This window comes from Maylandia zebra, linkage group LG9 (genome assembly GCF_041146795.1).
Source record: "Maylandia zebra isolate NMK-2024a linkage group LG9, Mzebra_GT3a, whole genome shotgun sequence".
Lineage (NCBI taxonomy): Eukaryota > Metazoa > Chordata > Actinopteri > Cichliformes > Cichlidae > Maylandia > Maylandia zebra.
In genome coordinates, this window is record NC_135175.1 from 33,472,192 (window position 1) to 33,543,725 (window position 71,534).

A 71,534-nucleotide genomic window follows, 5' to 3' on the forward strand; every position below is an offset into this window, starting at 1 on the left:
CTTCAGTGTGTAGAATCTAAAGACCTTTGTGATGTTAAATTGCGAAGCTTTTTACGTTCAGGGAAACGGGGTGGTCATGGCGGCACGTAGAGTTTCAATCACTCGCAAAAAGCAGTAATCTGCTGTCACTAAAAAACACAATGTCCAATCTCTCCCAAAGGTCGCAGGTGTGATGAGACTCGAGCTTGGAAATGTTTGTTATGCTATTTGTCAATAATGGTTAGAGCGCCACCTAGTGGCATGACTATAATCCTGGTTGAATAAGATGAAATGTTAGCTGGTGATTAAAAGCATGAAATCCATCAATGTGACATCACATCGGAGGTGCTGGTTGTAGGTGTTGGGCGTGGCTCGACGCGATGGGGTGCGAGGGCCCTCATAACGCTGCTTGCAGCTTTAATTATTATTATTATTATTAGGGCCCGAGCACTGAGAGTGCGAAGGCCCTATTGTATCTGCTCCGTTTCTTATTATTATTATTATTATTCAGGCAAAACAAGGCCTTTTTGAGGGCCTAAACATGCTCAAAAACTCATGAAATTTTGCACACATGCCAGGTCTGGTGAAAAATTTTGTATTTTAATGGTTTTACATATGAGCACTGGGAAATGGCTCTACAGCGCCACCTATGCCTTGTTAAATGCAGCCCTACGACCACATCGTTTGAGCTACATGTATGAAATTTGGCACACATGTGTATCATGCCAAGACGAACAAAAAAGTCTGGGGGCCCATTGACGCAAACCCAACAGGAAGTCCGCCATTTGGAAGAGAAGGTGACATTTTGGCTCTAATTTTGCCATTTCCATGCCTCGAACTTTAACGAACTCCTCCTTGGGATTTGGTCCTATAAGTTTCAAATTTGGACAGTGTCAACTACACCCTTGTGCCATGTTAAATTGCGGAGCTTTTGAGTTTTCACAATAGTATGAGGCCGTGGCACCATGGCGAATTTTGATGACTCGCCATGAAAATCTTATTGCCTCTCATTCTGTCATACATGTTCCGATCTGGACCAAAGAGCACACATATGATAAGGCTCCACCCCTGAACATATTTCAACTGCCATATTTGACATCAAGGACAGCGCCACCTAGTGGGAACAGGAAATGTCATGTTTTACACTTTGGGGTACAGTATTGTGATGGGTGACATCTGCAGCCTCAAATTTCTCCAGGAAAGCCTTAAGGAGTTGGTCTTGGGTTACAGTGAAAACTGTGACTTTTCGCGAAAGGGTGTGACCCCAGCGGCATGGCGAACTTTGATGTCACGCCATGAAGAAACAAATTAGTATAACTCAATGAAATCCAGTCTGATCAGTACCAGACTTTACAGGCATGATGTCAGACCCGCCCTGAACAGATTGATATGCCCATTGTCGGAAATACGGACAGCGCCACCTAGTGGCAACAGGAAATGTCATGGCTTTAACTTTGTTGTACTGATTTTCACAGGTTGATCGTGGCCACCTCAAAAGCGGTGAATATCACCATCAGTCCCTCGTGATGCTTCAGTGCAAAAATTGTGACTTTAAACTGAACGGCGCACCCTGGTGGCAACGCGGTTCATCATGAAAGATGAAGTGGCTTTTGAGGGGCTTGGAAAGTTTATAGAGGCTTGAAATTTGGCACACACCTCCAAATGGATGAAGGCATTGTTGTTATGTAACCATTTTCCTTGAATAGCGCAAAATGGCTCCACAGCGCCCCCTACAATATTTCAAAACATCAGCCCCTGCTCTGTGTTTCATCTATGAGTCTGACACTTGGTAAGCTTGTGTAAGATATCAAGGTGTACAAAAAAGTCTCTTGGAGCAATATCCCAAATCCAACAGGAAGTCAGCCATTTTAAAATTAATGTGTAATTTTGATGACATTTTCCCCCCTTTTCAGGCCTCATACTTTGACGAACTCCTCCAAGGGATTTCATCATATTGAAGCATTCTTCAGTGTGTAGAATCTAAAGACCTTTGTGATGTTAAATTGCGAAGCTTTTTCCGTTCAGGGAAACGGGGTGGTCATGGCGGCACGTAGAGTTTCAATCACTCGCAAAAAGCAGTAATCTGCTGTCACTAAAAAACACAATGTCCAATCTCTCCCAAAGGTCGCAGGTGTGATGAGACTCGAGCTTGGAAATGTTTGTTATGCTATTTGTCAATAATGGTTAGAGCGCCACCTAGTGGCATGACTATAATCCTGGTTGAATAAGATGAAATGTTAGCTGGTGATTAAAAGCATGAAATCCATCAATGTGACATCACATCGGACGTGCCGGTTTGAGGTGTTGGCAGTGGCTCGACGTGCCGGGGGTGCGAGGGCCCTCATAACGCTGCTTGCAGCTTTAATTATTATTATTATTATTAGGGCCCGAGCACTGACAGTGCGAAGGCCCTATTGTAATTGCTCTGTTTATTAGGGCCCGAGCACCGAGAGTGCGAAGGCCCTATTGTATCTGCTCCGTTTCTTATTATTATTAGGGCCCGAGCACTGAGAGTGCGAAGGCCCTATTGTATCTGCTCCGTTTCTTATTATTATTATTATTATTATTATTATTATTCACCCCAAACAAGGGCCTTTTTGAGGGCCTAAACATGCTCAAAAACTCATGAAATTTTGCACACATGCCAGGTCTGGTGAAAAATTTTGTATTTTAATGGTTTTACATATGAGCACTGGGAAATGGCTCTACAGCGCCACCTATGCCTTGTTAAATGCAGCCCTACGACCACATCGTTTGAGCTACATGTATGAAATTTGGCACACATGTGTATCATGCCAAGACGAACAAAAAAGTCTGTGGGCCCATTGACGCAAACCCAACAGGAAGTCCGCCATTTGGAAGAGAAGGTGACATTTTGGCTCTAATTTTGCCATTTCCATGCCTCGAACTTTTGCGAACTCCTCCTTGGGGTTTCATTTCTTAACCTTCAAATTTGGACAGTGTCAACTACACCCTTGTGCCATGTTAAATTGCGGAGCTTTTGAGTTTTCACAATACTATGAGGCCGTGGCGCCATGGCGAATTTCGATGACTCGCCATGAAAATCTTATTGCCTCTCATTTTGTCATACATTTTCTGACCTTGACCAAAGTGAACACATATGATAAGGCTCCACCCCTGAACATATTTCAACTGCCATATTTGACCTCAAGGACAGCGCCACCTAGTGGGAACAGGAAATGTCATGTTTTACACTTTGGGGTACAGTATAGTAATGGGTGACATCTGCAGCCTCAAATTTCTCCAGGAAAGCCTTAAGGAGTTGGTCTTGGGTTACAGTGAAAACTGTGAGTTTTCGCGAAAGGGTGTGACCCCAGCAGCATGGCGAACTTTGATGTCACGCCATGAAGAAACAAATTAGTATAACTCAATGAAATCCAGTCTGATCAGTACCAGACTTTACAGGCATGATGTCAGACCCGCCCTGAACAGATTGATGTGCCCATTGTCGGAAATACGGACAGCGCCACCTAGTGGCAACAGGAAATGTCATGGCTTTAATTTTGTTGTACTGATTTTCACAGGTTCATCCTGGCCACCTCAAAAGCGGTGAATATCACCATCAGTCCCTCGTGATGCTTCAGTGCAAAAATTGTGACTTTAAACTGAACAGCGCACCCTGGTGGCAACGCTGTTCACGATGAAAGATGAAGTGGCTTTTGAGGGTCTTGGCAAGTTTATAGAGGCTTGAAATTTGGCACACACCTCCAATGTGACGAAGGCTTTGTTGTTATGTGATCATTTTCATTGAATATCCCAAAATGGCTCCACAGCGCCCCCTACAATATTTCAAAACCACAGCCCCAGCTCTGTGTTTTATGTATGAATCTGAAACCTGGTAGGCTTATAGGAGATATCAAGATGTACAAAAAAGTCTCTTGGAGCAATATCCCAAATCCAACAGGAAGTCAGCCATTTTAAAATTAATGTGCAATTTTGGCGACATTTTCTCCTCTTTTCAGGCTTCATACTTTGACGAACTCCTCCAAGGGATTTCATCATATTGAACCATTCTCCAGTGTGTGGAATCTAAAGACCTTTGTGATGTTAAATTGCGAAGCTTTTTACGTCCAGGGAAACGGGGTGGTTATGGCGGCACTTAGAGTTTGAATCACTCGCCAAAAAGCAGTAATCTGCTGTCACTCAAAAACACAATGTCCAATCTCTCCCAAACGTCTCAGGTGTGATGAGACTCGAGCTTGGAAGTGTTTGTTATGCCATTTGTCAGTAATGGTTAGAGCGCCACCTAGTGGGAGGACTATAATGATGATTGAATGAGATGAAATGTTAGCTGGTGGTTAAATGCATGAATTCCATCAATGTGACATCAGATCGGAGGTGCTGGTTGTAGGTGTTGGGCGTGGCTCGACGCGATGGGGTGCGAGGGCCCTCATAACGCTGCTTGCAGCTTTAATTATTATTATTATTATTATTATTATTATTATTATTCAGGCGAAACAAGGGCCTTTTTGAGGGCCTAAACATGCTCAAAAACTCATGAAATTTTGCACACATGCCAGGTCTGGTGAAAAATTTTGTATTTTAATGGTTTTACATATGAGCACTGGGAAATGGCTCTACAGCGCCACCTATGCCTTGTTAAATGCAGCCCTACGACCACATCGTTTGAGCTACATGTATGAAATTTGGCACACATGTGTATCATGCCAAGACGAACAAAAAAGTCTGTGGGCCCATTGACGCAAACCCAACAGGAAGTCCGCCATTTGGAAGAGAAGGTGACATTTTGGCTCTAATTTTGCCATTTCCATGCCTCGAACTTTTGCGAACTCCTCCTTGGGGTTTCATTTCATAACCTTCAAATTTGGACAGTGTCAACTACACCCTTGTGCCATGTTAAATTGCGGAGCTTTTGAGTTTTCACAATACTATGAGGCCGTGGCGCCATGGCGAATTTCGATGACTCGCCATGAAAATCTTATTGCCTCTCATTTTGTCATACATTTTCTGACCTTGACCAAAGTGAACACATATGATAAGGCTCCACCCCTAAACATATTTCAACTGCCATATTTGACATCAAGGACAGCGCCACCTAGTGGGAACAGGAAATGTCATGTTTTACACTTTGGGGTACAGTATAGTGATGGGTGACATCTGCAGCCTCAAATTTCTCCAGAAAACCCTTAAGGAGTTGGTCTTGGGTTACAGTGAAAACTGTGACTTTTCGCAAAAGGGTGTGACCCCAGCAGCATGGCGAACTTTGATGTCACGCCATGAAGAAACAAATTAGTATAACTCAATGAAATCCAGTCTGATCAGTACCAGACTTTACAGGCATGATGTCAGACCCGCCCTGAACAGATTGATGTGCCCATTGTCGGGAATACGGACAGCGCCACCTAGTGGGAACAGGAAATGTCATGGCTTTAATTTTGTTGTACTGATTTTCACAGGTTCATCGTGGCCACCTCAAAAGCGGTGAATATCACCATCAGTCCCTTGTGATGCTTCAGTGCAAAAATTGTGACTTTAAACTGAACGCCGCACCCTGGTGGCAACGCGGTTCACCATGAAAGATGAAGTGGCTTTTGAGGGGCTTGGAAAGTTTAAAAAGTCTTGAAATTTGGCGCACACCTCCAATGTGGTTAAGGCTTTGTTGTTATGTGATCATTTTCATTGAATATCCCAAAATGGCTCCACAGCGCCCCCTACAAAATTTCAAAACCACAGCCCCTGCTCTGTGTTTTATGTATGAGTCTGAAACCTGGTAAGCTTATAGGAGATATCAAGATGTACAAAAAAGTCTCTTGGAGCAATATCCCAAATCCAACAGGAAGTCAGCCATTTTAAAATTAATGTGCAATTTTGGCAACATTTTCCCCTCTTTTCAGGCATCGTTCTTTGCCGAACTCCTCCAAGGGATTTCATCAGATTGCACTATTCTTCAGTGTGTGGAATCCAAAGACCTTTGTGTTGTTAAATTGCGAAGCTTTTTACGTTCAGGGAAACGGGGTGGTTATGGCGGCACGTAGACTCTCAATCACTCGCCAAAACGCAGTAATCTGCTGTTACTCAAAAACACAATGTCCAATCTCACCCAAAGGTCGCAGGCATAATGAGACTCGAGTTCGGAAATGTTTGTTATGCCATTTGTACATAATGGTTAGAGTGCCACCTAGTGGAACGACTAGCTAATCATGAATGAATGAGTTGAAATGTTAGCTGGTGGTTAAATGCATGAATTCCATCAATGTGACATCGATCGGACGTGCTGGTTTTAGGTGTTGGGCGTGGCTCGACGCGCCGGGGGTGCGAGGGCCCTCATAACGCTGCTTGCAGCTTTAATTATTAGGGCCCGAGCACTGAGAGTGCGAAGGCCCTATTGTATCTGCTCCGTTTCTTATTATTATTATTATTATTATTATTATTATTATTATTATTATTATTATTATTATTCACCCCAAACAAGGGCCTTTTTGAGGGCCTAAACATGCTCAAAAACTCATGAAATTTTGCACACATGCCAGGTCTGGTGAAAAATTTTGTATTTTAATGGTTTTACATATGAGCACTGGGAAATGGCTCTACAGCGCCACCTATGCCTTGTTAAATGCAGCCCTACGACCACATCGTTTAAGCTACATGTATGAAATTTGGCACACATGTGTATCATGCCAAGACGAACAAAAAAGTCTGTGGGCCCATTGACGCAAACCCAACAGGAAGTCCGCCATTTGGAAGAGAAGGTGACATTTTGGGTCTGATTTTGCCATTTCCATGCCTCGAACTTTAACGAACTCCTCCTTGGGATTTGGTCGTATAAGCTTCAAATTTGGACAGTGTCAACTACACCCTTGTGCCATGTTAAATTGCGGAGCTTTTGAGTTTTCACAATACTATGAGGCCGTGGCGCCATGGCGAATTTCGATGACTCGCCATGAAAATCTTATTGCCTCTCATTCTGTCATACATGTTCCGATCTGGACCAAAGAGCACACATATGATAAGGCTCCACCCCTGAACATATTTCAACTGCCATATTTGACACCAGGGACAGCGCCACCTAGTGGGAACAGGAAATGTCATGTTTTACACTTTGGGGTACAGTATTGTGATGGGTGACATCTGCAGCCTCAAATTTCTCCAGGAAAGCCTTAAGGAGTTGGTCTTGGGTTACAGTGAAAACTGTGACTTTTCGCAAAAGGGTGTGACCCCAGCGGCATGGCGAACTTTGATGTCACGCCATGAAGAAACAAATTAGTATAACTCAATGAAATCCAGTCTGATCAGTACCAGACTTTACAGGCATGATGTCAGACCCGCCCTGAACAGATTGATGTGCCCATTGTCGGGAATACGGACAGCGCCACCTAGTGGGAACAGGAAATGTCATGGCTTTAATTTTGTTGTACTGATTTTCACAGGTTCATCGTGGCCACCTCAAAAGCGGTGAATATCACCATCAGTCCCTTGTGATGCTTCAGTGCAAAAATTGTGACTTTAAACTGAACGCCGCACCCTGGTGGCAACGCGGTTCACCATGAAAGATGAAGTGGCTTTTGAGGGGCTTGGAAAGTTTAAAAAGTCTTGAAATTTGGCGCACACCTCCAATGTGGTTAAGGCTTTGTTGTTATGTGATCATTTACATTGAATATCCCAAAATGGCTCCACAGCGCCCCCTACAAAATTTCAAAATCACAGCCCCTGCTCTGTGTTTTATGTATGAGTCTGAAACCTGGTAAGCTTATAGGAGATATCAAGATGTACAAAAAAGTCTCTTGGAGCAATATCCCAAATCCAACAGGAAGTCAGCCATTTTAAAATTAATGTGCAATTTTGGCAACATTTTCCCCTCTTTTCAGGCATCGTTCTTTGACGAACTCCTCCAAGGGATTTCATCATATTGCACTATTCTTCAGTGTGTGGAATCCAAAGACCTTTGTGTTGTTAAATTGCGAAGCTTTTTACGTTCAGGGAAACGGGGTGGTTATGGCGGCACATAGACTCTCAATCACTCGCCAAAACGCAGTAATCTGCTGTTACTCAAAAACACAATGTCCAATCTCACCCAAAGGTCGCAGGCATAATGAGACTCGAGTTCGGAAATGTTTGTTATGCCATTTGTAAATAATGGTTAGAGTGCCACCTAGTGGAACGACTAGCTAATCATGAATGAATGAGTTGAAATGTTAGCTGGTGGTTAAATGCATGAATTCCATCAATGTGACATCGATCGGACGTGCTGGTTTTAGGTGTTGGGCGTGGCTCGACGCGCCGGGGGTGCGAGGGCCCTCATAACGCTGCTTGCAGCTTTAATTAGGGCCCGAGCACTGACAGTGCGAAGGCCCTATTGTAATTGCTCTGTTTATTATTATTATTATTATTATTATTCCGGCAAATGAATTGGCCTTTTGAGGGCCTAAACATGCTCGAAAACTCATGAAATTTTGCACACGCGTCAGGTCTGGTGAAAATTTACGTATTTTAATGTTCTCAGACATGGCCAGGGAAAATTAGCTCAGTAGCGCCACCTAGAAAAATGAAAAACGCGAGCCCCCGGTATGGGTATGACCTACATATTTGAAAGTTGGTACACCTATATAACGTTGAGAGTCGAACAAAAAAGTCTATTATGGCAATGTCCTAAACCCAACAGGAAGTCCGCCATTTTGGATTGAAGGTGACATTTTGGCTCTGATTTTACCGTTTCCATGCGTTGTACTTTAACGAACTCCTCCTTGGGATTTGGTCCTATAAGCTTCAAATTTGGACAGTGTCAACTACACCCTTGTGCCATGTTAAATTGCGGAGCTTTTGAGTTTTCACAATAGTATGAGGCCGTGGCGCCATGGCGAATTTTGATGACTCGCCATGAAAATCTTATTGCCTCTCATTCTGTCATACATGTTCCGATCTGGACCAAAGAGCACACATATGATAAGGCTCCACCCCTGAACATATTTCAACTGCCATATTTGACATCAAGGACAGCGCCACCTAGTGGGAACAGGAAATGTCATGTTTTACACTTTGGGGTACAGTATAGTGATGGGTGACATCTGCAGCCTCAAATTTCTCCAGGAAAGACTTAAGGAGTTGGTCTTGGGTTACAGTGAAAACTGTGACTTTTCGCAAAAGGGTGTGACCCCAGCGGCGTGGCGAACTTTGATGTCACGCCATGAAGAAACAAATTAGTATAACTCAATGAAATCCAGTCTGATCAGTACCAGACTTTACAGGCATGATGTCAGACCCGCCCTGAACAGATTGGTGTGCCCATTGTCGGAAATACGGACAGCACCACCTAGTGGCAACAGGAAATATCATGGCTTTAATTTTATTGTACTGATTTTCACAGGTTCATCTTGGCCACCTCAAAAGCGGTGAATATCACCATCAGTCCCTCGTGATGCTTCAGTGCAAAAATTGTGACTTTAAACTGAACGGCGCACCCTGGTGGCAACGCTGTTCAACATGAAAGATGAAGTGGCTTTTGAGGGTCTTGGCAAGTTTATAGAGGCTTGAAATTTGGCACACACCTCCAAATGGATGAAGGCTTTGTTGGCATGTGATCATTTTCATTGAATAGCGCGAAATTGCTCCATAGCGCCCCCTAAAAAATTTCAAAACCACAGCCCCTGCTCTGTGTTCTATGTATGATTCTGAAACCTGGTAAGCTTATAGGAGATATCAAGATGTACAAAAAAGTCTCTTGGAGCAATATCCCAAATCCAACAGGAAGTCAGCCATTTTAAAATTAATGTGTAATTTTGATGACATTTTCCCCCCTTTTCAGGCCTCATACTTTGACGAACTCCTCCAAGGGATTTCATCATATTGAAGCATTCTCCAGTGTGTAGAATCTAAAGACCTTTGTGATGTTAAATTGCGAAGCTTTTTCCGTTCAGGGAAACGGGGTGGTCATGGCGGCACGTAGAGTTTCAATCACTCGCAAAAAGCAGTAATCTGCTGTCACTAAAAAACACAATGTCCAATCTCTCCCAAAGGTCGCAGGTGTGATGAGACTCGAGCTTGGAAATGTTTGTTATGCTATTTGTCAATAATGGTTAGAGCGCCACCTAGTGGCATGACTATAATCCTGGTTGAATAAGATGAAATGTTAGCTGGTGATTAAAAGCATGAAATCCATCAATGTGACATCACATCGGACGTGCCGGTTTGAGGTGTTGGCAGTGGCTCGACGTGCCGGGGGTGCGAGGGCCCTCATAACGCTGCTTGCAGCTTTAATTATTATTATTATTATTATTCCGGCAAATGAATTGGCTGTTTGAGGGCCTAAACATGCTCGAAAACTCATGAAATTTTGCACACGCGTCAGGTCTGGTGAAAATTTACGTATTTTAATGTTCTCAGACATGGCCAGGGAAAATTACCTCAGTAGCGCCACCTAGAAAAATGAAAAACGCGAGCCCCCGATATTGGTATGACATACATGTTTGAAAGTCGGTACACCTATATATCGTTCAGATTCGAACAAAAAAGTCTATTATGGCAATGTCCTAAACCCAACAGGAAGTCCGCCATTTTGGATTGAAGGTGACATTTTGGCTCTGATTTTACCGTTTCCATGCCTCGAACTTTAACGAACTCCTCCTTGGGGTTTGATTTCATAACCTTCATATTTGGTCAGTGCCAACTACACCCTTGTGCCATGTTAAATTGCGGAGCTTTTGAGTTTTCACAATACTATGAGGCCGTGGCGCCATGGCGAATTTCGATGACTCGCCATGAAAATCTTATTGCCTCTCATTCTGTCATACATGTTCCGATCTGGACCAAAGAGCACACATATGATAAGGCTCCACCCCTGAACATATTTCAACTGCCATATTTGACATCAAGGACAGCGCCACCTAGTGGGAACAGGAAATGTCATGTTTTACACTTTGGGGTACAGTATAGTGATGGGTGACATCTGCAGCCTCAAATTTCTCCAGGAAAGCCTTAAGGAGTTGGTCTTGGGTTACAGTGAAAACTGTGACTTTTCGCAAAAGGGTGTGACCCCAGCGGCGTGGCGAACTTTGACGTCACGCCATGAAGAAACAAATTAGTATAACTCAATGAAATCCAGTCTGATCAGTACCAGACTTTACAGGCATGATGTCAGACCCGCCCTGAACAGATTGATGTGCCCATTGTCGGAAATACGGACAGCGCCACCTAGTGGCAACAGGAAATGTCATGGCTTTAATTTTGTTGTACTGATTTTCACAGGTTCATCTTGGCCACCTCAAAAGCGGTGAATATCACCATCAGTCCCTCGTGATGCTTCAGTGCAAAAATTGTGAGTTTAAACTGAACGGCGCACCCTGGTGGCAACGCTGTTCAACATGAAAGATGAAGTGGCTTTTGAGGGTCTTGGCAAGTTTATAGAGGCTTGAAATTTGGCACACACCTCCAAATGGATGAAGGCTTTGTTGGCATGTGATCATTTTCATTGAATAGCGAGAAATTGCTCCACAGCGCCCCCTACAAAATTTCAAAACCACAGCCCCTGCTCTGTGTTCTATGTATGATTCTGAAACCTGGTAAGCTTATAGGAGATATCAAGATGTACAAAAAAGTCTCTTGGTGCAATATCCCAAATCCAACAGGAAGTCAGCCATTTTAAAATTAATGTGTAATTTTGGCAACATTTTCCCCTCTTTCCAGGCACCGTTCTTTGACGAACTCCTCCAAGGGATTTCATCATATTGAACCAATCTCCAGTGTGTGGAATCTAAAGACCTTTGTGATGTTAAATTGCGAAGCTTTTTACGTTCAGTGAAACGGGGTGGTTATGGTGGCACTTAGAGTTTGAATCACTCGCCAAAAAGCAGTAATCTGCTGTCACTCAAAAACACAATGTCCAATCTCTCCCAAAGCTCATAGGCGTGATGAGACTCGAGCTCGGAAATGTTTGTTATGCCATTTGTACATAATGGTTAGAGCGCCACCTAGTGGAACGACTAACTAATCATGAATGAATGAGTTGAAATGTTAGCTGGTGGTTAAATGCATGAATTCCATCAATGTGACATCAGATCGGAGGTGCTGGTTTTAGGTGTTGGGCTTGGCTCGACGAGCCGGGGGTGCGAGGGCCCTCGTAACGCTGCTTGCAGCTTTAATTATTATTATTAGGGCCCGAGCACTGACAGTGCGAAGGCCCTATTGTAATTGCTCTGTTTATTATTAGGGCCCGAGCACTGAGAGTGCGAAGGCCCTATTGTATCTGCTCCGTTTCTTATTATTATTATTATTATTATTATTATTATTATTATTATTATTATTATTATTATTATTATTATTATTCACCCCAAACAAGGGCCTTTTTGAGGGCCTAAACATGCTCAAAAACTCATGAAATTTTGCACACATGCCAGGTCTGGTGAAAAATTTTGTATTTTAATGGTTTTACATATGAGCACTGGGAAATGGCTCTACAGCGCCACCTATGCCTTGTTAAATGCAGCCCTACGACCACATCGTTTGAGCTACATGTATGAAATTTGGCACACATGTGTATCATGCCAAGACGAACAAAAAAGTCAGTGGGCCCATTGACGCAAACCCAACAGGAAGTCCGCCATTTGGAAGTGAAGCTGACATTTTGGCTCTAATTTTGCCATTTCCATGCCTCGAACTTTAACGAACTCCTCCTTGGGATTTGGTCGTATAAGCTTCATATTTGGTCAGTGCCAACTACACCCTTGTGCCATGTTAAATTGCGGAGCTTTTGAGTTTTCACAATACTATGAGGCCGTGGCGCCATGGCGAATTTCGATGACTCGCCATGAAAATGTTATTGCCTCTCATTTTGTCATACAATTTCTGACCTTGACCAAAGTGAACACATATGATAAGGCTCCAGCCCTGAACATATTTCAACTGCCATATTTGACATCAAGGACAGCGCCACCTAGTGGGAACAGGAAATGTCATGTTTTACACTTTGGGGTACAGTATAGTGATGGGTGACATCTGCAGCCTCAAATTTCTCCAGGAAAGCCTTAAGGAGTTGGTCTTGGGTTACAGTGAAAACTGTGAGTTTTCGCGAAAGGGTGTGACCCCAGCAGCATGGCGAACTTTGATGTCACGCCATGAAGAAACAAATTAGTATAACTCAATGAAATCCAGTCTGATCAGTACCAGACTTTACAGGCATGATGTCAGACGCGCCCTGAACAGATTGATGTGCCCATTGTCAGGAATATGAAGAGCGCCACCTAGTGGGAACAGGAAATGTCATGTCTTACACTTTGTTGTACTGATTTTCACAGGTTCATTGTGGACACCTCAAAAGCGGTGAATATCACCATCAGTCCTTCATGATGCTGCAGTGCGAATATTGTGACTTTATACTGAACGGCGCACCCTGGTGGCAACGCTGTTCACCATGAAAAATGAAGTGGCTTTTGAGGGGCTTGGAAAGTTTAAAAAGTCTTGAAATTTGGCGCACACCTCCAATGTGCATAAGGCTTTGTTGTTATGTGATCATTTTCATTGAATAGCGCAAAATGGCTCCACAGCGCCCCCTACGAAATTTCAAAACATCAGCCCCAGCTCTGTGTTTTATGTATGAGTCTTAAACCTGGTAAGCTTATAGGAGATATCAAGATGTACAAAAAAGTCTCTTGGAGCAATATCCCAAATCCAACAGGAAGTCAGCCATTTTAAAATTAATGTGTAATTTTGATGACATTTTCCCCCCTTTTCAGGCCTCATACTTTGACGAACTCCTCCAAGGGATTTCATCAGATTGGACCGATCTGCAGTTTGTGGAATCTAAAGACCTTTGTGATGTTAAATTGCGAAGCTTTTTACGTCCAGGGAAACGGGGTGGTTATGGCGGCACTTAGAGTTTGAATCACTCGCCAAAAAGCAGTAATCTGCTGTCACTCAAAAACACAATGTCCAATCTCTCCCAAACGTCTCAGGTGTGATGAGACTCGAGCTTGGAAGTGTTTGTTATGCCATTTGTACATAATGGTTAGAGCGCCACCTAGTGGAACGACTAACTAATCATGAATGAATGAGTTGAAATGTTAGCTGGTGGTTAAATGCATGAATTCCATCAATGTGACATGAGATCGGACGTGCTGGTTTTAGGTGTTGGGCGTGGCTCGACGCGCCGGGGGTGCGAGGGCCCTCATAACGCTGCTTGCAGCTTTAATTATTATTATTATTATTATTATTATTATTATTATTATTATTATTCACCCCAAACAAGGGCCTTTTTGAGGGCCTAAACATGCTCAAAAACTCATGAAATTTTGCACACATGCCAGGTCTGGTGAAAAATTTTGTATTTTAATGGTTTTACATATGAGCACTGGGAAATGGCTCTACAGCGCCACCTATGCCTTGTTAAATGCAGCCCTACGACCACATCGTTTCAGCTACATGTATGAAATTTGGCACACATGTGTATCATGCCAAGACGAACAAAAAAGTCTGTGGGCCCATAGACGCAAACCTAACAGGAAGTCCGCCATTTTGGATTGAAGGTGACATTTTGGCTCTGATTTTACCGTTTCCATGCCTTGTACTTTAACGAACTCCTCCTTGGGACTTGGTCGTATAAGCTTCAAATTTGGACAGTGTCAACTACACCCTTGTGCCATGTTAAATTGCGGAGCTTTTGAGTTTTCACAATACTATGAGGCCGTGGCGCCATGGCGAATTTCGATGACTCGCCATGAAAATCTTATTGCCTCTCATTCTGTCATACATGTTCCGATCTGGACCAAAGAGCACACATATGATAAGGCTCCACCCCTGAACATATTTCAACTGCCATATTTGACATCAAGGACAGTGCCACCTAGTGGGAACAGGAAATGTCATGTTTTACACTTTGGGGTACAGTATAGTGAAGGGTGACATCTGCAGCCTCAAATTTCTCCAGGAAAGCCTTAAGGAGTTGGTCTTGGGTTACAGTGAAAACTGTGACTTTTCGCCAAAGGGTGTGACCCCAGCAGCATGGCGAACTTTGATGTCACGCCATGAAGAAACAAATTAGTATAACTCAATGAAATCCAGTCTGATCAGTACCAGACTTTACAGGCATGATGTCAGACCCGCCCTGAACAGATTGATGTGCCCATTGTCGGAAATACGGACAGCGCCACCTAGTGGCAACAGGAAATGTCATGGCTTTAATTTTGTTGTACTGATTTTCACAGGTTCATCGTGGCCACCTCAAAAGCGGTGAATATCACCATCAGTCCCTCATGATGCTTCAGTGCAGAAATTGTGACTTTAAACTGAACGGCGCACCCTGGTGGCAACGCGGTCCACCATGAAAGATGAAGTGGCTTTTGAGGGGCTTGGAAAGTTTATAGAGGCTTGAAATTTGGCACACACCTCCAATGTGATGAAGACTTTGTTGTCATGTCATCATTATCATTGAATAGCGCAAAATGGCTCCACAGCGCCCCCTACAATATTTCAAAATATCAGCCCCTGCTCTGTGTTCTATGTATGAATCTGAAACCTGGTAGGCTTATAGGAGATATCAAGATGTACAAAAAAGTCTCTTGGAGCAATATCCCAAATCCAACAGGAAGTCAGCCATTTTAAAATTAATGTGCAATTTTGGCGACATTTTCCCCTCTTTTCAGGCTTCATACTTTGACGAACTCCTCCAAGGGATTTCATCATATTGAACCATTCTCCAGTGTGTGGAATCTAAAGACCTTTGTGATGTTAAATTGCGAAGCTTTTTACGTCCAGGGAAACGGGGTGGTTATGGCGGCACTTAGAGTTTGAATCACTCGCCAAAAAGCAGTAATCTGCTGTCACTCAAAAACACAATGTCCAATCTCTCCCAAACGTCTCAGGTGTGATTAGACTCGAGCTCGGAAGTGTTTGTTATGCCATTTGTACATAATGGTTAGAGCGCCACCTAGTGGAACGACTAACTAATCATGAATGAATGAGTTGAAATGTTAGCTGGTGGTTAAATGCATGAATTCCATCAATGTGACATCAGATCGGACGTGCTGGTTTTAGGTGTTGGGCGTGGCTCGACGCGCCGGGGGTGCGAGGGCCCTCATAACGCTGCTTGCAGCTTTAATTATTATTATTATTATTATTCCGGCAAATGAATTGGCCGTTTGAGGGCCTAAACATGCTCGAAAACTCATGAAATTTTGCACACGCGTCAGGTCTGGTGAAAATTTACGTATTTTAATGTTCTCAGACATGGCCAGGGAAAATTAGCTCAGTAGCGCCACCTAGAAAAATGAAAAACGCGAGCCCCCGGTATGGGTATGACCTACATGTTTGAAAGTCGGTACACCTATATAACGTTCAGAGTCGAACAAAAAAGTCTATTATGGCAATGTCCTAAACCCAACAGGAAGTCCGCCATTTTGGATTGAAGGTGTGATTTTGGGTCTGATTTTACCGTTTCCATGCCTTGTACTTTAACGAACTCCTCCTTGGGATTTGGTCCTATAAGCTTCAAATTTGGACAGTGTCAACTACACCCTTGTGCCATGTTAAATTGCGGAGCTTTTGAGTTTTCACAATACTATGAGGTCGTGGCGCCATGGCGAATTTCGATGACTCGCCATGAAAATCTTATTACCTCTCATTCTGTCATACATGTTCCGATCTGGACCAAACAGCACACATATGATAAGGCTCCACCCCTGAACATATTTCAACTGCCATATTTGACATGAAGGACAGCGCCACCTAGTGGGAACAGGAAATGTCATGTTTTACACTTTGGGGTACAGTATAGTGATGGGTGACATCTGCAGCCTCAAATTTCTCCAGGAAAGCCTTAAGGAGTTGGTCTTGGGTTACAGTGAAAACTGTGAGTTTTCGCGAAAGGGTGTGACCCCAGCAGCATGGCGAACTTTGATGTCACGCCATGAAGAAACAAATTAGTATAACTCAATGAAATCCAGTCTGATCAGTACCAGACTTTACAGGCATGATGTCAGACCCGCCCTGAACAGATTGATGTGCCCATTGTCGGAAATACGGACAGCGCCACCTAGTGGCAACAGGAAATGTCATGGCTTTAACTTTGTTGTACTGATTTTCACAGGTTGATCGTGGCCACCTCAAAAGCGGTGAATATCACCATCAGTCCCTCGTGATGCTTCAGTGCAAAAATTGTGAGTTTAAACTGAACGGCGCACCCTGGTGGCAACGCGGTTCATCATGAAAGATGAAGTGGCTTTTGAGGGGCTTGGAAAGTTTATAGAGGCTTGAAATTTGGCACACACCTCCAAATGGATGAAGGCATTGTTGTTATGTAACCATTTTCCTTGAATAGCGCAAAATGGCTCCACAGCGCCCCCTACAATATTTCAAAACATCAGCCCCTGCTCTGTGTTTCATCTATGAGTCTGACACTTGGTAAGCTTGTGTAAGATATCAAGATGTACAAAAAAGTCTCTTGGAGCAATATCCCAAATCCAACAGGAAGTCAGCCATTTTAAAATTAATGTGTAATTTTGATGACATTTTCCCCCCTTTTCAGGCCTCATACTTTGACGAACTCCTCCAAGGGATTTCATCATATTGAAGCATTCTTCAGTGTGTAGAATCTAAAGACCTTTGTGATGTTAAATTGCGAAGCTTTTTCCGTTCAGGGAAACGGGGTGGTCATGGCGGCACGTAGAGTTTCAATCACTCGCAAAAAGCAGTAATCTGCTGTCACTAAAAAACACAATGTCCAATCTCTCCCAAAGGTCGCAGGTGTGATGAGACTCGAGCTTGGAAATGTTTGTTATGCTATTTGTCAATAATGGTTAGAGCGCCACCTAGTGGCATGACTATAATCCTGGTTGAATAAGATGAAATGTTAGCTGGTGATTAAAAGCATGAAATCCATCAATGTGACATCACATCGGACGTGCCGGTTTGAGGTGTTGGCAGTGGCTCGACGTGCCGGGGGTGCGAGGGCCCTCATAACGCTGCTTGCAGCTTTAATTAGGGCCCGAGCACTGACAGTGCGAAGGCCCTATTGTAATTGCTCTGTTTATTATTATTATTATTATTATTATTCCGGCAAATGAATTGGCCGTTTGAGGGCCTAAACATGCTCGAAAACTCATGAAATTTTGCACACGCGTCAGGTCTGGTGAAAATTTACGTATTTTAATGTTCTCAGACATGGCCAGGGAAAATTAGCTCAGTAGCGCCACCTAGAAAAATGAAAAACGCGAGCCCCCGGTATGGGTATGACCTACATGTTTGAAAGTCGGTACACCTATATAACGTTCAGAGTCGAACAAAAAAGTCTATTATGGCAATGTCCTAAACCCAACAGGAAGTCCGCCATTTTGGATTGAAGGTGTGATTTTGGGTCTGATTTTACCGTTTCCATGCCTTGTACTTTAACGAACTCCTCCTTGGGATTTGGTCCTATAAGCTTCAAATTTGGACAGTGTCAACTACACCCTTGTGCCATGTTAAATTGCGGAGCTTTTGAGTTTTCACAATACTATGAGGTCGTGGCGCCATGGCGAATTTCGATGACTCGCCATGAAAATCTTATTACCTCTCATTCTGTCATACATGTTCCGATCTGGACCAAACAGCACACATATGATAAGGCTCCACCCCTGAACATATTTCAACTGCCATATTTGACATGAAGGACAGCGCCACCTAGTGGGAACAGGAAATGTCATGTTTTACACTTTGGGGTACAGTATAGTGATGGGTGACATCTGCAGCCTCAAATTTCTCCAGGAAAGCCTTAAGGAGTTGGTCTTGGGTTACAGTGAAAACTGTGAGTTTTCGCGAAAGGGTGTGACCCCAGCAGCATGGCGAACTTTGATGTCACGCCATGAAGAAACAAATTAGTATAACTCAATGAAATCCAGTCTGATCAGTACCAGACTTTACAGGCATGATGTCAGACCCGCCCTGAACAGATTGATGTGCCCATTGTCGGAAATACGGACAGCGCCACCTAGTGGCAACAGGAAATGTCATGGCTTTAACTTTGTTGTACTGATTTTCACAGGTTGATCGTGGCCACCTCAAAAGCGGTGAATATCACCATCAGTCCCTCGTGATGCTTCAGTGCAAAAATTGTGAGTTTAAACTGAACGGCGCACCCTGGTGGCAACGCGGTTCATCATGAAAGATGAAGTGGCTTTTGAGGGGCTTGGAAAGTTTATAGAGGCTTGAAATTTGGCACACACCTCCAAATGGATGAAGGCATTGTTGTTATGTAACCATTTTCCTTGAATAGCGCAAAATGGCTCCACAGCGCCCCCTACAATATTTCAAAACATCAGCCCCTGCTCTGTGTTTCATCTATGAGTCTGACACTTGGTAAGCTTGTGTAAGATATCAAGATGTACAAAAAAGTCTCTTGGAGCAATATCCCAAATCCAACAGGAAGTCAGCCATTTTAAAATTAATGTGTAATTTTGATGACATTTTCCCCCCTTTTCAGGCCTCATACTTTGACGAACTCCTCCAAGGGATTTCATCATATTGAAGCATTCTTCAGTGTGTAGAATCTAAAGACCTTTGTGATGTTAAATTGCGAAGCTTTTTCCGTTCAGGGAAACGGGGTGGTCATGGCGGCACGTAGAGTTTCAATCACTCGCAAAAAGCAGTAATCTGCTGTCACTAAAAAACACAATGTCCAATCTCTCCCAAAGGTCGCAGGTGTGATGAGACTCGAGCTTGGAAATGTTTGTTATGCTATTTGTCAATAATGGTTAGAGCGCCACCTAGTGGCATGACTATAATCCTGGTTGAATAAGATGAAATGTTAGCTGGTGATTAAAAGCATGAAATCCATCAATGTGACATCACATCGGACGTGCCGGTTTGAGGTGTTGGCAGTGGCTCGACGTGCCGGGGGTGCGAGGGCCCTCATAACGCTGCTTGCAGCTTTAATTATTATTATTATTCACCCCAAACAAGGGCCTTTTTGAGGGCCTAAACATGCTCAAAAACTCATGAAATTTTGCACACATGCCAGGTCTGGTGAAAAATTTTGTATTTTAATGGTTTTACATATGAGCACTGGGAAATGGCTCTACAGCGCCACCTATGCCTTGTTAAATGCAGCCCTACGACCACATGGTTTGAGCTACATGTATGAAATTTGGCACACATGTGTATCATGCCAAGACGAACAAAAAAGTCTGTGGGCCCATTGACGCAAACCCAACAGGAAGTCCGCCATTTGGAAGAGAAGGTGACATTTTGGCTCTAATTTTGCCATTTCCATGCCTTGAACTTTTGCGAACTCCTCCTTGGGGTTTCATTTCATAACCTTCAAATTTGGACAGTGTCAACTACACCCTTGTGCCATGTTAAATTGCGGAGCTTTTGAGTTTTCACAATACTATGAGGCCGTGGCGCCATGGCGAATTTCGATGACTCGCCATGAAAATCTTATTGCCTCTCATTTTGTCATACATTTTCTGACCTTGACCAAAGTGAACACATATGATAAGGCTCCACCCCTGAACATATTTCAACTGCCATATTTGACATCAAGGACAGCGCCACCTAGTGGGAACAGGAAATGTCATGTTTTACACTTTGGGGTACAGTATAGTGATGGGTGACATCTGCAGCCTCAAATTTCTCCAGGAAAGCCTTAAGGAGTTGGTCTTGGGTTACAGTGAAAACTGTGAGTTTTCGCGAAAGGGTGTGACCCCAGCAGCATGGCGAACTTTGATGTCACGCCATGAAGAAACAAATTAGTATAACTCAATGAAATCCAGTCTGATCAGTACCAGACTTTACAGGCATGATGTCAGACCCGCCCTGAACAGATTGATGTGCCCATTGTCGGAAATACGGACAGCGCCACCTAGTGGCAACAGGAAATGTCATGGCTTTAACTTTGTTGTACTGATTTTCACAGGTTGATCGTGGCCACCTCAAAAGCGGTGAATATCACCATCAGTCCCTCGTGATGCTTCAGTGCAAAAATTGTGACTTTAAACTGAACGGCGCACCCTGGTGGCAACGCGGTTCATCATGAAAGATGAAGTGGCTTTTGAGGGGCTTGGAAAGTTTATAGAGGCTTGAAATTTGGCACACACCTCCAAATGGATGAAGGCATTGTTGTTATGTAACCATTTTCCTTGACTAGCGCAAAATGGCTCCACAGCGCCCCCTACAATATTTCAAAACATCAGCCCCTGCTCTGTGTTTCATCTATGAGTCTGACACTTGGTAAGCTTGTGTAAGATATCAAGATGTACAAAAAAGTCTCTTGGAGCAATATCCCAAATCCAACAGGAAGTCAGCCATTTTAAAATTAATGTGTAATTTTGATGACATTTTCCCCCCTTTTCAGGCCTCATACTTTGACGAACTCCTCCAAGGGATTTCATCATATTGAAGCATTCTTCAGTGTGTAGAATCTAAAGACCTTTGTGATGTTAAATTGCGAAGCTTTTTCCGTTCAGGGAAACGGGGTGGTCATGGCGGCACGTAGAGTTTCAATCACTCGCAAAAAGCAGTAATCTGCTGTCACTCAAAAACACAATGTCCAATCTCTCCCAAAGGTCGCAGGTGTGATGAGACTCGAGCTTGGAAATGTTTGTTATGCTATTTGTCAATAATGGTTAGAGCGCCACCTAGTGGCATGACTATAATCCTGGTTGAATAAGATGAAATGTTAGCTGGTGATTAAAAGCATGAAATCCATCAATGTGACATCACATCGGACGTGCCGGTTTGAGGTGTTGGCAGTGGCTCGACGTGCCGGGGGTGCGAGGGCCCTCATAACGCTGCTTGCAGCTTTAATTTTGTATTGTTTTTCGTGTCCCACTCCACGCCAGCAATAAAGCTGTGTTTTTTGAGTTTACCTTTTGTCTCTGTGAGTTTGCGTTTGGGTCCTACTTTTGCCTGCACACAGCCGTATTGTGACACTTTCACATTCTGGTTTAAACGTAAACTTTTTTATTTTTCCAGAAAGTAGCTGCAGAGTTTTGATGTTTGTGAGGAGCTGAGGCAGCGAGGAAACGGCGACATCCGGGAGTTCTGTAGGGACGGGGAAGACCGCGACGGACCGCGCGCTGCTCTTCATGGACAGCAGTGACCGCAGGAATCTCAGCTGTAACGCCACCGTGTTTCCTTCACATGTCGACGCCGCCTTCACCAAAGCGTGGGATACTGACACTTCCCCATTGGCTGCAATCACCTCAAACAGAAAGAACGGGCAGGTACAGACATGTTAAGATCACAGGACATATTATTGTAACTTTATTAGTACAACTTGTTTAAATTGCAGATCACAATAAAACCAAAAAAATTTACATGTGTGCTTCAAAGAGCCTGAAAAGGTGAATGTCATTTTAAATGGAAACAGTAAAACTATTAAACCTGATATATGTAAGATTTTATAACACCAATAAATAAAAAATCTAAATAATAAAGTAAAACTAAATAAAACATGCTTGTAACGAAGAAGAATGAAGAAGGATCATTGAGTGCAAGAGGAACTGACCTGAAAGATAGGATCACGGCAAAGCTTGAAACCTGGACCCTCTGTAGCTGGTTACAAGTGAAATATCCTCTGAGGATCTGCTAGATGATGTGGATGCAGCTCTACAGACATTGAGTATGGCTACAAGTACCTGGGAATCCCACAGGCACATCGGAAGAAGCTACTTGCAAAGCTGCAACCGCCAAGTACCTGCAGAGAGTCAGGCAAGTCCTGAGGAGTCAGCTGAATGGTAAGAACAAGATCCGGGCCATCAACACGTACGCCCTGCCCGTGATCAGGTACCCTGCTGGGGTAATAGGCTGGCCAAAGGAGGAGATAGAAGCCACTGACATAAAGACAAGAAAGCTCCTGACCGTGCATGGAGGGTTTCACCCCAAGTCCAGCACCCTGAGGCTGTGCGCTAAGCGGAAGGAAGGGGGCCGGGGACTGGTGAGTGTCAGCACCACAATCCAGGATGAGACAACGAACATCCACGAGTACATCAGAAGGATGGCCCCAACTAACCACATGCTCAGTGTCCTCAGGCAACAGAAACCCAAGAAAGAGGAGGCGCCATTATGGAAGGACAGGCCCTGCACGGTATGTACCACCAACAGTGGGGGTGGCTGATATCCAGAAATCCTACCAGTGGCTGGACAAAGCTGGACTGAAAGACAGCACAGAGGCACTAATCATGGCAGCACAAGAACAAGCTCTGAGTACAAGATCCATAGAGGCTGGGGTCTATCACACCAGGCAAGACCCCAGGTGCAGGCTGTGTAAAGATGCCCCAGAGACAATCCAGCACATAACAGCAGGGTGCAAGATGCTAGCAGGCAAGGCATACATGAAACGCCATAACCAAGTGGCCGGCATAGTGTACAGGAACATCTGTGCCGAGTATAACCTGGAAGTCCCGAGGTCAAAATGGGAGATGCCCCCAAGGGTGGTGGAGAATGACCGAGCTAAGATCCTGTGGGACTTCCAGATACAGACGGACAAAATGGTGGTGGCTAACCAACCGGACATAGTGGTGGTAGACAAACAGAAGAAGACGGCCGTAGTGATCGATGTAGTGATACTGAATGACAGCAACATCAGCAAGAAGGAACACGAGAAGCTGGAAAAGTACCAAGGGCTCAGAGAAGAGCTGGAGAAGAATTGGAGGGTGACCCAGAGGTAATTGGAGCGCTCGATGCAGTGACCCCCAAGCTCGGCGAGTGGCTCCAGCAGATCCCGGGAACAACATCTGAGATCTCTGTCCAGAAGAGCGCAGTCCTGGGAACAGCTAAGATACTGTACAGGACCCTCGAGCTCCCAGGCCTCTGGTAGAGGACCCGAGCTTGAAGGATAAAGACAACCCTGCAGGGGCGAGACGGGATTTTTTTAAAAAATACGCACAAAAATGTGAACATAAAAGAAAATGTAGAAGAAAAAAAAATCATTAAAATGGTTTTGTTTTACTTTAAAAACATTAAAACAAACCAGTTAATATAAAGAACAAATTTTAACTTCTTTTTTTTCAACTTTAAGGTTCAGGGTACACTGAAGGTGATAATAGCTTTTCCTTTAATTCGTCACACAGGTGTGTATCTGAACTTCATGTCTGTATACTTTGTGTATTTCTGTTAAATTAGCCTCAGTGAGGCTGTATATGTATATAAGGATAGATGTCTCCATGTGTTTGTGATACGGCTTCTGAAGCCATGCAGCGCTGCAGATCAACAGGGGGTGTCAGGGCTTTGAGCTCCACCCGCTCCATCTGAACTCCCCACGATTTGAATTCGAGGCACAGCGCCATCTGCAGGACAAATCAGGCACAGCAGGTTGTATTTACAAAACATATGTTTCTCATACCTGACAGCAGAAAACTTAAGAAAAATAAAGATGGCACTCGCAGGTGAACTCTTCCTGAAATCACCCCAAACTCAGCTGCACACCTTTGTGATGATATGAGGTGCAAAGTGCAACAAACCAGGAGGAAATACAAACCCAGCATCGATGTATCAGAAGATCCATCCGGTCCCAAGTCTGGATAAATGTGAAAGCTGCACCAGGAACCGTCTGGGCCAACAAGAACACGGCCTGGGGGCCGTTTACAACATGCATCACCCACATGAAGGGAGAAAAACACAACAGCACTGCATCCACAGTCAAGACCTGGTGACAGCAGAAGGCAGGGAGAGGTGAGGAAACATCAGTGTGCAGAAAGAAATAACTTCAGACTGTTATTGTGAAAGAAAAGCAGCTGATTCTGAGCAGGCCAGGTGGACACAGATGTGATCCTTATATGGGAATAACGGTCAGTGCGTGCCAGCTTTCAGTGATCACAGGATGCTGCTGACCTCTTGTGGCCAGATATTAAAGAACATGGTGCGCAGGTCTACTGTCTGGATGGCGTCCAACCAGGGGATGAACCAGACCAGACCTGCAGAGCGTCAGAAAGGCGAGAAGACCCCATTTTTATTAGTTGTGCTTCTTTGCATGGTAACACACAAATGTGAAAACTTGAAAAGACCAAAAGAAAAACACTGAGGCAGCGTGCAGTACAAATAAAAATAGTTTAAGTTAACTTAGTGGTGATATTTAAAGTCTCGTGTAGTACGAGTATTTGCACTTTATACCTAACATAATAATGTGTGTAATAAGGTATTTTTAATCATTACTTCAGCATCAATCATGACAGAACCACTTTAACGTTACTCTGTTTGATGCGCGATCCTGTATTTATTCTAATAGTTCTGAATCTCAGCTGTAATTTCAGAGTAAAGCGTGCTTTTCCTTCCACTCCGTCATAGCCAACGCTGCACATTTACACCCATAACGATGAAACAGAAGCTGAAGTCTTGTTGCTACAGGTCAGAAGAGAGAGAGTAACGTCTGGTACCGGGTCCTTTGGCTCGTCCTTCAACAGCCCGGCCCAGTCTGAAGGCGACAGCAACTACAACCTGCTCATCAACATAACACAAAACACTCACACATTCAAAGATGAATCCTACAGAGCTGAGGGTGCATTCACAGTGTTTTTGTGCAGTGATGACTGAAAGTTTCCATTTCACATCTGTGAAAGTCACCTGATGAAGCAGGACTGGCTTCTAAATTACAGATAATTTACTCTATTTATCCAGAAGATTGGGATTCAGCAGCTAAAAACACTAAACACATACAAGAAACATGACAAAACAAATTATGTTCATCGAGGCAAAAGAAGGAGCCTATACGAGATTATTTTAATCTTAATGTCAGTTAACTAAACAGTTTCATTTATTTATTTGCTTTGCATCTGATTTTAGTTGGTTTCCAGAATTAAAGAACTTTTGGTTTCTCATCTCAAAGTTATTGAATTAACAACGACAGAAAACCAAAAGAAATCCTCACATTTGAGAAGTTCGGAGCAGACTCTCTCTCCTGAGTAATCATTAGTGATTAGAAAGCCAACTAAAAGTAAAGAAAGAAGAATTACTGCTTGTGTTGCACTAGTGGAAAAAGCAGCAGAGAAAACAGGAGGACAGTTTCTAACATTGGATGAGGTGGGCCTACAGCCCGCCTTCAGTCTGCCACCGCTCACCGTGCTGACGTGCATAAACTCTGCACAGAGGGTGGAGGAAACACACCAACTTTAAACTCTGGTGAATATATTAAATGTAACTGATGCTTACTCATGTGGTCTGCAGGGCTGCAGAGAGCCTGCTGCTGGATATAGTGTGTTCTTCTTTTATGATGTTCTTTATAATGCTCGTGTAATTTTATGAAAGAACAAGGTTGAATGAGCAGCATGAAAATAACCTCCATATGTAGTCAATGCTTTGGAGAGAGTTTATATTCTGATAATTATTTTTATCTTTCTTTTTTTTATCTGTAACAGCATTACATTTAAATCTCCCCCGATGTCTTTATGTTTTGCTTAGAAGGAGCCAGACTTTTTAAAGTGCTCTTGAGCAATAATTCTCCACACTCCTGGCTTGCTCCTCTTGGAGTAACTTCCCCACAGTTCCTTTCTTCTGCCCTGGTTTCAACACAGATGGAGGTTACAGCAGTTCTTTGCCAGATCATTGTTGGCGTTATGGTGAGCATTGGGCCACCTGTGGTGACTGTTGTTTGCAATCTCCTGTTTGTAGTAACGCCATCTCTCCTCATCTCTCCGAGTTACCTGCAGCAGCGCTCTTGGAAACTCAAAACCAAGCTTGTCCACTTCATCACGTGATTTCAGTAACTAGTCAAAAGATCCTGTCACCTGATCAACAGGCGGCCTACTCTCTGCCTGCTGCTCTCACTAAGTCTTGGTTTGCCACCAACCGCCCACAGACCCAATCGCGGTTCCATCCTCCTACACAAATAAGACCCATACTGTTGCCTATGCAAACTATATTGCTCTCTTAGACTTCTTTAACCTCCTCTGTAACGTCCTCTCTGGCAGAGCTCCTGTGTGCTCTTCTGCTCTGTCATGATCTAAGGCTGCATTTCAAAGCAGCGGAGTTTGTTATCTAGTCAGAAGTGATGGAATTATGGACACAGGGAAGTCCACTTCAGCATTGCAATGATCCCAAACACACTTCCAATGCAGTAAAAGCGTATCCGCATATCTGGAGAACTATTCCTGAAGACTTCTTAAAGAAATGACCAGAAAGCTGCCTCAGAGTTCAGGCTGTGTTGAAGAATGAGTGTGCTCATACCATATATTGACTTTCAAGCTCATTAGAATTGTACAAAGTTTTGTTTTGTTTGTCACATGTTTGCGCGTTTCAATGAATTTTACTGAAAGTGAAGTGGCTCATGACTTTTGCACAGTATTGCATTTATGACAAGCGTTTTAACACACACAACAAAACTGCAGTTTTTTGCTCAGGTTTTGGAAAGCTGGCCTCTTGCTGTGCTGCTCTCACAGAGAAGAAGTGTGCGGCTCTTCTGCCTGTAGAAACCATCACACCGCTTCCTCGTACAGACTGGGTTAAGTGTGTGTGTTAAAAGGTTAGCGCTTTATTCTGCTGGTTTCTCTCAGAGACGGTTTAGCAGCATCTACACAAACAGAAGCTCATGTTGGTTTGCTGCTCTCTGACACTGCGACCATCTAGTATTTTAAGCAGACTAAATATGGCTTTGAACTTAAAAGCTTTTATACCTGTTTGTTTTTAAGTTTTATCTTAGAGAAATACAATAACATTTAATTTTTAAGACTAGAAATAGTTTCCCCCCAAAGTTTGTATAAAAAAACGCCCAAAAGCTGCAATAAAAATCTTTTTTTATTCACTTTTTTTACTCAGTGTTTCTAGAACTTAATATGCAAACCCCAACTCTCCCACCCAAAACAACGACATTTATTGCACAATGAATGAACTTCATATTTTTGTTTAATAAATAAAACAAATGTTCTATCAGCTAATATTTTAGCTCTGCTCTCTGATGACTCATGATTTCCTCTCAGTACAGTTCATTTACAGAAACGAGAGCCTGAGTCTGAGCGGTTTCCCTTCTCTTACCTTTACACACATCCAGGCTGAAATGGGGAAGGTGACGACCGACAGTAGGGTCAGCACCTTACCGACTGCCTCTACCACCACCCCGCCGCTATTCTGGCCTCCACCTGCAGAAGACGGAGAAGCAGCAGGATGGATGAAACTATAATTCTGTAATTTCCTTCGGGATTAATAAAGTATTCTGATTCTGATAAATTGAACAAACAAAAAGATACTTGCTCTGTGCTGACCTGATCTACCACATGACTTTGTAACAATGAGCTCTCAGCCACACAGGCCTGCAGGTTGGTCCGTGACCCCCCGATCTGTGACTGTTAAGCTACGAGGGCAATTAAATATTTGTGATAACTGACGAGAGTCGGTTAAAAAATAAAATAAATAAAAACCAGAAAGCCTGCAAATCCGTTTTGACAGTAAAATGTCTTAGACAGATTCTGCTCTGAATCCTGAGGCAGACCTGCCTTTATCAAAAATCTTTGTTTTAATAGTTTTACAGTAATGGCGCTCTAAGACACCGTTAGAATGTAAAGTATAATATAAATGAGTTTGTAATTCATTCTTCTAAGCTTGTAACCAGACTTTACACATTGTCTGCTTACCGATCAGCAAAATCTTTCTTTGACTTCCTGTTCTCACCTCTCTCTGATTCTTCTGCTTTAACTAAAAACATTAGTCAGTTCTATCCTGCACATACCTGCACATGTGTGCTGGTTATATCACTGATGTTACTTTCTCTCTCCTCTCTCGCTTGTGTTCGCACACACGTTACACACTTCCTGTGAAACTGCTTTAGTGTGAGCGGCTTTCTTCTCTCTTCTCATTCTGCTCAGTGCCTCCAAGCGCTGCGCACCGACCTCTCTCTGCTCACCTCCTTCATCCCGTCGTTTCCCACCGGGAACCTGGACTGAGCTCTTTTATGGCCCCTGCTCGCTCTCCGAGGGAACTCAGACAGTGAGTTCTCAGACAGTTCTTGGAAATGAGCCTGTTTTGAGAAAGCAGAAGTTGCTGAGAGGTGTTTTGGCTTGTTCATGTCAGTCGGTTGTCTGCTGGCTTCTCTTCACCATGGCAGCAGCTCTGCCTGCGTGCTACCATGGCGCCATGACTAAGAAGGAGTGTGAGGATTTGCTGGGAAAGAAGAACAAGGATGGAGCTTACCTGATCCGAGACAGCGAGACCATCCAGGGAGCCATGTGTCTTTGTGTCTAGTAAGTACTCTGCACCACGGAGTCAGGCTCCATACACCAGACTTACCTTTATCAAAACTTCTTTCTTTTAACAGCTTCATAGGTAAAGACACTCTATGGTATCAATGGAATATGAAGCCTAATATAGAATATGGTATCATTCATAGCAGGTTGTCAGGTAGGCTAACCTTGTAACCATCCTCTTGGTGGTTCTGTCTGCAGATTCATGATCGATAGGAGACTTTTTAAGTTAAATCGCTTTAATTGTGAGAAGAGCGCGATGAGGAAAAGAGGACTCTAATGTGACTTTGGTTTGGGAGGACTAAACAAATAAAAGTGCTCCCTCAAATCAAATTCAAACCTCGCTCTCCTTCAGTCTCTGAAAACCTCATAAGGATGTGAAGCGTTTGGGCAGTGAGGAATGAGGTGAATATAGTGACCTAAAATCCTCTGTAGCGAGCGTCAAAGGGGGAAGAGAGTATTTTAATATAATAAACCAGGTAATTTAGTTTTAATGAGCTTTGTTAAGAAAGGCCGTTGAATAAAAGCAATAATGGAAAAACGTAACCAGATCTTTTTGCTGATGCAGCAGTGTGCATGCAGGTTTTTCCTAACCTCTGCTGTGTTGACAGCAGGGAGCATTTAGCAATTCTATGAATTATATTAGAGGCAAAAGATGTTCCGTTGATCTAAGCAGATTATACTCTATAATAAAAATCACGATAAGAACGTTTTTGCGTGGGTATTATTACTCTAGGAAGTGTACACCTACACAAATACCACAATATCAGCTGTGGTCAAGTAAGGTTCCACTCTAGCTCGTTGCTGCTTCTGCATCTTTTTTCCATGACCTGCACGTAGTGTTTACATACAAGTAAAAAGTACATTAAGATTTGCACAACTTTTTTTGTGCACTGCCAACGTTTTCTGTTTGTGTAGTTGTTAAGGAAGCTGCTTATTACTGATAAGAAGATTCAAACTATGAGAAAATTGAGTCATGTGACCATGTGTTCTTCTTCCTCTTTTATTTTGTGTGAACAAACAAAGTCAGAATTTTGTTGCATAAAAGGTTTTTTACACACGTCTAAATAAACAGTTTTTTCCTTAACCTTACTTCTTCTGTGGTCCTCTAACAGCAGCATAAATCTCCTTTTCTTTCAGTAAACAGAAGGTGGTGTACACCTACAGACTGCTGCAGTCACACAATGGATACTACACCCTCCTGGTAAAAGAACACACACACAAATGACCACATGCAGAAACATTTGCAGCTGCAGCCAGGTCCTTGAATTCAGAATTATTCCTTGTTCTGTGTTTGCAGTAAACTGAGACTCTAAATGCTCTTTCACGCTGCAGGATTTTAAATCAAGCGGTAAAATATTTACTCTTAGAAGCAGAAGAGTCTTTTCTATTCAAAAATGTTCTTCGAGGGGCCGCCTCCTGCCAAGCGTTCTTTAAGGAATCACTTTGTGTGGTGTAAAGTTTATTTGGACGCCTCATCCTCATTATTGTTTTATGCATTTTAGCCTTTTTTGATAGGAAAGCACAAAGAGTCGACAGGAAGGCAGGGAGAGAGTGATGATGTGCAGGAAATGGTCTGGGGCAGGCTCAAACCCAGGCACCTGCTTGTGCGGCACCTGCAGTAGGTCATATGAGTCACTAGCTCAACCAAATGAGCAATAGCGATGCCCTGTTATCATTGTCCTCAAAGGTGTGCACCTGTGAACACAGGCCCCAACAAAGTTGACACCTGTGCCACGAAGCTGCCTGCTGCAGTTTGTGTGCCGATGTTGATGCCAGATGAGGTTTGCAGCTCTGTAGTTATTGAGACAGCAAAGCGCTGGTGACTCTTCTGCGTGATGCAGCACTCAGCGAGCCTGTGCTGGAACTCCACATGATGCTTTACTTCGTGTTTGGGTTTCTGTGGTTTCCAAATGCTTCGGCCTCGCAATAACACCAGCTAAAGCTAACTGTGGAAAGGAAGAAATGTCACCGACTGAATTGTTGCAACAGTCTCATCCTATTATAGCACCACACTCGAATTCAGTGGCGTTTCTAAAGACCGACTGATTGGCTAGGTGCTTGATTTCCTTAAGGATTGCGATTTTTACATGCCTGTGGCTTTGAGAGCCTCAATTCAAACCTCAATTCAAAAATTAATTGAGGATTAGTCCATGTAGTGTATGTATATTTAAACATATTTGCATATGTGATCTATAGTACATAGAAAATATTTCTTTTTGAATATGTAATATTTTAGACTAAAATAAACAATAATGACATGTCAGTTAAGCTATTTGCTATCATAAAATTAGCAAAACTCAAAAACAGGTCTCGGCGCCGGCTTAGCACAGTCGGATGAGCAAGTGGCCAACCCGGGTTTAAGTGCTGCATGTCTTCCCCTCTGCTTTCCTGTCGATCTTTGCTGTTTCTAGTAAAGCCAGTTACAGGCACAAGCTCCTGGTCATTAGTCGGAGCTACTGAGACCTTATCTTATGTCTGAGAACATCTGAGAAAGCTCTCCTCTTCCACGCTCTGACTTCCAAATATGGAGCGTGGATGTAATATAATATAAATTCATTTAGATTGTATTTCAAATAACTAACATGAAACAAATTATTAAAAACTGAAGCAGAACATAAAACTGATGTTCGGTGGCACATCTTTGGGGAACAATTTTAATAAGAAACTCGTATTTTTTCTCCAGTAAGCGTTTGTTGAAACTCAGACGTTAAAGCGTCCTCAGAAAAATTAACCACAGTTCCTCGAATAATCCCAGAGCAGGGTCCTTTGTAGTGTCAGGTGAACAGAGAAAACCCCTAAACGAAATGACCCTCTCCGAGCAAGCCGAGTAGTTCTGAGAGCGTAGATGTTTTAAATGGTAGAGCTGTGAAGATGTGACTGTCAAGGTTAACATTATTCTGTCGCTGTGAGCCATCTTTATCCTTTGTTTTGTCTGTTTCTTGGTAAATGAGTTGCACTCAAAAGACGAGTGAAGGGAGGCAGAACTGTACGAAGTTTACATAAAGAACAATCGCACAGTTACACAAAATTACAGACAACGTCAGTACCAACAAAACACAACCACACAAGTTTCATATATTTTACTGATTTTTTTTAAATTTGAGTATTTCAGCAGGTTTCAGTTTTAAACAGATAAAACCACAGCTGGTAAACAACCCAACAACTCACCCCAGCAGGACAGTTTGCCATCAACACCAGAGGACGCAAAGAAGCAAATTTACAACCATTATAAAGAGCTCAAAGTGCTATCCTGCACCTAAGCTTTCATATTTCTATTCAATCCAACATACTACGAGCAGGACAAGTCCAAGCTCCTCCCAGAGCCAGCAGAAATTATTTTCATGATCAGAAGCGTTCTGATTAATCAGAAATATCAAAATAATCAAATAATCAAATAATTATTTGCTCAGTTAGCCGTCATTCTATTTCGGAAAAAAATGTTCTTATCACTTTCTCAAGATGTTGAGAAAGTGATAAGATGTTATCAAGATGTTGTCTTCAAATAATTTGTATTTGGTTCACGGACAGAAACCCAAAAACACACGCGACATGTCAGAGGAACAAACTCACGACGCCACAAAAACAAAATAATATGAAAAAGACAGATATTAAAAGTGCGAGAAAGAAAGAAAGATAAAAAAAATAGAGGCTGATGGACTCCAAAATTTATTTCACCAAAAAAATAAGGGAGAAAATTCTGTCTGTATTTTAGCAGAATCTGTTCTAAATCCAGTTAAAGTATGTTTTACTCTTCATAGATAAAACGACGATGGCAACACGTGTTTCTTACCTCGTGCATACCGGTTAAAACTGTGGAGCTGCATCAGCCAAACATTCCTACAATTTGAATCTTATTTCTTATCAAAGAGGTATATATAATTATTACATTTAAAAATGTTTAAATCTATGTGAAATGATCTTCTAGTTTTACTCCTCAAACTGAAAAACATCATTAAAAAGTCCATGAATTCATTTCTCAGCATTTCATCAAATTGCCAGGCGGCTGAAACCTGTACCAGCGTCCACCACAAACACAGGGCGAGACGATAGTGGTAAACAGCGCAATGCTGCTAGCCAGCTGCTAACAAAGTGTTAAACAGATCGTGTTTTGCTTATCAAACATCTCACCACAAACTATAGCGAGAAAGAAAATACGTCATGTTAAAAAAACAGAGGAGCTATTAGTAATCCCTGAGGAGCCGGCTGGGGCTCAGAGCGGGCGGCTCCCACCAGGAAGGTCAGTGGTTCAGTCCCCGGCACCTCCAGTCTGTATGTCAAAGTATTGTGGTGAAAGCTTCTGGGCCAGTGTGTGACCAGCATGAGTGAAGTCAAACAAAGGAATCAGTCACAGATAAAAAGTGCAACTGAGTGAATGAGACTCAAATCAGTCCTTCACTGTGCACTTTATTTTACAGGATTTCAAAAAAAAAGTTGTTTGCTGAGAAAAGGAAAACACAAAGTTAATGGCAAAACCAGTTAAAATAGTTTAATATGCTATATATGTTTACATTTTGTACATGTTTTCACTGTGTTTTGAGTTCCATTCAAAAGAGGAAAATACTTTGGTCTCATCACCGCGTCTGCACAAAATCAGTTTGGAGCTTTAAACGTCACCAATGTTTCCTTTAAATGTTTCCATCTGTCTGTTAATCGTTGTTGAAGTTCAGCTCGTTTTCTGTTTATCTCAGAGTCTTTCCCATGCCTTTAAAAATGGAAAACAAACGCTAAACAGCTGACTGTACATGAACATTTCACCTCGATCATGGAAAGTCAGTTGTCGTGAAGTCTCCCCACAGGAAACTCCTCTGACGTTCGTTAGACCCCACACTGAAGGGCATCATTTTATCAGAGTCAGTTTTTTCCACAACACGCAAAAAAATAAGTGTATAAAAGCATAAAAGCCACAGATTTATTCAACTGCTGCCGGCGTGCGTGAGCTGTTCTACTTTAAAAGTAAGCCCGTGGGCTCAGTCTCAGGATGTGGCTTCTGGAGGTTTCACTTTTCCCCCTACGATTATCTATTATTAGGGGGTGATTTAAATATTTAAAGATATATTTATTGATCTATTTCACTATTCTACAATACTTCCTTTGCTAATAAGTAAAGGAAAACAGTTGTTGTTGTTGTTGTTGGCCTTTTTATGGTCTTTTTGAAATAATGTAACTTCTCCATTAGAATGAATCTTGTGCTTCAGTGCATTTGCATAATTTACGAGACAGCCATGTCTGCGAATGGAACTGACAAAAATTTATTGTTACCAGCTGACTTTTCATTCAACAGTCTTAGCAGGACTTGAGATAGTCTGGTCTCAAAATCAGTAAATCTACAAATGCACTTGATTAATTTGTTTTCTATGAAAGGAGATGTTTGCAGGTGTGTGTGCTCAGGTAACCTTTTAAATATTAAAGTTCATGAAAGTACAATTAGAAGAAGACAGAAGGAATATGGCTTGTTTCAGCTTGTTTCAGCTTGTTTTGTAGCCACCTTACAGTCACTGAGTGTCCATGAACACCTCTGTGTACCAAAGTATTCTATGGTCAAATATGAGGCCATCGGTCTGAAAATGGGTCATACAGCAGGACAATGATCCCAAGCACAGCAGCAAATGTACAAAAGAGCGACCTGAAAAAGAAATGAATAAACAGGCTGCAAAGGACCAGTCAAAGTTCACACCGCAACCCGACTGAGATGCTGTGGGAGGAACTTATTAAGAGAGCTGCGCATAAACGAATAACCACAAACCTCACAGAACTGAAGCAACTCTAAAGACGAGCGGGCTAAAATTCCTCCACCAGCATGTGAGAGACTCATGCACTCAGTCACACAGAAAACTATTGCAAAGTATTGCTGGTAAAGGTGGTTCAACAAGCTACTGGATGAAGGCATGCACTGAGTTTTAAAAAACACAACTTCTGCATTTTGTTTTAGTCTTTGCCAATATTACACCACGCCGTAACAATATGTCACAAGTCATCATACAGGACTTCTTCTGAGGTTATATAACTTTAAGAACAGATAAGAACTAGATTCATTATTTGTTATTCTTATAAAACCGTAGTACTAAAAGAGGATTTCCTTAATTTTTACATCGACTGTATTTTCAAGTTTTGACGAAAACCTCATAAAAAAACAAACAAACACTTGAGGTTTGGGAAAGTCCAACTTCAAATTCAGTTGGTTCCAAACGAAGTAGTAAATATTCAGAAGTGCAGTGGAAACCCCCTTTAAAAGTCACAAATGACAGTCATATGAAAAGCGAGGGGTCCTACATGAAGACTGTAGCCAAAGACTGAGCGTTGTTCTCTCATTGAACTCTTTTCACGCTCTTTAAAAGCAAAACATTTGATGATGTCATAGTTTGCTGTGGAAAAGTGACACTGACTTTTTCCCCCTATTTTGTTCACATGTGTTGCACAACAGTGAACAACCACAGTTGTGTGGGTTTCCCTCGTGCTCCCAGAACAGCTCCTACCTGTTAGGTGCTGAAAGCCTTAAAGGAGTTCCTGATGCAGCAAAACCTACTTGTGATGTCTATCGTCTGATCATCCAACCATAACTTTCAGTATGTGTCAGCTTTGGCCACAACAACAATTATAATAAGAAAACTGTTAAACTGAAGCGGTGCTGGGAACATGACACGCATAAAGTTCAACAACGTTTATCGCACCATCATTCTGCTTCTGACAATTTGTTGAGTGAACGTTTTTATAGTCTTGAAATTCTTTAAACGATGTTTCAAGGAAATAAGTTGAATACACTGGCTGCAGAGTGTACCCCACCTCTGGCCCTGTCACAGCTGGTGTAGACCCCATCCGGCCCATAAACTGATATTCAGTTTATCTTTATCAACTGAATATTTGGTGCAAAACGTGGTGAAATTGGCACGTTTTCTGATGTTCTGAATGTTTTTCAAACAAAAAAAGAAAAGAAAAAAAGACAATAATTTGCTTTAATAGTACAAATGTTTTAAATGTTTTCAAAGTTACAAGCCTTCGAAACACAAAGTAGTGCCTCATAAATAAAGGAGATAGCCACAGGAAATCTTCAGGCGTGAAAAACAGATAAGCCTTGTTAAAAACTGCTTCACACCCACTCCAAGTGTCGCAACCTCAACCCGAAATTCAAAATAAAAGCCAAAGAAACAAGGTTTTTTTGGACAAATGTTCGAGGGTCATCTCACCATGTGAGAGCACTAGCTGCTTAAATAAAACGATGATATTTTACACTTTATTTTTAAACAGCTCATCTTGTAACTGTGATTACTCGGCTGATTTTTGGAGGATGATGGACCTTTGTTATATTTACTTTATGCTGTTCTTGTTTCATCAGACAGCGGGGGGTTTGGATGAGACATTTTTTAAGACTATTGACGATCTGATTCGTCACTACAAGAGGAAGAACCAGGGTCTGGCCATGCATCTGCGCCACTCAGTCAAAAGGAAGACGGCCTTGCTGATCCAGCCACAGAGAGAGCTGCAAGCACAGCCTTCAAAGTCACCTGAACAAAGGCCGCGCAGGACTGAACGTGAGCCATGGAGGCAGCCTGACACCGTACCCGAGGAAGAACATGATTACGAGAGTACGCCTTACATTTTCTCCGTTTCTGTTCTTTTCTGTCCTATTTCTGTCTCGCAGCATCTTCTTTGGTTTGTGTGTTTGACCTTCGCTCTGTTTATTCAGATGCTCCTGAGTCTGAGTACGTCGAAGTCCTTCCTGATTAACGTCGGCCATCAAACACCAAATGAGATGTTTGGGGGAAATCAGTGACAAGAAGCTCACAGGCTGGATCTTATTCAGGATGATGACATGTGGACGTATACACACTGTACCTACATACATCATCATCATCGCCATGTGTGCTACAAGGGTATCAAAGCTTTTACTGCAGCTGAACTATTCACAATGCTCTCGGATCAGGATTCCAGGAGATGCACTGGATTTGAAGAAATGCAGCCTCAGTGCTCCCATCAGGATGAACTGCAGTAACTCCACCGTCCTTTTTCCTCCACTGACGTCATCTGGTCATGATCTAACTGCAATACTGTCACAAACCTGAGACGAAACAGCTGTTTTAAGTTATTCCACTGGTTCCTGGGCCGAAGGAGCCAGGCCGCTCGTGGATCCACCCAAGTGATAAACTTTTAGGTTTTGTTGTTTTTATTATCAAACGCATATGTAAATATAGATTTATGTATATTTTTTATTGCAACAAAATTATGTATTTGGTGCGATGCTGTCACCTGGTTTATGAAATGAGGAGCAGAAAGTGGGCAGGAAGAAACTCATCCTTATGAAAAGCACGATGAACAAACTCTAGCGGTTTATTTTCCATCTAAATGCTTTAAGGTCAATGTTGTTCTGTGAGGTTTACTCTTTATTTTTCCCGTGAGGTACAGAGCTCGCCGACGTGATTTAGATTTATTTTGTGCATACGTCTACTAATTAAAGACAAAAAGAAACTGTCCGTGGCAGCAAAATGAAATAAAATGTCTCACACTGCACACTTGTGAGAGAAGTCCTGAATCTCTAAAACTGAAATCACTCCAAAATATGATGCGTCACTGTGGCTCCAGCGCAACGTGCTGGAAAGCCTGGACATTCACAAAGTGACTTCCTTCTTCCTTGTTTTCTTTAGTAATTCAGAATGTGTTTAGTATTTCTATATTAGTGACGTCAATATAAATATACATTTTTACTGTCAGAATAGTTTTATTCAACAAGTTGCTGAAGACATTCCTCTGAGATTTCGGTCCATGTTGACATCACAGCGTCACATCCATGAGGTGGATCTCCCTCCACCACATCTCAAAGGTGCTCTATTGGATTGAGATCTGGTGACTGAGGAGGGTGCAGCGAGCTCACTTTCATGCTCAAAAAACAGTTTGAGATGCTTTGAGGTTTGTGACATGTCCTGTTATTCTGCTGGAAGGTGCTGTGTTCATAAAGAGATGGAGACGGGCAGTAACAATACTCAGGTAGGCTGTGGTTGTCAAATGATCCTCAGCTGATACTAAGAAGCTCAAAGTGTGCCAAGAAAATATCCCCCGCATCATCAAACCTGCGGCTCGAACATACGAGGCAGGAGGATCCGTGCCGTCGTGTTCTGACCCTACCGTGTGAATGTCGCAGCAGAAATCGAGACTAGTTGTTTGTTTTCATTTTCTGTTGTCTGATTTTGGTGAGCCGTGTGAACTGCTTCAGTTTCCTGTTCTTAGCTGACACTTGTTAATGCGTTTAGAGAAGTTCTTTTGCATACATTAGATCAGCCCATCTGGTTGTAGCTCCTAAACCTTCAAATCGGCTGAATCTGTGGTTTGGTTTAAAAGTCTGAAAATTAATTTCTATAGGTGATCTTTTCTTGAACCTTTTCCATAATCTGGGCCCTTTGGTTCTTATTGTGTTTGTATAAGAGTGTATGCAGGAAGAAAAGTGTTGCACTAATAATATTTAGTGAGAGATGAGGAAAAAGGTCATGCATGAAGGAAAAAATACACATACCACTGTGCTAAAGCTGTGTTCGTCTCTGGTCCTTGAGACTGCTTATTTTAGGATTTTAGGCGATTCCCATCAAGATGCTTCAGTCAAACAGCCACCTCAGAGAGTTGCAGCATGGCCTGGAGGTGTCAGTATCACAATCTGCGGGGAGTACGATCATTTGTTATGAAAAAAGAGGACCCAGAAGATTAAAGAAGATTAAACAATAAACACACAGGACGGTTATTAGGGAAGAGGAGATGGCAGGGACAAATCAGGAGTAACGAGACAGTTACAACATAACCAACAAAATAAAATAGGAAGCACGTGTTTTGATCGCTGGCTCCAGTCTGCATGCTGAAACTTCCTTTGGTTACAAGATACAGAACCAACGTTAGTGTGAATGAGACTATGAGAATGTTATGCAGCATTTTCTCCACTTTGAATTCAGTTTGAAGAAGTAAAGAGACAAACAAACTTAAAAGAGACCATAAGATAAAAAAAACACAGACATCGCAAACGGACGAAACACGGGCAAGAAAAAAGTAACCAGAAAAGGAAGCAAGGGAATAGAAAGATAAGATCCACATGAATAGAATAGACAAAATATGAGTGCTTCAAGCAAACTGTGCAGGAATAAAATATAAATAGCGAACAGCAGAAATAAATAACAAATGGGGGAAAATATGTAGGATGAACAGGAACAAAGACACTGGAGAACAAAGTGGTGAGGGTTACTCAGACCACCATTAACTGACTAAATACATGAGAACTGGCACAGTGAGACGCGGTCACAGAGAGTGACAAGGTACAAGGCGCACAAAAAGAGGGACTGGCAAAATTAGACGTCTATCAGAAGTACAGAATACAGAGACAGACAGGCAGACGGTGAAACAAACATGGAGACAAAACCTGCCACACACAGAGACAACACTAACACGGCCTGAACATGAAAGGAAACAAATTTAGACCAGCAACTAAGAGGAAGCACTAATTTGGAAGGGAAATAATACCAGACATATGGTGCACTCTGAATATCACCAGTCTGTTGCAAAGCTAACAGAGAGACAGACAAGCATTCACACCTACAGCTAATTTAAAGATACCACTTCAGCATCACAGCCGGGTCCTTCTCTGTGTTATAAACGACACAGAGATGGCCCCAGCTGTGACGCTACAGTAGTTCATTTGTTGACTGATACATCGTCTCTCAGGAACGAGGGCGAAATGCCAACGACCGCCTGTCTGTTTTCAGGGCTGTATTTGAAGCCATGCTCAAATTAGGCAAAGTTTTAAGTGTTGCACATTTCGATGGGTTTTTTTCAGCTGACATAGTTTCCATTTGGGTCATGTGGCGTTAGATACCCCAGCGTGTGGTCATAGGGTGAAGAGCCCGGACGATTAGTGGGATTTTAGGTGTGGTGTAAAAATGACGCTGCAACTTTAAAAACGTTGTTGCTTTAAGGATTAACGTACAACCATACTTGGGCTGAGTTTGACACTGGTTCTCTTCAGTAATTAAAATAGCTTTTACACATGATAAGATCAAATGTCAGCTACACTGTGACAGTCGAGGGGCCACACTCAGATATATTTATGCGCTTGTTCTCTTTGTGTGATAAGAGTTTCCATCTGAATTTAACCCCTGTGTGGGGCTGATCTTTCATTTCATTTTATTTCAAGCTCAGATTCTTTGCCTTTGGCACATTTTCTGTGACGAGACTTCAAACCATTCCCACCGTCCTTATTAATCAACATGGTGAAGTGATTCTTCAGAAGGTGATGGGATAGGAAGAGTTTTTCAGAAAATGTCTTTATTGGAGAGGTCAGTGCAGACAGGACGGATGGGGGGAAGGCGAGGGGGGAATGACACACAGGAAACGGTGTTGGTCAGACCCAAAGACAGGCGTGGGCAGTGAGGACTCTCACCTTCAGACTCACTGTCTAATCAGTCTGACAGTGAGTCTGAAGACAGAGCAACCCAACACACGTTACTATGTTCATCATCATCATCATTGTTTATTTATATAGCACTTTAAAAACACACAAGGCTGACCAAACTGCTGAACAATAGAAACATAATAGATACCATAAGAATAATAAATACGATAAAATAATAAACATAGCGAAAAACAATAAAATACAAGTCAGTCAACCACTGAGTCAAAAGCCAGTGAATAAAAATGCTTTTTCAATCTGGATTTAAAAACCAGCACTGATGTCGATCGCCTAATGTGAAGAGGAAGATTATTCCAAAGCTTAGGAGCCACGATAGAGAACGCTCCGTCTCCTCTCAGTTTCAGCCGTGATTTGGGGACTGAGAGCAACAGCTGCTCAGCTGACCGGAGCGAACGAGTGGGGACATAGGGCTTCAGCAGGTGCCAGACCATTTAAAGATTTAAAAACCAACAAAAGAACTTTAAAATGAATCCTAAATTCAATTAGAAGCCAGTGCAGGGAGGCCAAGAGTGATGTTATCACTAAGCAGGACATTAAATCAAATTAATGAGACACCAAAACAAGAGCTGGAGCCCAAGACAGCCATGAAGTCACAGTGTACACAAATACACAAGAAACACAGAAACCAGCTGGGTGGATGTGGCTCGGGAACCTTCTGTTACCTTGAATGTCGGTGTTTTGAACGCTGGCTGCTCCAGTCTGCTTGTATTTGTCCAAGATTTCCCCTCATATCTTGGTTATGGTTATTTTTTCTTTTATTAAATTGATCACACTTCTGTTCATGAATGTGCTCTAACATCTAGCCATCACATAACCATCTACACAGTGTGTATTGTTTGGGAGTGAGAATCACAGGAACACTACACAAAGGGTTGATCTCGATCTTACTTTCCTCTGTTTCTGAAACCTTTTGAGCTTCAAAGCAGAAGAAATGTTGGTGTGAACCCTCCTTTCACTTCACAGCACTTGCTGGTTACATTTTTGGGTGCTAATGTGTGAAAATCTGAAATATGACGATTCACATCTCTGCAGCTACGTATCTCAAACAAGATTTACATTTACACGCAGGTTTTTTCCCCTCACGCAAGCAGAGTTATCACTTCTATGATTTTAGTTATTTTTAGCACAGAGGAAAACTCTGCTGTCCTTTGTACGTGGCAGTTCTTTTTTAAGCTATGGAACCTTTTTAAAATTAAACGAGTTTTAAATAATGTGATTATAATGAGGAGGCAATCGCCTAATCTGCATATCTGTCTATTTTACTTCCTCACCCTTTGTGTTTGCTCATTGCTGTTACACGCCATTAAATTTCAGTCTTAAAGGAGCCTGTAATTCGGTGATTGTCTATCATTTGTGCAAAACGCGCTTCTTTCTTCAAACTCTGAACTCTGAAAAGTGAAGGGCTTAACCCTCGTTGTCGGCACGGGCAAAACGCAGTTGCACATCCTGTGTTTGTTTTCACACCCTTTCAGCACGAACTGCTTCTGTTCCTCACTGACCTTTGTTAAACACAATGCCCGCTGTGCCTGAGATCAGCTGGGGTTTCATCACTGGGCGCAATTTCTTTTTTATTGAACATCATCATCCGTTTAAATACATGCAGTCTTTTTTTTCTTTTTTCAAAATAAAACCTGCAGACAGGAAAACGCCAAAGACACATAAGAAGAACAGAGCGCGGCAGAAAGCAGTGATGGGCCCCTAAGACCATCAGCAGGGTCTAACCACAGTTTCCACACTCAGACACTGAATCAAAAAGATGCGCACACCACACACATCCACCCACCATTGTCTGCAGTCTGCAGAGAATTCAATTAATTTGATCAAAGTCACTGCAGCTTCTCTTGTGTTCTTTAATTTGTTAGACTTCATAGTGTTTGCATGGGCTGCTGAGGTCAGCTGCACATGCATCATCATGTGGATGGATGCAAAGTGCTGCATTTTGCAGTCTTCTTTTCGTCTGCATGTGTCCTAAAAACAACATGCAACCTATATATGGCAACAAGAAACCTCAGTGCTCGATATCCTCTTTCGGCTAGTCACATCACCCTTGAGACATTATTTATGTTTCCTTATGTTTACCTTGTTATGTTCATGTCATTTATTATTATTTTTTCTTTCTTTCTGTGGAATTTGGTCACAGTTCTTGAGCTCCTTTCCAGACTAAAGTGATGTGTTGTAATTGGTATGTTTAACTAAATGACTCATATTATGATAACACAACATGCATCATTTATTTGCCTGCTTCTAAGAAACCAGGCAAATGCAAATGTAATTTTTTAAAGCGGTCTGAGCAGTAGGTAGGGTCTCTGAAGGTCTTTCAGCTTTTCTTTTGTTTTTATTTCAGTGGCTACTTTACCACTTATCTTCAGTCACTCGTACTTTATCGTTTTCAGATTAATGTTTTTTTTTTGTTTGTTTGTTTATTAAGCCACATTGGTGTATGATGATCAAACTGGAAGACCCAGGAGTATGGTGAAGGGAAACAGGAAGCAAATGATGAGATATGACAAATACTACAAGAACTGGACTGAAACATCAGTGACAGACGGTGTCGTGGAGTGCTGAATCCAGATTTAGGAGGAGGAGGATTCAGGAGGAGAGAGTTACAATAATTAATTTCCACAGCTTTCTGTAAAACACAGTGGAGGCTCTGTTGTGGTTTGGGGATGCATTTCAGCCAGGGATGTTGATCTTTTCAAAATTAATGGAATTGTGGAAATAGAAAAATACAGACTGGTTTTGAGGCATTTTCAGCACAATGATGAACCCATACACACTGCAGCCAATGCAGTTAAAGCATTCCTGGATAGAAAACACATTGGAGCACTATCAGTCGTGGATTGGCCTCTCCAGACCCTGATCCTACTGAAGACTACTGAAAGAAATGATGAGAATGGTTGCCTAAGAAAGTTCAGACCACGTTGAAGAAAACAGGTGGTTATATAAAAAACTGATGTATACTCTTGTTGCTATTCTAACAAGGGTATACATCAGGACAGGAAAATATGCTGTATTTTCTTGTATGACGATTCAATAAATTGATGACCCCCCCCCCCCCCCCCCCCCCCACACACACACACACACACACTGTTTTGGTTTCTATTTTTTGGTGAAAAGTATACTGTGGAAGAAACAGTTTGCTGTTATTTCTTTTAGAGTAAACCTTACAGGGGTTTGTGTGTAAAAATCAATTACATTTGTTGATAAGTAATTCAATAAAATAAAATTTTCTGAAAGTCATGTTTCAATGTAAATTTATTACATTTAAATAAATGTAATAATTTAATTTAATTTAATTCACTTTTCACTGTTGAACTACTACGGGTAATTGTTGCTCCGCCCCCTCTTGTTACGTGTATTCTCACATGGTCTCGTCCCTGTAATAAGGGTGTGCATTTTCAACAGCTTAATCTATTTTAAGCCATTACCATTAAATTCCTAAGCATTGTTTCAATCTGGCTCTTAAAACCCTTGTTCATTTTTAAAAATTGTGTAAATATGGCACCAAATAATCAATTATAATGTCGTTAATATTGATTTCATTTATTGTCTCCCCCTTTCTCGTACATGGTACGATCCCTTCCCGTTCGAAGTTGAAGCGGGAGGAAGCTGTCGATGTGTTGCCGGTTGTTGATGTTTCTCTGAAAAAAGAAAAGGCACCGCAGGTATATTATTTATCGAATTGACATTTATCATATTTATCGTAATTTAATCTTATGTTTTGAATAAACGAGTCACAGTTTCAGGCTTTTATGATTAGTTTATTTTCTGTTGTCATTACAATGAAAGATAAGCTGGCTAGCTAGTGTTAACACGGACATTGGTTGTTTCTCTCTTGTCTCTCTCTTTGACAAAGTCTCCTTACAGTGCAGTTTTTGTTGTACAAGATGGACGTGACGACCTGTCTGAAGTCTCTGCTGCTGGCTATACAGCAGTACAGAGACAGCAGGACAGCGCAGCACGCAGCGCAGCTACAAAAACAGGTGGAGGTGAGCTAACTGTTCAGTTTATACATCCGTCAAACTGGAGAATAACACCTGAGTGGCTTTATGAGGCACCACGTGAGGCAAGCAGTGGTTTGGGAGTAGAATATACAAAGTAGGGGTTTGCTGTGCAATAATTTGGCCTGTGATTACAACTCAAAATGCTGTTGGGGATATGTGTATCGTATCCCTGTGTAGTTTACGTACATGCCGTGTGTTTGCAGAAGCTCTCGGGCCTAAAGTGCGAGCAGCTGCTGTCCTCAGCTCAGGTTCTGCCCAGCGAGTGTGTGAGTGGGCTGGTAGAGCTGGCTGGAAACCCAAGCACCAGCCCCACCCTGACGAGCTCCATCATCTCCCTGCTGTCACAGCTAGGTACGGAAGACCTCTTCATACTTTATACACACTTCAGCACCAGTAATGGACCATCACCTGAGTGCTCTGGCATTTTGAATTCAAGTTTATTAGTTAACTAAAACTTTGTTTTTTAGTTAACTAAAACTTTGTTTTTTCACAGAAATGTGAAATTCCAGAAAAGTCCCAGATTTGAGTCTTTATGTGATTGCTTCTGTCAACCCAACAAGCATTAGGGGCCTTTGCAATCATGTCATAGGGATGTAGTTTTATCTAAATGGCATAAACTATTGCGTTTATATTGTAAGCAGAGGAGTAGTTGCCAGAGCAAAAGTATTTAAAACATTCACAGACAACTTAATCTGTATCGGTTGTCATTATGAAAGTGTTGTAAAGCCTTCTTTAGGCATCACAAAGCTGCTGGCGGGGTTTACCAAAGAGGCACCGTGTCAGTTTTGTGGCTGAAAGCTGCCGGGCAGATTAATGTGACAGTGGTTTTACAAAACAATCCCATGGGAGCGGAAAATTCTTTAGGTGATCTACTAACGGTGTACTAATTTCTTGCATTCAGTTCATTTCAATAATTATCTCCAAAGAGCATCACAGATTAGTGGCTCAGAAATGAGCACACCCGATGAGGGAGTCTGTTGAAGCCAGGGATGCTATAACAAAAGTAATATAGTGAACACGCAGGTTTTACACATGTCCCTCTCTGAAAACGGTGTGACAAATGAGAGGAGGTTGAAGAACAATCAATATATTTTTCTATAAGGTTGAACTTATCTGATAGAATTCGTTAGGGACTGTTATAAGGTCCTGAGGTCTGAGACTTGGGTGGAGCGGAGGATTTATCTTGAAGACAGCTGTATTACCACAAACTGTCCCACCGTATACATCTGTGTGTAACAGCTGATCTGTACAATGTGCAGAAGAACACAAAGTAATTGCCATCGCCTCTGTCAGTGCGCCCAGGGCGGCTGTGGCTACAATGTAGCTTGCCATGACCAGTGTGTGAACGTGTGTGTGAATGGGTGGATGACTGAATGTGTAAAGCGCTTTGGGGTAGAGCAGGGCGATATGACCAAAATTATCACGATGTACATTTGAAAATTTGCGATAACGATATAACTGACGATATAATTGACACTAGACAAAATGCTTTACAACTCCACAACTTTATTAGTGGGGGAAAAAACCAAACCATCAATGTATTTGCACTTAAACAAGCAGCTGTTTTTTATGTGCATTAAAGTTATATAAAAATGTAACAGTGCAAATGCAAATTCTTTGCTGACAGTTTAGCCAAAAGGCGTTTCCAGTGGAAACTGGCCGACATATCCTCAGCATAACCATGTAGAATATCCACAAAACTTAAAAAGAGGTTAAACACACACAATACCGTAACACTATGTTGAAGCACAGTACGTATCACTCCGCGAGGCTCCTGCCCACGATAGCCGTGATGCTCTGACAATCCATCAAGCGGTGCGGCTTCGTAGCTTAGCAAAGTTGTACTAAAACATGTGACAGATTTTTGAGCGCCGTGTACATAAACTCGTTTCGAGGTCAGTAAACACAACCAGAGTTCATACATAAGGCACACGGGATTATAAGGGGCTCTGTCAACTTTCAGAAAAATCAAAGGATTGATTTTAAGTGTGCTGTATTTTCCAAACAACACGGTAATAACGACGGCCCGCTAGCATGCTCTACCACAAATAGTGCTTTGTTGTGTATCTGACGGACGAAAGCTAAACCAGTTCCACACCACTGAAGTTGCAGCATTTTTACAAACCAGTTCTGGTTCATCTGTTTCATTCAACGATCCACTTTCGCTCTTCTCATTCTGCGTAGCCACCATGTGCGTATGTAAACAAAGGCACTGCGCACGCGCGTTTTACCCATATTCTATCGCCATATTTCATTTTCTTATCATTGCCCAACATTACACCGGTATCACCGTGAACGGTATGATAGGGCCCAGCCCTACTTTGGGGTCCTTAGGGACTAGTAAAGCGCTATACAAATACAGGGCATTTGCCATCAGATCTCAACTTCTCTGAAGACATATGGCATGTGTGTGTGCATTTTTTTTTTTTACCTTGAAATACCAATCATTACATGACATAAAGAAAAAAGATCAGTGTGTCGATTTATGCATGTGACACAGTAATGTGTAACTTCAGCACAGGGACGGGTTAGGATCAGAGTGTAAATAACATCTTGTGTTCTTTGCACATCGACACTGTCAAAGATTCCTATGTGGTTGAATAGTTTGGAATAAAACAGCTCTACTCTGGATGAGTCCTACCTCCACCTGAGTCGTCAGATATATGTGTAACTCTTGAGGTTAATGCTAGAATAGAGGGACAATTCAAAATTCACCAGATAATGAGGCAGAGGGATGGCATCGCAGTCAGAGGGGTGACCTATCATACAGGGAAGAATAAAAAAAGAGAGGAGAAAATGTAAGCACCATGTAGGAACTAATGAAGATGGGCACACAGATGACTTTGTTCTTTAATTCAGTCTGAAGTTTTATTACTTTTCCTGTGTTATAGCCGAGCAATTTAAATTTACCGCTGTGGTGAAATAACCTTAAAAACAAGTCAAATGTGCACACCTGTGACCGATATGCTCTTCTGCATAAAAAACTGCACTTCACATGCGATTACAATGCCTCCCTGAGCTGTTGACAAGAACCTTTCATAGTATAACTGGTCCAAACACTAAGTCTGTGAAGGTTCTCAGTCATCCAGGTCATCGTAGTCTAAGGAGCTTGGAAATAAAAGCGTTCTTTAAGTTGCTTGAAGACGTTTCACCTCTCATCCAAGAAGCTTCTTCAGTTCTAGGGTCAAATGGTGGAGAGTCCCAGATTTAAGCACTGCGGGAGTAACCCCCCCGAGAGGGACAAAATGACCCCCTAATGATGCTTTACCTAATCACATGAGCCAAGGTGTGAAAACAGATGTAGGTCACAATCAGCCAAGGTTTTGGGTGAGCTCATTGTGAAACCTGGTCCCACCCTATCATGTGGTTTCCTGAGGTCAGATGGCAAAGGGTGTGAGTGGGCATTAAGGCGTCTGGGAAGGGATCTCAAGCTTCTCAGATGAGAGGTGAAACGTCTTCAAGCAACTTAAAGAAGTCCAGACGCTTTTCTTTCCAAGCTCCTTAGTCCAAACACTAAAACTGAAAACTAAACTCAAACGAGCAAATCTGGAACTGAAATTAAACTGAGTGGAAATCAAATTCAAAGAGAACTAATGTGGAAGAAGTCATAAGAAAATCTAAAGCATCAGTAACTTTGTTTACAGCTGTGTGGACATCATACAAAGTGAGTTTTTCACTGCCACAAAGACTGTTACAGGTTCGAGCTCACACATCAAATCTCCGGCTTTATATAAAATATTGTCGTTCCGCGCTTTCAAAGTATTTCTGCGATGCAGTGTTATTTTATGGAGCCGAACAATACTTGACAATTGTTGATTATACAGGCATAATATATAGAAATACATGGTGCCACTGGCTTGAAAATGTGTGTGTGTGTGTGTGTGTGTGTGTGTGTGTGTGTGTGTGTGTGTGTTTTTGTTTTGTTTTTTCAAAATTAAAACAAGTCTTAACTTTGATTTCAGGATTTCAGAAATCTACAGTAATTTTTTCCAATTCAAAACCAAAACTTTCATTCATTGCCCTTTACTACAGTGTTCTTACTACCTCACATGTTTAACTCATGTCCATACTGCAGGCAGAGGGGAGGGGAGTCAGACCTAGTGCTGTAAGACCGGACATTAGAACAGGAATGTTTTGAGAAGCCTGAGCATGGACAATGTGTAATCTGGGGCTTTGAAGTTTAAGTATTATGATTCCTAGAAGGGAAATAAGAACCTTGTCAGGTAATCAGTAATCTAGGATCCAGATGTTCTCATCCCTGGTTTTATCCAGTTCAGTCAGTTCAGACAGATTCTTCGATATAAGGGAGTCCAAATTAAGAAATGGTCTGTGGTAAGGGGGAAAGAATAAATCCCTCTGAAAAGTGAGACCTCTCTTAAAGATAGTTCAACAAGTCTCCCTTAATCTGCTAAGACCATAGAAGGATGGTTCACAGCCTGGTGTTCTACGTGTAGCTTATACATATATATATATATACTCCTGCACAGGCTTCTCAGACCCTGGTATGTCCTCTGAGGTTTCACCGTCTTTTCTCAATGTCAGGCCCTCTTTCAGCTCATCTCCTTACAGCACTAAGTATGGCTGCCCTCCTACGGTTCTGAGTAAAATCATGTCTGCCTCAAATATATGTGCAGTATGTGGATTTCCACTGTTTTTACAAAATTCCGATAATAACAGCAAACTATTTGTTTGTGTGCCGAACTTTTCACAGTGTGCTGGAAGCTAACCTTTGAATGCATAAATAATCAGAGGCCAGTTGGTCAGTTAGGTTTATTATTGTCTCCCAAAGAATCCTATCGTATTGGGTCAGGAAACTGCTGCATCAGTAAGCAGAGAATAGTAAACAGAATGTATAGTGTAGTAAGAATAATAATAAAAAAAGGATGTTTATGATTTCTGAGACAGAAAATCTAAATGCTAACGACTTCATAAACACTCATTCCTCACAGCCTGCGACGATCAGAGCCGGGAGATTTTGCACAGCAGCTACAACCTCACCAGCACCCTGGCTGCTGTCATACACTGTCACAGCAACACACCTAGGGAGGCTCTGGTGCTGCAGGTAAGCCCATCAATACAGTCGGTGTGCTGCTAGCTGGGGGTGAGACTCAAGCAATTACAGGAAACGTCGTAGCTGTTTTCACACAAACTGAAGCCCTGAAGTCTTCTAAACATTACCGTCAGCTTGTGCGAGCACAAATGTCTCTGCCAGTTCACAGTGACAGAAAGAAAGACAGAAAGAAAGTGCCGTGGTGCTTCTGCTCTTGGTGTCCTTGACATTTATACAAGTTAAAGCATATTTCATGAGCAAAATGTAAAATTGAGAATTGTGTTTTACAAGAAACTCTTTACCCCTTGAAGGCATACAAGGACTAAGCACTGAAGCCCTTTCCTGTACTGAGCAGAACAAACTGTGTGTGCACCAGGAGCTCGTGAGGGTAGTTTCTGCCTGTGCAGACAAACCCAAAACTATTCCAATAGTGGTCAAACCAAATCTTTATTAATATAGATGTAGTAATTACCTGAAGCAGATTTATGACTGTACTATCTACTCGACAGACTTTTACCTTTTAGCTTTGAGTCTTTCTCTAAAACTGTCTGTGTCGTGTTGCTCTGTATTTCAGTGCCTCCAGGTGCTGCAGAAGCTGACCTACAACACTCGCATCTTCCAGTCCGCCAGCTGCATCCACGAGCTCATCACTTTTCTCATGACCAACATGTGAGAAACACATCTCATCTCTGCCTTTATGTTATACTGAAATACTGCTCTTTATGTTTTGATTCATTATGTTTCAATTAACGAGATTACCGACGGTCTTTCATCACAGCCAATCTCAAAATGAAGACGTTGTCATGTCATGTCTCGGCCTCTTGGCCAATCTCTGTCGCGACAACATCTCCGTGCAGATCTACATCAAGTCTCTGGTGAGTTTCTGCTGATTCACATACAAGAGGAAGAGTTCTAAGAATTGGAGGCCCGAGAAATTCATGAGCTGTAAACCGCAATCATCAAAATTAAACCAAAAAAGGCCTTTAAATATTTCACAATACAATAATAGGATACTCTAATGTTTTTGAGATGCACTATTCAGTTTTTTGGGCCACATGCATTTATTGTTGGTGACCAGTAGGAGTGAAACTGGTTATGTTGTTTTGTAGGACAACGTGAAGCAGTTTTATCGCACACTGATCAACTTTCTGGCGCACAACAGCCTGACTGTGGTGGTCTTCACGTTGTCTATACTGGCCAGCCTCAGCCTGAATGAGAAGGTTGGAGAGAAGGTAGGTGAACTCTGCTGGGATCTGCGCTTAACAAAGTGTCTAAAGACGAAACAAAGAAATCTTTCTGTAAATGTTCACAGACTGGACTGAAAAAGAGTGAAAAAGCAGCTAACGTCCAAAAATCAGAAAACTTTGAAAGAACTCCAAAAAAACCTGGAGAACTTTTGCTCAAAAAACACTTTTTATAAAAAATTACAAGCCAATCTGACAAAATGTCATCAAATGAGACTCAAGACTTCTGCAGGTCTCTGCCATGACTCGATTTTTTTTTCTTAACAGCAGAAACAATTGTTCCTTTTTTACTTTGTTCCTATTTTCTCTTCTCGTTTTTATCTGTTGAACAGTAAACAACATTCATGCTGATTCACATAATATCCTGTCTCTAATCTCTGGGATTTCCTCGTAGCTCTTTGATGCAAAGAACATCCATCAAACGTTCCAGCTTGTGTTCAACATCATCGTGAATGGTGATGGTACTCTGACGAGAAAATACTCAGTCGACCTTTTGGTTGATTTGTTAAAGAACCCCAAAATAGCTGATTACCTAACAAGGTATGCAGATAATTCACAGCTCTTTTCCTGAACAGCTGCTTTAAAACTCCGCTGAAAGCCTTTGTCCATTTCCAGGTATCCCCACTTCTCGGCATGTGTGTCTCAAGTGTTAGGACTGCTGCATTCGAAAGACCCGGACCCTGCAGCCAAGGTGAGAGACGACAAATATGATAACCCACACCAGCTGTGCTTAACTCTGTAAGTTCCCAGTATTTCCTGAAACCATCACGTGTGACACAGTTTGCATCAGACGTGATGCCGCTGACGTCAACACTGACCTTCTTGTGGCAACAAAGTGGGTCGCTCTTAGACAGTAAATTCCAGTGCGGTCCGTGATGAGGTGCAAACTGTGCAACAAGCCCAGCCATGTGACTTCCTCGCTACTAAATATTCCACAGTCAGCTGTTAGTGGTATTATCACAAAGTGGAAGCGATTGGGAGTGACAGCAACTCAGCCACAAAGTGGTAGGCCATGTAAAATCACAGGGCGGGGTCAGCGTATGCTGAGGAGCAGTGCACAGAGATCACTACAGACCTCCAAATTTCACCTGGTCTTCAGATTAGCTCAGAGGCAGCGCATAGAGAGCCTCATGGATTGGGCTTCCATGGCTGAGCAGCTGCGTCCAAGCCTTACATCACCAAGCGCAACGCAAAGCTTAAAATGCAGTGATGTAAAGCACGGCGCCACTGGACTCTAGAGTGGGCAGATGTGTTCTCTGGAGAGACGTTGGTGGAGGGGGGATTATGGTGTGGGGTTGTTTTTCTGGAGTTGTGCTCAGGCTCGTCGTTCCACTGAAAGCAGCTCAAGGATACCAAAACATTTTGGACAATTTCATGGTCACAACTTTGTGGGAACATTTTGGAGATCATCTCTCCGTGTTCCAACATGGCTGTGCACCAGAAACAACACAAGGTCCACAAAGACATAGATGAGTGAGTTTGATGTGCAGGAATTCGACTGGCCTGCACAGAGTCCTGACCTCAACCTGATAGAAGGCCGACCCTATGAATGAAGAATGGGCTGTCACTCAAGTTCATATGCACATGAAGGCAAACAAGCAAGTCCTGCTCAAACAAAAGGTAGCACTCAGTTAAACTTCAGGGATATGAGCATGTCCAGGTAAGAAGCAGAAGCCTGGGTGGATCCGTTTCACCTACTTTGATGCAAATGACAACAAGAGGAGCGCGTTCAGCATGGCTGAGGGATAGAAAGCTGTACTTTAGTCTTAGTTTTGTCTTTATGGCTCTGAGACGTCTGTCTGAACATCAGCGAATTATTGTTAACGTCTGCACCATCACGGCGTCTTCAAGCAGCACAAAAGCTTTGCATCAAATCACGGAGCAACTTCAGGATATGCTCACGTCTGTTCAGTGCAGCCACTGAACCACATTCTCCTTTCAAGGCTTACAGACACAAACTCACTCATTTCTGCACTTTAACACATAAAATTAATATATTTAAAAACATATAAAACAATAAAATGAATTCCTGAGGTAAATACAAATGTTTTTTTGTTTTTAGACAAATAATTATTTTAAATATTTCTTACTGCTCGTTAATAAGACAGAAGTATTTCATATCCTGTTACTTAATCGATTGTTATCAATTTGACAACACACACCACACTTGTACGAATCACAGTTTCAAAGTTCTAGACTTGGCTGACATTGAAGACCTTTGAGGTTTGACCAGAAGAACGATCGATCCAGCGAACGCTGAGGGTCACAGAGGGAGAGCTGCTGTTTCAGCACTGCAGAGAGGCTGTAATGTGCTTCAGTGGAGCTGTTTAGTGTTTGGTTTCACAGCTTATTTTGGGACCTGGTGTTGAAATTCTAACATAAATATCTGTGTTAACTCAAAATGAATAACTGAAGTCAAACGGACAGAAATGTCCTTGGTGAGCACAAGAGCTGAAAGGAGTCTCACTCTGGATTACTGAGCGTGCGTACAGATGGTCCAAACGTGTTCCTGTGTGGTTTTGCTGTTGTTGTTTTGTTTTGTTGTGCAGCAGTTAAAGAAAGCTGTTCTCACACAGACTCACATGTTTTTTCTTCCTCTTATAACTGGACAGCAGCGTTTCTGATAAACCGGTGTCTCCTATTAACTGATGACAGTGAAACAACGCTTTCAGGAGCTGCTGCCGACAAACCAGGAAATAAATGCAAGGAATATTTAGTCTTTAAAAATGTTAATGTTGCTTTTTTGTAACAGCCTGTTCTCTCATTATTTGTGCGTGCAGGTTTAAGTGGTTACGTTTGAGTTGAACGATTCTGCAGCTGTCAGCGTTTTTATCAACTGCTGCCTTATAAAGAGACTGTGCAATACATTAAATGTCATGATGAGTTCATTTTTAGTTATTCTGGAAGAACAGAAGCAGAAATGACCTCATACTTTCTTAAACTGAAAAACTAAACTGAAATGATAAAAATCTTCTATCAAAAACTGGAACTAAACTGAACTAAAAAGAAACAATAAAACGTCCCAAAACCCGAAAGGATTCAACTTGAATTTCGATTTTAATTGTCAGATCTAGAGGTTTTCTTACATTTGTTCAGGAGTTTAAACAGAAACTGAAATTGATTTTTAAATTTAGGAAACTGTTGATTTTAAAGTCACTCAGTGTGTTTCCTTGAAATGAAAACGTGATGCTGTAAAATATCAAAAACCGCGAGCGCAAGAGGAAGCAGGGCAGGGGCTTCACGGCATTTTGGTTGCACTTTACCTTTGATGTTTGAATTGAAGAATGAAACGCTGTAAAAACTGTAGTTAATAGTTTTAATATTAACAAGCAATACAATTATGTTGTTTAACTGGTTCATAGCTGGTTTGCAAACCTTTTTTTTGTGATCTCAGCTGAAAAGCTGTTGGACATTTGTTGGTTATTATTTGGTCGATGGTTTTATATCACAAGACCGAACTTGTTCAGTTTTGCTTTCATCTTTCATGTTTTGCTTTCGCTACCTTTTCCATGATGCTCAGGAACTAATAATGCAGGTTTAGGAACTCATCATGGTTTGGGTTAAAATATCAGGAGTGAAACCTGTGACAATGTGTAACGTGACATGTGTCACAAAAGCAACGGCAACAGATTTTTTTAAATAGATACTTTTTATATACATACTAACATAAATATACAAATGTGCCATAATAATATTATTAATAATGATAATAATGTTGCAAAAATTTTGTTATATATAGATTCGTCTGTTCACAATTTATCAATAAATAAATAGATATTCAAGTTTCAGTGGTACAAAACTGAGAAAAGTATCAGATGTTTGTTGCAGTTTTATTCGATTTTTAGTCAATTCTGTGATTATTATAAGCTTGAAGCTGCTGCTCGTATTACTCACAGGTTATGTTGAAATTTGGGTGTTTTGTTCTCTGAAGTTTATCTAAAGATTGTAAGCAGATGCATGAAGATGCTTCTGCTGTCTACTGTGAATATGATCAGACTGTTCCTACTCTTAATCAGCATCCATTCTAACATATAAGACAGAAAATGGAAAAGCATTATCGGCCCACCTTGAGTTTTACTGCATGATTGCACACTTGCCTTTTTCTGCAGCCTATTTTTGGATAAAGGGGAAGGAAAGCCTTTGTAAGCCATGCTCAGCTGCTACAAACCTTCATCTTGATGTGTGTTACGTGTGTGCTTCGCAGGTGTTGGAGCTTCTCCTTGCCATGTGCAGTGTCTCAGGTCTGCGCTCGCTCCTGTGCGAGGTGGTTTTCAAACCGGCGGGACCTAAACTCAGAGCCGCAGGACGGGACGGTGGACGCAAGGCGCAGTGTGGGCTGGCACTGGTGCAGTGGCTGAGCTCGCCCGTGGAGGGTGGCGAATCTTGCTCTCTGCAGGTCCTGCAGCTATTGAGCGAGCTACTGGAGGTAAGGTAGCCCCACTGGGATACAGGGGAGCGGTCTGACAGTGGCAGAACCTTTTCTTCTGATTACCTGGAAGCTGTAGTCATGATTAAAATAAAATTTGTTAGCTGTCCACCCACTTCTCTTCCTGTCCTCCATCCAGGAGACACTGGGAGCAGAGAGTATGCCTGATTCTACACTGAGCTTTGTGGAAATGTTGCTTCCGACACTGTTAGGGCTGCTGAAGGGCCTCAATCTCTCACAGGGAGATGCTCACCTGAGAAAACACTGTCTCCGCATCAGCTACGTCACCAGCCTGCTGCTAAATATCCTTCTCGTTACCCTGCCGCCCTGCAGTCTGTCTGTATCTGCACATTAGGGGTGGGGGAAAAAATCGATACTGTGTAGTATCGTGATATTTTGTTTGCTAATAATGTATCGATACAGGGACAGCAGAAATCGATATTTTGTTACAAAAAAAGTTTTCGTGGACTGGAACTCTGACTTCAGAGCATGTTGATCCTTTTTCTGAGCAAGAATCCTGACATTCCTTCACTGTCCAAATGTGTTTAACTTTTTTTATTGCAGCAATAAACATGACAGTTTGCTTATTTTAATTTAAGCCATGTTTTATTTTAATTAAGTTTAAAACTTTATTTAATGTAAAATTATATTTTGTTTTAATTTACTTTCAAATTCTTCAGTTGCTGAATGGGCTGCATAGTTTTCATAAATTGCATAGTTCAGAATAGCTATAATTGTACCAGATTGTTGCATTCAGTTAAGTTGGACTAGACTGTAATACAAACCGTTCAGTTTGTCAACAATAAAACTGAAATGAGAGAAAGACTGAGTGCGAGACTTTGATATTAGATAAAATGAATATTGATAAAGTTTACCTTTATGTACAGAATCTGAATATCGCAAAATATTTTAAAAAATTGCAATAATATCGTATCGTGCGTTAAATATTGTGATAATATCGTATCGTGGGTTGTATGGTGATTCCCACCTCTACTGCACATGTCTGATTCCTTCGAAGCCTTAACTCTCCCACTCCTGTGCACAGAGGATGCCACCAGATCCTTGGTGTCCTGTCAGATAAGCGCTCAGCTGTGCCTCTCACAGGTTGAAGCTCTTCTCTCATGTTGTCATAGCAGCAATCCACTCAGCTGTCTGCTTCCCAGCTCTGACGATGATCTCAGGTGAGTGAAAGCTCTGACGATGTTTTGCTCAGATTTTTCTGGGTTCAAGTGATTTTTAGAGATGCTAGAAAAGCAGTGGGATTTCCAGACCGTGCATTATTAATGCAAAATACAGCTGCACTGCTTTATGTGATCAGTACTTTGTACTCACATTGTCTCTAAAAATCTTTAACTCTTTACCCCTTGAAAGTCTACCATGAGTAATACTTGAAGCTCTTTTCTTAACTGAGTGGTTTCTGCCATTTTTCAGGTGTTTGCATCAGAAGTTAGTGAGGGTGGTCTCTGCCCATGCAGCTACCCGAAAATGATTCTTAGTGTTGTCAAACTGCATCTTTTTGATATTTACTGACGTGTCAAACCTCGTCAGTAAAGGTGCAGTGGAGATAATCAAATGTAATTATGGAGGGAAACGATTTCAGAAAATCCCCTAAAACAGCCGTGCTGAGCCAAGTCAGCCATGCTCCATTTATTGGTCACTGTTGTTGGTTGTTATGAAACTTCACCCACTGGCTCTGATATGTAGAGAAAAACACCAACCAACCATCAACACAGCCCACGAGCTGAACCAAAGATGTCAGCAGCCCAGGTGAATCCTCTGCTGGGATAAGCTGGCTAATGCTAACATGATGCCCAACAAGCTTTGGGAGAACGTCTGTTTGTTGTTGTTGTTTCTTTAAGAGGCCATTCTCAATTACACAAAGAGCCACAAGCAAGAGTAAACATGAGCGACACAGCGCTGATCTACATAACAGATAAGGAAAGCAATCCACCAAATGCTGTATCAACTTTTATTTTTATTTTTAAAGAGCTGTGCAGACTTGCTACAGTCATTCACTTCACTTCTACAGAGGCATCCGCTAAGCAATCCACTATGTAATTAACTAAAACTAGACTAAAAACTGAAACTACATATGAAAAAACATTTGAGTTCATTCAAGTAAAAATATAACAAACAAGACTTTTGAGAAAAGTTTAAGCTATTTTAGGAACTCAAAAAACAAATGAAAATATAAAAACAGGAAATATCCTCAGTGTTACTGCTTGTTAATCTGGTACAGTTTGGTATCATAACTTAGCTGATGAGGCTTTGGTGGGCGTGTTTATTGAGTCATTGGCTGTCTACAGACCCAAGACTGTCCTTCATACAATAACATATTAAACTTAACGCTGAAACTAATGTAATGAGGCCCTTTTAAAAGGACACCACACTTGCAGACCTCTGCAGCTGGCGTGCAGACTGCACAGACGACGTTCAGAGAGCTGCAGTCTGTGCATCAAAAGAACAACTGACACGGGCCACTTTACACCACCAGTATAGATGTGTCTGTGACTTAACAGACACATGTGAAATGGATCACTCTATACTTAGTATTGTTACTATTGATAACAGGATTTAAGCGAAGGCGTTTGCCCACTTACATACTTAGAAAGGCCTTAAAATGCTTCCTTCCCACAGAGCTGCAAATAACATTCAGGCACAAATGTAAGTTTGAAAAGTCAGCTGCCACCCTGATCCTGAAACAGCTTAAATCAGCTTTTCATGATGAATTAAAGAACTCATAGACATAATGTTATGTTATTATGTTGAGTTAATTTAGCTGATGAAAGTTTTCTAACTACTTTTGAGGTATTTTAAGATATTAAAGTGTGTGTGTGGTTTCAGTCAGGTGTGTGCAGAAGCTCTGCTGAAGACCCTGGAGTTGATGAGCAAACTGAGACAGCATGTGAAGGACATGGAGACCAGCTTCTACAGGATGCTGCAGGTATTACATACAGGCTGACGTTATTTACCTTCCGTACATTCTCACTGACTGCATGTTTTTAGTAGAGATGGCACGATACCACTTTTTTATGTCCGATACCGATACTGATATCATAAATTTGGATATCTGCCGATACCGATATGAATCCGATAGTGTTTTTTTAATCAACAAAAGTGTTTTTTAAAATATCTTGCTGCATTTTGCAAGTCTGCAAGTTCATACTCAAGTTTAAAACAACAACTACACTAAAGCTATTCTGTTATACCTGTATGCAAAAAAAAATATTTCATAGTTCAGCAATACTGATCAATCTAATAAACTTAAACCTACACCATCCTCCCTATTCTGGTATTTTAAAGAGTACTTAGCAGAAATATTAAGCAACCTAACTAATAGGGTTCCAACTCCCAGCAACAACAAAAATAAATAAATAAAAAATAGGGAACCACCCCTCACGCTCCACCTCATGATGCTTAATCGACGTAATCAACCTTAATTTGATGCAGTGTGGAAAAAAAATGCACAGAAATCAATTATTTTTCAAGAAATATTAAATAGATTCAACATCTTTCTTCAACAAAATTGCAGACTGCACAGATTGTACCTTCCCAAAGGAAAAAGTACTATAGTTTACTAGGGTATATATATTAGACTTAATAGTTACTATATACAGTAATTGACTTCTATTCATTTTGCATCAAATTAAAACTTTGGGTGTCAGATAATTATTTATTAAAAGCTCGACATTTTAAATGAGAATAAGAAAGAAAAGTATGTCTTTGTGCCCCCTTTTCCCTGTTAATGCCCTATCAGCCCCCCTGGCTAAACTTTGCTAGATCCGCCCCTGCACAGTTACCAGCCGTCAGCTACGTAGAAAAAGATCCTGGAGTAGAAAGTAATATTAAATAAATTCTAACAACAGCTGATCAAGCTTAAACGTGCTGCTGTTGTTCAGCCGCTGGTTTCCTCTTTCTGGTGCAAAGTGGGCCAAAAGCAAACTAGAGACACGGACTCGCGACAGAAAAGCCGATCAGCTGATCGTTAAGCAGTTTCACGATTGAAGTAGCAGCAAGAAGAGGCAGTCGCTCCATATATCGCTCGTTAAGCTTAACGCAGGAATGCTTTACAAACATTCAGAGATGGACTTACACACTTGCTTTACTTCTCTCGGGGATAACTTTATCGGAGATGAAATGCCGGGTTGCTAGCGAAGCTCCAAATGCTATCCAGACCACCGACAGGTCCCGCATGCCACAGCCGCTCTATCACGTGATGCATACTGCTCCGACGTGCTAACGTTCTGAGGTGAGTTACGGCGTGTTGCAAGTTTTGCGAGGTGCTTTCGTGATATTCAATGGATCGGATTACATTTTTTATTTTTCTCCGATATCCGATCCAGTAATTTAGGTCAGTATCGGACCGATACCGATACGTAATATCGGATCGGTCCATCTCTAGTTTTTAGTGCACGCAGGGTTTTGTGTTCAGTTGAAACGAGTTGTTATTCTCTCTGTTTTATCCCTCAGGACCAGAGGATTGTGACGCCGCTCTCTCTGGCCCTCACGTCCCACCACAGAGACAGTGTGCAGACCGGGCTCTCTCTGCTGTTTGAAGCCACTCCCCTCCCAGACTTCCCCTCGTTCGTGTGAGTCTCATGATCCAAACTACACATTTTTATCCAGAAATATTTAATAGTTCTGTGAATCGTGGACAACATTTCTTTGTTTTTTCTCAAGTCTGGGAGAAAGCATCGCCGCCAACAACGCTTATCGCCAGCGAGAGGCCGAGCTGTCTGTGAAGCGCGTGGCAGTGCAGGAAGTCCCGCCTCTCAGGACAAACACCAGCACGCTGGACTCTTCCAGTGTCCACAGCAAAAGTGTCCACAGTCTGGTGGAGAAGATTCAGACTGGGCTGGAGGTAGAGTGTGCAAGAGTGTTTCTCTGTGACTGTTGAAACGTGAACATTTCCATGGTGGAGGCAAACAGCTGTGATCAGAACATAAGACCAAGATGAAGCATTTTCTTCTTTCATTCAAACAGATTTGATCTTCAGGTGATTTGCTTCTACGGGTTAATTTTTATTAAAGCTGTTAAAGTTTTAAGACCAAAAAAGGTGAAAAAGTTTTACAATAAACGCCTTCAGATCGACTCCTGGAAACTGGGATGGTTGGGTTGGTTAGTCTCTTTCTTTGTTTGTTGTTGTTGTCATCAGATGAAGCATGCTTTACAGACTACACATGTACAAACTAGATTACAGATGCTAGTCAAGGATCGTGGCCTCTCGGTGGCTCACAGCGTGAAGTCCTGCGTTCATTAGTCATACATGATGAGGATCAGTCAGATCAACACAACCAAAAGGGGGAAGACGCCATCTTTTGGTGCACTTTAACAAATGCAAATTAAATTTCATCCTCAAATTAACTATTAGGTAATGTAAATTATCCAAGAACACCACCAGGGTAGCAGTGACCTGTTTAGGCTTTTATTTTATTTATTTTCATTTTAATATTCACATTTTACCAGAAACCATAAGTTGTTTAAATGTCCAAAATTAAAATCAATTGATACAATAAAAATAATTTAAATAAAATCACCTTTTGAGCGTACTGCAGATTATGGGTTCTCTAAAATGTCGTGGCGCCCAACCACATGCGTGTCCTGCATCCATGTTTAACTTTTACTTTGAAATATTTTAGGACCAAAATGTTTTTTGCTTGATTTTTGTAGGTCAAAACAATAAAACGTTGTTTGGACTGCTGCTAACAAAGGAAACGTCTTAAATTACAGAAACAAACGTGATTTATCAAACTTTATAATGTAGCTACAGGCTGTGCACACACAGTGCAGTTTTATTAGATAATGCACAGAAGTAAAAACACTAAAATATTAGATTCTGATATTATTTTCCACTTTTCTTTGTTCCCTGGATAATTTAAAGTCGTCGGGGCCTCGAAAACTGTTTCACAAAGAAATATTTTATTATTTAAAGTGTTTAAAGGTCGTAAAGTTTGGGAACATTTGGTGTAACCCCTGGAAACGGTGTCGGCAACATTTCCAGACAAACAAAACTGTGTCATAAATGTTTTCAAACTTCCCGTCGACGTTTCCACTGAAGTCTGTCTGATGCTTGCAGCTGCAGGAGCAGGTCAAAGACTCGCACGTGTCCGAGATCATCGACGTGTATGAACAGAAGCTGGGCGCGTACGCGGTGAGTACATCAGGCCTAAGCAATGAACACTGCTGTAATGTTGCAGACGAGTAACCACGCAGTTTAAAAATCTGTCATATGTTTGCAGTTTGTTTTTAACAGTCTGATTTTTACTTCTTGAGAGTTATTTGTTGATGTAACACTGAAGCCTCTGCAGGAGCATTCAGACTTTATCTGGATTTTAGCATTTCTGTATCTGATGAAGGTTTCTGTGTGTCTCCTCAGTCTAAGGAGAGCCGTCTGCAGGACTTGTTGGAGGCGAAGGCTCTGGCTCTTTCTCAGGCCGACCGTCTCCTCGCTCAGTATCGCTTTCAGAGAGCTCAGGCTGAGGCTGAGGTAACATGTTTTTATTCTTTCCTTTAGATTTTGATAATACACTGTTTGCAGTGCCAGCTTCTTAAATGTGAGGATCATGTGCTTTATCTTTTTTGTGATGTTAAAACATAAAAAAAAAAAAAAAACATCATAACGAGCTATTTAAACTTTGTTTTTCCTGTTTTTTCTCACATTTTGTGCTAGAAGATTAATAGTGAATAAATACGTGTAATTACGATGTTTAATGCAGTCCCAGGTTGTAGTTTGCAGATGCACTGCGTCACGCTGTCCGTGCCAAATGCTTTTCTGATGTTAAATGTGAAGCAGTGTCAGTGTGAGCACCTCCTAAAATCATTAAATTAAATCAAGCCATGGGAAAGTTCATCTTTGCTTAGAAGTTCAATCACTGATCCTCGCTGTTTTTAGTAAAATCCACTTTTCCTGTATGTTAATTTTGCCCCGTGTTCTGCCCGCAGGCTCGTAAGCTGGGCGGTCTGCTGAAGGACGCCGAGCGGCGGCGCGAGGAGCTGAAGGTGGAGCTGAGCGGCCAGGTGCTGGAGGTGGAGCGCTCCAGAGCTGACATGGAGGAGCTGCTGCAGCACAACTCCAGGCTACAGCGGGACTCTGAGGAGCACCAGGCCCTGAAAGGAGCCTACAACACCCTGCTCAACAGGTCAGAGGCACTTTGGTGAAACCATGGTGGGATTTATTTATTTGTTTGTTTATTTGTTTATTTTGGCTCTATTTTTAATAACAGCTGTAGTTAAACAGTGAAGGTTTTTCTCCTCACACTTCGCTCTCTGAGCCAACACAGTTCAATCTGCACTATTTCCTTTTAACGCCAGTAAGAAGAGGAAAAACACTTTTTTGTGTTTTGATGAAGTTACAGACGCTGGGGTCAAACGTCTCTTTTTTCTGTTCCTTTTTTTGTTCTCACTTTTAAAGTCCACAGTCCTGATCTGTGATCACTGCTGCAGATTTAACCAGTACTGTCCTGCTTTGTTTCCGCCTGAGAGAAATGATCTTATAACACGTGTATAACAAGACTTTATTTCAGGCTGTGGAAATGAAACTTTGGGCTGGTTTATTGGGACGTGCAGATGTGTGACAGTTCTGCTCTGCAGGTTCAATGAGACGGAGCGGCTGCTGAAGGAGGTGCAGGCGGCTCACGTTTCTCTCACCAAACAGACGGACACCCTGAAGAAGAACCACGAAGCCCTCCAGCTGCAGCAAAACAAGTGTGCCACACACACACACACGTGCGACACTTGTTTCCTTTGACCTGAAGACGAGGTTTCTGACGCTCGTTGCTCTTTGTTAGGACGGTGTCATTGTTGCAGGAGAGAGAAGAGGAGATCAGATCGCTTAATTCAGATCTACAGAAGAAAAACGGTGAAATCTCAGGTTGGTTTTCAGTTAATTTCACCGTAACAGACAAATGTGTGTATCCTAAATATGGGAAAGGAGCTTTCACCCCTGAAATCTGATCCCAAGACTCTTCATTCATCAGAGATGTGAGAAAATCTGTGTAACTTTTATTTGTTTATTAGAGCAACGTTTTTATTGTCGCCTGCAAATGTTTGTCTAAAACCGCCTCTGACTGATAAAGTCAAGATTATAAGACATGTTTTTATCAGCGCTGAGATTAAAGACAACCTAAAGGATTTGTAACCTATCCATGAGCCTCAGGAGCACTTTGCTTTGTTCCTGTCAGGTCTGCGTGCTGAACTCCGGGCTGAGGAGGAGAAGGTGAAGGAAAAGGAGCAGGAGAGGAGAGACCTGGAGGAGACGGTGGATGTTTTAAGGAAAGAACTCAACAAAACAGAGCAGGCCCGGAAGGACGCCAGCATCAAGGTAACAGCAGGAGTGCCGATCAAACGCGACACGTTTGCTCCAAGCTACACCTGCAGCTTCTATACCTTTGTTTCCTTAACATGTAAAGTATTTTGTTGGGCTTCTTTTTCTTTTATTTGATGCCTTAATTTTAGCTCATGCATGCACCTGTGATTTGATGGACAATTGACAGAAAAGTCGTTCTCTGTTCTCACGTGTGTGAAGAGATGCTGATAAGAAACAAACGATGCTTGAAAAATGAACAAAGAAAGAAACTAAAATCCTCCAAAAAGGGAAAACAAAATGTCCAAATTCACATAAAGTGAAACGCCTTTTTGACAACTTAATAAACGTAATAAAATAAAATAAAACAGCCTTTTAGATTCAGATCTTTAAAAAAAAAAAATCCCAAAATTGAAGAGCTTGTAACCATCGAGGCGTGAGACGGAGTCAAAAACAGATTCCTGCAGCCTGTCCCAAAGCTTCTGTCCACAGACGAATCCAAGCTTGTCACAGTTTAAGTCGATGATCAGGCAGCAGACAGGAGATAAACCCAGGCTGGTTTCTTGATGTAGAACATTTTCTGTTTTCCAGGCGTCGTCTCTGGAGCTGCAGAAGAGTCAGCTGGAGACGAAGCTGAAGCAGAAGGAGGACGAGTTGAACAAACACTCTGCGATGATCGCCATGATCCACAGCCTCAGCAGCGGCAAGATGAAGAGCGACGTCAACCTGTCGCTCTGAGCAGCGACCGAGCTGCACCGGAGAAAATCTGATTTGAAAAACATCCCCATCAACTTTCAAGACTATAAGCTTGAGCTTTAAACCTTCAGGAAACTTTTTATAGAAAACACTTAATGAACTGTATTAAACACAACTTATATTTTAAAATATGTCAGTTTTTCTGTGTCTGTGTTTTTATTTGGTAAATAAATGATAGATATGTGTGTACATCCTAGATCGTTTTTGTAAATTCCTCTTTTAAAAAATATTTAAAAACGTAACTAAAATAAACTGTAGCCTCGGCCTGCTTTTTGAAATAAATTTTTAATTATCATTTACATATTTATAGAGCTGACGGATGTTTTCAGGCAGATGTTTCTGATTTGTTCAGTATTTTTTCATAATTCTTGTGAACAGAATATTATCTGGCTTCCCAACAGATCAAATAGCGAGATGGTCCAGTCGTCTGATAGGTGAGCCGCAGTCTTTAGGGATGCAACGATACCAGTTTTTTCAAACCGATACGATACCGATACTATAATACAATTAATTGGAAGACAGGTTTTATTATATTCTCTGCCGATAAAAAAATTAAATCTAAAAATGACCACAAAAAAATTTCAAGTGAAAAATAAGCACTTCTGTTAAATTATTGCAGTCTCCACATTGTAATTTTACAAAATATCACTGAACTATTGGCACAGTCTCGAGCTTTCAGAATAATAAATAAACACTTCTGTTTGGAATAAAATAAATACAAATTAGATTTGCGAATAAAATAAACTTTTAAATTATTGCAGTGTCCATATTGTAAACAAACAAACAAACAAAAGAACGAAAGTATTTGGCATTGACGAACGAACTCCTCATCTGCGCGTGGATCATCAGTCCACTGTGCCGTTAAACCGAGGACTGACATCGCGCACACACTGCTTGTCTTTACCTCTTCAGAAAGTTTTGGCACCATTACCTCCCTGATGTATGGGCGGTTGGGAATTTCATATCGCAGCTCGAGGATGCTTAGAAGACGATGCAATCCTATGTTTTCCACGACCGGCATTGGCTGGTCATCCAGAGCGATAAAATGAGTCAGAGCCTCTGTTATTTTAACTGCCCGTGGATTTTCTCTTGACATTTTTCATCGCTTTTCCAAAACCTGAGTTAAAGTTGGCTGTTCCGGTCCACACTGCTGACATTTTGTTTAGCCTAGCTACAGCAGCCTCCAGTTTCTCTCTTTTTTTTAATCTGGAGTCACCAGTCTCACTCGCCTAACCCTGTGCCTGTTTAGCACGGGATGTCCCCCTAGTGGCCAATCTAAAAAACTACAACAGAAATGACAAGCCACCCTCTGATTAATGAAATAAGTTGGTATCGGTTCATGGTATCGGTTAACTTTTACGAGTATGAGTACACACACAATTTACAGTATCGGCCCCGATACCAGTATCGGTATCGGTGCATCCCTAACAGTCTTGTTTAGCCTCCCTGTACTCTAAGCAGGTACAGAGGATGGCTTTATCAGTCCTTAAAAATGGTTCCCATCCTCTAAGGGCTGAATTTCAGCTTCTTTCCTCAGGACGGAGGTTTCTGTTTCCGGGATGCAGGACAAAGCGTTATAAAAACAGCTTAGTGCTTATTTAATTCAGTGACAGCAACAGGGACAGTTTTTGTTTTTGATTCGAAATGTTTAAATTACTATACATGTGCTACAATGAGGTTTATATTTTTATTAGGTATGTGTGTTTTTGAAGGGATGCCAAATGCTGTCATTTTTCTTGCCTGTGGGTATAAATAAAGTTACCTTGAACCATGAGAGTCAAACACAGCTTAAAGCTTACTGTGAAAACATTAGAATAATAGTAACTAACGATGTAATGGTATGAGCTTTGAATCCAGCAGGTCAGCAGGGAGAAACAGGAATCAGGATTTTTTTTCTGCCCAAATATAAATTAGAGGGATGATCGATTTATTTGTACCTGCTTTCATATTTATTGGTGTTTGAATATCGCCTGTCTGTGACATCACACAGACCCAAGAGTGAAAAAAGTGTCTCAAACTGAGTGTTGTTGTTGTTTTAACTTATTCAGATCTCATAATTTAAAACTCCATGTTTATTATCAGTTTCCCGTACGGGGTGGAGGTGACAGCAGCTGGCGGCTCAGGCCTGCTCTGTGCTTTCTATTTTCTGCTCGGTGTGTCTGCAGCTGTTGTTTGTCACTCTGCCTCTCAGGTTCTGGCAGCAGGTCGGTGGGTGAAAGGGCTCTGGACCTCTCACTTCCACTCAGCCATGGAGCTTCAGCGTGCAGCACTGGCCACTCTGTTCCTGCTCACACTGCTGTCATCGGGTAAGTTAGTGAAAACGTTAAGCTGATAACCTGACGAAATGTTTTCAAAGCAAATCTTTTATTTTAAAGGTTGAAAATATCTTTAATCATAAAGCAGGAAGTTTATTCTTACTGGAAAATGTAATCTACAGCTAAAGCAGTTGGTCTGTTATGTGACCGACTAAACTTTTGTGTCAGACTTATTTCAAGTCTTTTTTTTTAAATGGAAGTGTTTTTGGGGGGGTTTCTAAGGAAGGACTCATTGAGCAAATAGTTGGGTATTGAGACAGTACAGAGTTTTTTTTAAATCCAAATTAAAACCTCGTTAGTGAAAAATGATCATCTCAAATAGAAAAATGTAAACTCAGTGATGTGCAGCATTCCCTTTGAATCAGATTGGTGAAAATCAAAGCGCTGCAGTGTGGTGAGCTGTAGGATGGGAAGCCGGTTATCCGTCGTGGTCGATGGATCTGCAGAGCAGCTGTGAAATCTGAGCAGCATGAAGCATTCATGCGCTTGGATCCCGTCGGTTTTCCTCTCTGAATGTCATGCTTGTTTACAGTGTATTTGTGTCACTAGGCCTGGCCGTTAGTCAAAAACCAAACTAAAAACAAACACAAAAAGATGTCACCTGGACTTTGTGGGATTGTGGATTTCTAAATTGAGCAGCACATTCTTTGAGTTTAGAGATGAGTTTATGTTTGACCTTGGAAACAGGAGCTGGAAGCCCATTAGGAAGCAACATTGAAGCTTTCAAGTGTCGCTCTGATTCAGCTTTGGACTAATACTGGGATCAGACTCCACACTGTAAACCAAACTGTCACTGGTGATACTGTTTGATTTATTTTGATCTTAAGACTCAGATTTTAATTTAAAGAGTAAACATGTCTAAATTCAAACACCGTCAACAGAAAGAAGCTGGTTGGGGGGGTCTGAGCTAGTGCAGGGAGCCGAGTTGAGCTGCACTGCTTCATACTCTCTACACGCCTCATCCACGTCATACCCCACCTGTCCCTCTGATGTCAGCACTGCTGCACCCACCCAGCATCCACCTCTAATGTTTGCAGTTGATCTTTAGACCTTCCCATTGTTCTGAGCACTGGTCAGTCCAAAGAGTTTACTTCACCTTACAATATAAAACACCTTGAAGTGACTGTGGTTGAGATTAAGCTCAGTGTAAGGAAAATTGAATTGAACTGAAATGAATTAGCAGTATAATATGAAAGGCGTGTGTGTTTTCATGCATGTCTTCCTTCCATATTCGGCAATAAATGACTTTAAGGCTGGAAGGTGATGAGAGGAGCTGGGATTAAAATCACTCTGAGCAGGGTCAGAAGTGTCAGCGTGAGCAGCGAGTCAAGGAAAAAAGTGGCCCATCTAATCATAAAGATCCTGAAAAGCATTGGACTGCAACCAGAAATTATTAACAACAGCAAAAAATCGGAAAGCTGTTTGAATAATAGATTATTACGTGATGAGAAAAAAATGAAAACTGACATCTTTGTGCAAAATTTTAAAGATAACTTGAAAAAAGGTAGAAAAAAGTAAAGTTGCTTTTTTTCTTTTAACTCATGTTTAATTATAGAAATGGATTTACTGTTGAGTGTCTCATTCCTCCATCACAGTACTGGTTGCTTTCTAGATTTCCAACAGAGTTTTTTGCCCACTGCCTCCTCAGCAGGTTTGGTTTGCTCATCTTAAATACTGAAACGTGTCCTTTGTTGGCCTGCTGGACTTTTGTATAATCTCTCCCAGTTTTAGTAGAAGCAGCTTAGAGAATATGAACAGCAGTTGTAAAACGTGTGTGTTTTAATCTGTGTGTGTGTTAGAGTGCAATGGCAGGAACGAAGAGGAGCGTGTTATTGAATACGTGTTCAAAGAGATGGGATACAACAAGGAGCTGCGCCCCGTCGAGAAGCAGCAGGATGTTGTCGATGTTAACCTCGCCCTCACGCTCTCCAACCTCATCTCTCTGGTTCGCAGCTTCTGTGTGTTTATGTAGTTCATCCTGTCATTAAAACTGTAAATGTGTCCGTTAGGTTTAAATCGAACACATTCAAACAGAAACATCGATGTTTGTCTTTGTTCTCCTCTGTAGAAAGAAGTAGACGAGACGCTGCTGACGAACGTGTGGCTGGAAATTGTGGGTAACAATTCATTCTTTTACATCTTCATATTCAGTACTTGCAGCTCTTTATTTACTTCTGTGTGTGTGTGTGTGTGTGTGTGTGTGTGTGTGTGTGTGTGTGTGTGTGTGTGTGTGTGTGTGTGTTATGGCAGACGTGGACTGACTACCGGCTGACGTGGAATTCCACAGAGTTTGGTGGCATTGAGATACTCCGGCTGCCGCCCAGCATGGTGTGGCTGCCGGAGATCGTTCTGGAAAACAAGTGAGGTCACACAAAAAAACCTCATTTTTATGTCAATGGAAAATTAAAAATTTTAAATGTATTTGTCCGTCTCTATGAGATAAGTAAATGAAAACTATTTTGTCATGATAATCCCAGTCATTAAGGCCTGGCCCTGTTTTTGCCACCCTGAGTGAAAACCACTGCTGGTATTCTGTGGATTTATGAGACAAAAGCTGAACTTTTTGGGAGGTTTGAGTCCTGTTACATCTGGTGTTAGACCAAGCCAACAGCAAAAGAATGGTGGAGGGGCTACTTTGCTGCTTCAGGACGATTTGGTGTAATTGATGGAACCATTAATTCTGGTCTGTTTGGCCATTAATTTGCTGTCTTGAACCTTGGGAGCACTTGTATTATACAGCAGGACAATGATCCAAAACACAGCAGGAAGTCCATCTGAGAATGAGTGAGTCAAATGCTTTGGTGTGACCTTAAAGCTGCTGTTCATGCTCAAAAATCCTCCAATGTGACTGTATTAAGACAACTCTGCAAAGTAAAGTTGGCCAAACTTCCTCCACAGTGATGTGAAAGACTCACTGGCAGTTATCTCAAACACTTGACTGCAGTTCTTGCCGGTAAGGCTGGCACATGTTATTAGGTTTTTTCACGCAGGTTTGAATGTTTTTTCCCCTTAATAATTAAAATCATAATTTAAAAACTACATTTCTATTTACTCAGGTTGTCTTTAAAGATCTCAAACATTCAAGTGTTGCAAAAACCTTTTCACAGTACTGCAAAACCAAATCAGTTTTAAGGTTACACTTTGTGTTGATCTCCTTAAATTACAGCTGAAAGTCTGCACTGATGTAAAACCCACTGTGGTGAAGTAAAGAGCCCAAATAAAATAAATAAATCATTGGGCAAAAACAGATTTTCCTAACTGTATGTCCTTTCCTCCTTCCTCCATGCCTCAGTAATGATGCCCAGTTTGAAGTGGCCTACTACAGTAATGTACTGGTGTATGAAAATGGTTTCTGCTACTGGTTGCCACCGGCCATCTTCCGCTCCTCCTGCTCCATCAACGTCAGATACTTCCCCTTCGACTGGCAGAACTGCACACTCAAGTTCACGTAAGAAAGAATTATTTAAAGCTCTCTGTTGACAGTTATGCATCCAAAATCAGAATTTACAGTCTGCTGTGAAGCAAATCTGTAAAGTGTTTATGGTGTTTTTCTCCTGAAAGATCTCAGATTAATTTAATCCGTGTTTGTCACGGTGCTTTGCAGCTCTCTGACCTACAACGCCAAAGAGATCCGGATGCTCCTGAAAGAAGAATACGCCGGAGAAGTCGCCAACTATACAGTAGAGTGGGTCGTTATTGACCCTGCTAGCTTTACAGGTAGATGCTCTTTTCTGCACTCCAGTGTTATGTTCACACTTTACTTTTCCCTGTCAGAAATGCCCATGCCATACTGTACTGTAACTCGATCCTGTCCAAATATATATTTCTGGCTCATCTGGAAAAGTGTCCGTGCAGCCGCCTGTCCACAAAGAACCACACCTCCTCCCACAGTGTTGGTCAGGATTTAACTTGCACATAAAGATCATGTAGCTGGTCTTCTTGTCTTGAGCTTTGCATCTTGTTGTAAACCGTCTGTATTTGTATTCATGAAGGCGTCTCTTGATTGCTAACAGTGATACTCTTACCTCTTTGAGTCTCTTCTTAAGGTTAGATCTTGTGAAGTTAGTTTTCTTAACCATGGAAAAAATTATGTCATCATCCACTTTAATTGTCTTTTGTGGTCTTTCTGGGTTTTTGGTGATCCTGAGCTGGTCAGTGGATTCCGTCTTTTTATGAATGAACCAGACTGAAAGTGTTGCTCTTTCTTCGATGGGTTTATTCAGTTTTTTCAGCCCAACTCTGGCCTCTTTTATTTCATCACCAGTACATCAACACCTCATATGAAGAGTTGAAACTCCAACACTTTTATTGCATCTTTATAAAAAATGTATAATTACTGTAGTGTGCACAGGCAAAAAAAAAAAAAAAAGTTTGGACTTCACTGCATTTAGATACATTTTTCACAAACATGGACATGAAAAACACATTTTAGTGCTTCTAATGTCAAAGAACAGACATCTTTTCACTTTAGGCTGAAACGACGCAGTCAGGTTTGGCAGTCAAACGTGGAGGAAGCGCCGTTATGTAAACTTTCTTCTGTCTGGGTCTCATCTCATGTTTTCCACTAATGTTGGCAGAAAACGGCGAGTGGGAGATCGTCCACCGGCCAGCCAAGAGAAACATCTACAAGCACATCCCCATGGACAGCAACAAGCACCAGGACATCACCTTCTACCTGATCATCAAACGCAAACCTCTGTTCTACATTGTCAACATCATCATTCCCTGTGTGCTCATCTCCTTCCTGGCCTGCCTCGTCTACTACCTGCCCGCTGACAGTCAGTGCACGTTTAAAGAGCAATTTCAACCAATTCTCTGTAACCTGTGGTGTTACCGAGCTGTGCAAATATTCCTCGACATGCACAGAGACACACTCAGTTTTGTTTTTTTTATAAGACAGAGAAATGTGCCAACTC

At 41.8% G+C, this 71,534-nt stretch overlaps 3 protein-coding genes across 7 annotated transcripts in view; all 3 read left to right on the forward strand.

Moving 5' to 3' along the window:
* Window positions 1-22,036: 22,036 nt before the first annotated feature.
* Window positions 22,037-38,569, forward strand: si:ch73-264p11.1 (SH2 domain-containing protein 1B). Of its 5 annotated transcripts, XM_014413088.3 has the most exons (6): window positions 22,037-22,142; window positions 28,710-28,830; window positions 28,915-29,084; window positions 30,225-30,288; window positions 36,418-36,667; window positions 36,769-38,569. In XM_014413088.3, the coding sequence occupies exons 1-6, from the start codon at window positions 22,060-22,062 to the stop codon at window positions 36,807-36,809; spliced, it is 729 nt and encodes a 242-aa protein (XP_014268574.2). In that variant the 5' UTR covers window positions 22,037-22,059; the 3' UTR covers window positions 36,810-38,569. The 5 variants fall into 5 exon arrangements, with proteins under 5 accessions (XP_014268574.2, XP_014268573.2, XP_004574505.2 ...); XM_014413087.3 differs by having other exon boundaries at window positions 28,710-29,084; XM_004574448.5 differs by lacking the exon at window positions 22,037-22,142 and adding an exon at window positions 27,426-28,031 and having other exon boundaries at window positions 28,710-29,084.
* Window positions 38,570-44,071: 5,502 nt separating this feature from the next.
* On the forward strand, window positions 44,072-64,494 carry cip2a (cellular inhibitor of PP2A). Its single transcript, XM_024803643.2, has 22 exons — window positions 44,072-44,186; window positions 44,378-44,510; window positions 44,729-44,876; window positions 49,475-49,587; window positions 50,150-50,244; window positions 50,354-50,450; window positions 50,685-50,807; window positions 51,214-51,359; window positions 51,435-51,510; window positions 55,024-55,245; window positions 55,385-55,547; window positions 56,279-56,426; window positions 58,090-58,189; window positions 59,716-59,834; window positions 59,926-60,106; window positions 61,322-61,396; window positions 61,622-61,732; window positions 62,188-62,384; window positions 62,836-62,949; window positions 63,033-63,115; window positions 63,426-63,565; window positions 64,139-64,494. The coding sequence occupies exons 2-22, from the start codon at window positions 44,409-44,411 to the stop codon at window positions 64,283-64,285; spliced, it is 2,700 nt and encodes an 899-aa protein (XP_024659411.2). The 5' UTR covers window positions 44,072-44,186; window positions 44,378-44,408; the 3' UTR covers window positions 64,286-64,494.
* A 2,001-nt stretch (window positions 64,495-66,495) lies between these two features.
* Window positions 66,496-71,534, forward strand: part of chrnd (cholinergic receptor, nicotinic, delta (muscle)) — a 9,882-nt gene continuing 4,843 nt past the window's right edge. The window contains exons 1-7 of the mRNA XM_014413075.4: window positions 66,496-66,609; window positions 68,418-68,563; window positions 68,687-68,731; window positions 68,869-68,978; window positions 69,911-70,066; window positions 70,223-70,335; window positions 71,196-71,396. Of these exons, the coding sequence (XP_014268561.2) occupies window positions 66,552-66,609; window positions 68,418-68,563; window positions 68,687-68,731; window positions 68,869-68,978; window positions 69,911-70,066; window positions 70,223-70,335; window positions 71,196-71,396 (829 nt within the window). The 5' untranslated portion in view covers window positions 66,496-66,551. The remainder of the gene's footprint in view (window positions 66,610-68,417; window positions 68,564-68,686; window positions 68,732-68,868; window positions 68,979-69,910; window positions 70,067-70,222; window positions 70,336-71,195; window positions 71,397-71,534) is intronic.

Excerpts from the sequence above, each read along its gene's own strand:
- si:ch73-264p11.1 (XM_014413087.3), top strand. The coding sequence starts at position 22,060 with ATGTCGACGCCGCCTTCACCAAAGCGTGGGATACTGACACTTCCCCAT. Across the intron at positions 29,085-30,224 it reads GCCATGTGTCTTTGTGTCTA|TAAACAGAAGGTGGTGTACA; the intron begins GTAAGTACTCTG and ends CTTTTCTTTCAG. Across the intron at positions 30,289-36,417 it reads ATGGATACTACACCCTCCTG|ACAGCGGGGGGTTTGGATGA; the intron begins GTAAAAGAACAC and ends TTGTTTCATCAG.
- cip2a (XM_024803643.2), top strand. The coding sequence starts at position 44,409 with ATGGACGTGACGACCTGTCTGAAGTCTCTGCTGCTGGCTATACAGCAG. Across the intron at positions 59,835-59,925 it reads CCAGACTTCCCCTCGTTCGT|TCTGGGAGAAAGCATCGCCG; the intron begins GTGAGTCTCATG and ends TTTTTTCTCAAG. Across the intron at positions 63,116-63,425 it reads GAAAAACGGTGAAATCTCAG|GTCTGCGTGCTGAACTCCGG; the intron begins GTTGGTTTTCAG and ends TGTTCCTGTCAG.